Source organism: Sminthopsis crassicaudata, chromosome 6 (assembly GCF_048593235.1).
Source record: "Sminthopsis crassicaudata isolate SCR6 chromosome 6, ASM4859323v1, whole genome shotgun sequence".
NCBI classification, from domain to species: Eukaryota; Metazoa; Chordata; class Mammalia; order Dasyuromorphia; family Dasyuridae; genus Sminthopsis; species Sminthopsis crassicaudata.
The window spans coordinates 166,638,120-166,710,208 of record NC_133622.1 but is presented as its reverse complement, the minus strand read 5'-3'; the positions used below and the strand labels follow the sequence as shown (position 1 = coordinate 166,710,208).

The 72,089-nt window shown below is 34.6% G+C and overlaps 2 protein-coding genes across 2 annotated transcripts; one reads left to right on the top strand and one right to left on the bottom strand.

Moving 5' to 3' along the window:
• Window positions 1-29,327: 29,327 nt before the first annotated feature.
• LOC141547309 (alpha-S1-casein-like) lies at window positions 29,328-46,951 on the top strand. The gene is made up of 15 exons (XM_074275769.1): window positions 29,328-29,363; window positions 32,234-32,296; window positions 33,481-33,501; window positions 35,753-35,788; window positions 36,539-36,565; window positions 37,668-37,682; window positions 38,640-38,708; window positions 39,619-39,642; window positions 40,796-40,834; window positions 42,973-42,996; window positions 44,322-44,363; window positions 44,705-44,746; window positions 45,232-45,255; window positions 45,354-45,389; window positions 46,790-46,951. Exons 2-15 carry the CDS (start codon window positions 32,246-32,248, stop codon window positions 46,949-46,951), a joined length of 612 nt encoding a protein of 203 aa, XP_074131870.1. The 5' UTR covers window positions 29,328-29,363; window positions 32,234-32,245.
• Window positions 46,952-61,098: 14,147 nt separating this feature from the next.
• On the bottom strand, window positions 61,099-66,219 carry CSN2 (casein beta). Its single transcript, XM_074275768.1, has 5 exons — window positions 66,169-66,219; window positions 64,356-64,382; window positions 63,586-63,609; window positions 63,445-63,480; window positions 61,099-61,821 (listed from the first exon to the last, which is right to left on the bottom strand). Exons 1-5 carry the CDS (start codon window positions 66,217-66,219, stop codon window positions 61,099-61,101), a joined length of 861 nt encoding a protein of 286 aa, XP_074131869.1.
• Between the last annotated feature and the right edge of the window lie 5,870 nt (window positions 66,220-72,089).

The following is a 72,089-nucleotide window of genomic DNA, read 5'->3' as shown; positions in this document are numbered from 1 at the left end:
CATGTTTAGATGTGCTAAGATCACAGGAGAAATGCTTCTTGAATAATTGTTCCTTGTACCCAGGCAATGATTATTTCTGTTTTCAGTAGGTCCTGTAGCTGGGCTATTATCGAAAAAGATAAAGTTTCTAGCAACCTCTCCATTTATATAGTCATCTTAATATTCCTAACATGGCTTAGAGCCAGAATTATGGTTTTTAAGCTTTCTTTACCCTGTTCCTAATTGCCAATTCATACTACCTGGTCCACCTGCTTTTGTGAAATAAAGCTTTCACTCAAAGAAAATCTTGTGTGAGTGTTGTCATTCAGACTCTTAACCAAATGCTCTCCCATAGCACTTTGAGTTTTAAAATGTCAACTATTGTATTTAGTTGAAGATTTTAAAATTTGTTTTTATTACAGAAATTTAGATGAATGTCCAATTTACTGATCTTTTTTTTTCTCTTTTGATGAAAGTAAATAGAGATGTAATTTTCCCTCTAAGGACTACTTTGTCTGCATCACAAAAGCTTTGGTTTGTTGTCTAATTTTTTGTTAATATCTTTTTGCTAACTACTGTGATTTGACCCAGCCATTATGCTTCATCATTTGTCTTCTGGAACCATGAGTAGACATTTCATTGCTCAGAATTCTTAAGTGGAGATCACAGTGGATAATTAGCAGAGCTGTATACCCAGCCCAAGAAACCGGTCCTCTACTAGCTAGCACCACGCTTTCCATATGTGGAACCATCAGTTACAGTAAATGGTAAGGTTTCAAATATTGAAAATAAGTTCTCTTACCTTGGCAGTACAATTTTCAGGTGTATACATATTCAAATGAGATTAACACATGCATTTCCAGAGCTAGCTCAGTATTTGGGAGGCTCTGAAGAAAAGTGTGGGAAAGGAGAAATATTAGGATAGACTACTAAACTGAAAGTCTACAGGGCTATTGTGTTGACCTCATTGTTGTGTGCTTGTGAAACCTGGACAGTCTACCAGTGTCATGGCAAGAAATGAATTGTTTTCATTTGAATTGTCTTAGGAAGATTGTGAAGATCACTTGGGAGGATAAAATACTAATCACTGAGGTCCTTTCTTGAACTAAACTGCCAAGCATTCCAACTCTACTGCAGAGAACATAGTTCCATTGGATACACTTTGTATACACTTTGTCTACACTTTGTTTGAATGCCAAATGTATCCTTGCAAAAAAGACTATTTTATGGAGAACTCATACAGGGTAAGTGCTCACAAGTTGGTCAGAAAAAGCAATAAAAAGACACTTGCAAGGTCTCTCTTAAGAACTTTAGATCTGCTTATATGTCATGAGAGACACTGGGCCAAGAACCCCTCCCCACCTCCCCTAGCATGGTGTGCCTTCATCAGAGAAGGTGCCGTGCTCTATGAACAAAGCAGAACAAAGCAAAGTAGCTCAGAAGAACTATGTGACGCACAAAGTTAGAGAAGCCCTGAAATGTTCATAGGGACTATTTGTGTCTGACCTGTGGCAGAGCGTTCTGAGCTCTATTGTTCTGCTCAGCCACAGTCAGACACACTGTAACTCAACTTTAACACAGGGATATCATTTTTGTCTTTGAGAAAAAAGGACAACAACAATCCCTAGTCCAGGATGGGAGGAGCAGCATGAGGCAATCACAAAAAGACAGAAGACTGCAATGGTAGAGTTGTAATGGGTTCTTTAGCAGGTATTTCTGACATAGAGTGAATCCTTGTGAGTAAGCACAATGTTCATTCTCCCAAATGGTGTTCTATCTTGTAGAAGCACATGGAGATCTTTCTTTCTAGAAAAAGTAAAAACTTCAAGAAATATTAATTTGATGATCTTCAAAACCATTTTTCCAGCTTCACTGTTTCAAGGTAGGTTAAGTGAAGGACAGGAAAAAAGGCTCTTATATAAGGAAATGAAAGGTATAAGGAAATTTAGGATTTAGGGAAGAAACTGAAATTTGAACAAAGATGGCCTTTTATCTTTTTAAAAATCTTGCTTTTCTCTCTTTCCTCCTCTCTCCATCCTAAAGAGAGTAGCCTGACCCATCCAAGGGAAGTGCCCTATATTGTACTCAAAGAAATGAATTTTTCTTATCTAGTCAAATTTCAGTCCTATCTGATTCTTCATGACCCTATTTAAAGTTTTCTTCGAAGAGACACTGCAGTGGTTTGCCATTTTTTTTTCTTAAGCTCATTTTATAGATGAAGAAACTGAGGCAAACAAATTAAGTGGTTTGCTCAGGGTAATACATCTAGTAAGTGACTGAGGTCAGTTTTTAACTCGGGAAGATGACTCTTAAGCTACTCTAAACTATTATTGAAAAATAATTCTTGATAGAGATTTTCTGGGATGAGTTTCTTTGATTTTTTTTTGGAAGGAAATGGCTGAGGAAGAATCTCAAGTAGGAACTATTGGTTTGCAATGTTAACTTCAAAATTTATTTTAGTAAGTCAGTCAAAAAATATTTATTGTGTTGTACCTGACACTGTGCTAAGAGCTGGAGTTACAAAGAAAGGCTACAGATAGTCCTAGTGCATAAAGAATTCAAATTTAAAGAGAGATAAAACATGTAAATGAATATGGCTCTCGCTCCATTTTCAACTTCCAAAAGTGAGTCCAGTCATATATTCCTCAAGACATCAGCTACTGCTCTGGTTTTGACTGTCTAGTTTTCTATGTTCTTCATGGAATAATCTTTATCTTATCTTTTTGCAATTGTTAAAATTCCATCGTTCCCATCCTGCTTATGTAGCCAAGACTTATATAAGTTATCTTAAATCTGATGTTTGGGGATCACTGATTTATGGGTTCAGTGCAACATGCAATAGAATATGTTTGTTCCTGTCTTTATCTCCTGTGCTGGCTAATTGGCAGTGGCTCAAGAGAACCCTGACAATTCATGCCATGAGGAAAGAAGAGAAGGGGATCCAGAACAGAGTATTGTGTGATACCTAAGGTTAGAATGTGTGTTGGCTGAAGATTAAGCAAAAAGACCGAGAAGCAGTCCCATAGGAAGGAGGAGAACCAGGAGAGAGTGATATCTCAAAAATCTCAAGAAGAGGGTATGTATGAAGAGGAAGATGATAATCTCAAAGGTTGCAAATGGATTAAGAAGGATGAAGAATGAGAAAATATCAAATTTGTATTTAAGAAAGCTTCAATAACTTTGGAGAGAGCAGTATTAGTTGAATGATGAAATCAGAAGTTAAATTGTAGCGAATTAAAAAGAATGAGAGAAGAGGGAATGGAGAACATAATTTCTTTTTATGATTAATTTTATTTTTCCTCCTCTGTTCTGGATTCCTATAAATATTAATTTAAATTATCTTGGGATAAAAAGTCATGTTCAAAGATATTGAAAGACTATACCATTTTGGACATTCTCTCTCCCCCCCCTTCCCCTTCCTCCTCCTCCTCCTCTTCCTCCTCCTCCTGCAATCTTTCTTTCTTTCTTTTCTTTTCTTTTTCTTTCTTTCTTTCTTTCTTTCTTTCTTTCTTTCTTTCTTTCTTTCTTTCTTTCTTTCTTTCTTTCTTTCTTTCTTTCTTTCTTTCTTTCTTTCTTTCTTTCTTTCTTTCTTTCTTTCTTTCTTTCTTTCTTTCTTTTCTTTTCTTTTTTTCTTTCTTTTCTTTTTTTTCCTTTCTTTCTTTCTTTCTTTCTTTCTTTCTTTCTTTCTTCTTCTTCTTCTTCTTCTTCTTCTTCTTCTTCTTCTTCTTCTTCTTCTTCTTCTTCTTCTTCTTCTTCTTCTTCTTCTTCTTCTTCTTCTTCTTCTTCTTCTTCTTCTTCTCTTCTTCCTTCTGTCTCTTTCTCTCCCACTCTTCCCCCCTCTTCTGTCTCTGCCTCTGCGTATGTATGTCTATATCTATGTCTATGTCTATGCCTCTCTCTCTCTCTCTCTCTCTCTCTCTCTCTCTCTCTCTCTCTCTCTCTCTCTCTCTCTCTCTCTCTCTCTCTCTCTCTCTCCTGTCTGTAGCTTTCTTTGTCTGTTTGTCTTTGTCTGTCTCTCTCTCTGGTTTTTTCTCTCTGTCTCTGTCTCTCTCCTATATCCAAGATTTTGGCAGTAATGCTTTAGTATAAATTCTGTTACTAAGCTATTTCAGTAAATGTCTTTGCTATAAGCCTGTTGTAATCTCTATTTGAAAGGTACACATTGGTGGGCTCTCATGAGGAGTGTAGATCTAGACACTCATAGTGGACCTTGAGCTTGTAGTAATCACCCTTCAGGGAACCTTAAACTGTAAGTGAGAGTTACCTAAAAAGGTAAGCTAAATCCAATTATAGAAATCCAACTACAGAAAGTTTAAGGTTGAATAATGCAATTAATATGTATTTAACACAAAGCAGGGTGCTTCCTTAGATATCAGAGTACTACGCCCTTGTGATTACCCCCACTGAACTCTTTCAAGGATTGCAAATCTAGTTTATAGCACAATTATCCCTTGTATACTACATAATTGTTTTAATTACTCTTAAAGGCCACTGTAAAGATGGAATTTAGCTGATTGTGCACTCTTAAGATCTTTGAGCTTCTTGAATACTATTATACCTTGAGATAAGAGTTTAATCTTTTCCATGTAAGTCTTGTATTTTTATCCTTGAACTAATATTTTTTTATGAATAAAAATGTATTTCTTTTCAAAATGCCCATCAAATGCCTCCTTAAACAGGAGGCTATCTTTGATTCCTACTGCCTGGCATGTAGTAAATATTTAATAAATGTTCATTGACTGAAAAAATCCTTCTTAGTATAGTCACATACTTAAGTTTTATACCATTATTTCTTCTATTTGTTTGACTTATTTAAAAAATCCCTTCTCTCCAGTGGGAAGGTATACATTTCTTTTTTCTTTTCATTTTTTATGCATTCTTTTAAAAAAATATAACATCTTGGTGACTGAATATATTTTAGGGGAATATATGAAAATAGAAATTTTCACTCAGACTTTTCTTTATTATAAAATAAGTTTATTATAAGGCTATATAGATATATATATGCATGCATATATAACATTATATCAGATATGGGTAACTATATGTAAGGTAGCTTCTGGGACCCTGGAGGGCTAGTGACAGAAAGAGGATGAATCATAAGTTGTCCTGAATCAACCTAGCACCTTTTCTTTCAGATCAACATTGGTTTGAAATGAATTGCTCATAGATCTTTGAAGGAAATACCTATGTTAACAAAAGTTTAAAATTAACAAAAAATTTACTTAGCTCTGATACAGAAAAGATATTCAACAAAGATATCCCAGTACTTACCTTGGGTAGAATCAACTCTACCCCTACTTTTATCTCCATATGGAAATTTATCTGTTCAATAGGGCAAAGTATGGTGAATTGTTACTCTTGGGATATTTGCCAAGAGTTTGTGTTCCCAGATGACCAAGAAGTCATATCAATATAGCTAGAGGTTATCATGAAACTCTAGGGAGGCACAGTTTGAGCCTTGTTTTCACCATGGAACCAATAAAGTTCTGATTTTATTTTAAGGAAAAAACTAGTCTAATACCTGCATTTGGGGTATGGGAGAGGGATAATCTGGTAAATATTTGTCCTATTATGGAGATGAGGCAGAATCCAAATTCTTGGAGGTATAGATCCAAATACTTACATTTATTTTTGCCTTTGGTTACTTATTTTTGCCTGGGCAAATAATTAAATAATAATTCCATTATCCAACAATTTTTTTAAAGTGTGAATTTTTTCAAACCCTTATCATTTATGTTCATTAAATTCTATTTCTGGGTTCTCTATTATGTTCCATTGATTTATTTCTCTCTGTCTATTTTTTTTAGTATTAAATAGTTTTGTCTAATGTAGTTGTGACTGCTTTTGGAGTTTTCTTGGCCAAAATACTTGTGATTTGACATTTTTTTTCCTAACTCATTTTACAGATGAGGAAATGGAGGAAAACAAAGTTAAATAGCCCAGATCATATATCTATTAGTTTTCTGAGGCCAGATTTGAATTCAGGAAGAAGAGGAAGACGAGTCTTCCTCATTCTAGACCTAGTACTCTATGCACTGTGCTATCTCACTGCCACTAGAAATGAGGTTTGTCCAATTCTCTCTGGGGTAGTGAGATGACAGTGGAACTTTTCTTGCTCCAAAGGCATATGGGATAGGATGCTATATAATTGGAGAGAGGACAGAACATGTGTAATCCAGGATTTGCCTTCTTCTATTCTAAGAGTTGGACTTCTTGACTGCAAAATTAGAGGAGTAAGCAGCCACTGATTGGGACCACATGGAGAAATGCCAAAAGCATTTTTATGAAATTATGGCATCAGGAGAGTGAGATACCAGTAGTCCAAGGATACAGAAGTAGTCCTCTTGTTATAGTAGTGTGTTCAGGAAACGAGTTATAAGGAGAAAAATCTGTCATTTCCGAGATTTGTACAGGGCAAAGTGTTTTCCCTTATTTGTCTAGACCATGTGGCAAGAGAGCTGGCAATGGAGAGTAAAGAGAAGAAAATGGAATCAGTCCAAGATATATGATATTAGAGCTTATTACTTGAATGCTTTTGTTTGTTTGAATCTCTGATATTTGATTGTTTAAAAAATCATATGATTATTAACAACAAATTGTTGAATCCAATGACTTTTTTTTGAGGGAGGTCATCTTCAAAGGAGATTAATTCATCTCATAATATTTTGGGGCTGGATAGGTTAAAAGAGATTCTCTGAGGAATATTCCAGCTCATACTAATAGACTCCCATTAAAACTCCCTTCAATTAGTAAATCTGAGGAGTGAGCCCAAGTGTTGAGGCCTGGTGGAGCAGGCCTTTTTTATAGGTAGTTAGAGCACCACCTGGTGATCAAGCAATTTAATACTCTAGCTGGTTAAGTGCATAGATTTAGAGACATATAAAAAAATGAACAAGACTTTGAAGGTTATTTTGTCCATCTTCCTACGTTAATGGATGAGGAAATTGAGAACCAGAGATCTAAAGTTATTTGTTCAAAGTTATACAGTTGGCCAATCCATTACAACTACTTGTTCTCTGCAAAAAACAGGTGAATGAAATTGGAGATAGAAGAATTCACTCCTAATACACTTTTAACACTATTACACAAACCATCTTCTTCCATATGGAATCACTGGTAACTTTGGAGGGAACAGCCACAGTTGAGTCATGAAGCTGGAAGTCAGTCTATACAGTACTGAAGAGTGTGACAGATGGGAGGAAGACAACACTGAGTGTGAACAATTTCCTCCCTAGGAATTTGGCTATGAATGTGAAGAAAAATTTAGGATAAGTACTAGAGAAATTTTGAAGGAAGGCAGACTCTTGGGATGTGCTTGAGTAGGACCCAGTAGATATAGAAAATTATAGATAATGGATTATTGAAGAGATACAAAAAATTATAGACAATGGATTATTAAAGAGATACAGAAAATTATAGACAACAGATTATTGAATACATACAGAAAATTATATAAAATAGATTATTAAAGAAATCTATGAGAAGATATTGGATAATAATAATGACTAAGATTTATAAAGCATTTCAAGGTTTGCAAAAAACTTGCAAAAAACCCAACAACCTTGTGATATAGGTACTATTATTATTCTCATTTTATACAAGAGAAAACTGAGGCTTGGAGAGTCTATGTGACGTGTTCAAGATCATACAGTTGATAAGCTTCTGAAGTGAGATTTGCTCAGGTCCCAAGTTCAGGACTATTTTCTAGAACCCAGAATTACCTAGGTAATCAAGTTTATTAGGAGAGGAATTGTCCTTTAAGAGGAGCAGATCCATATAAGAAACTAACAAAAATAAATAGGAAATGGATGATGATGAGGAATTTTGAGATAGAGACTCACTAGAGAAGAGGGAAATCACATGAAATACCTTTTTTTTTGTTTCAGTAAAGTATGAGAAGAGACTGCTGAGAGAGAGAGGAAGAAGGGAGATGAGGAGAAAGAGAAAGTTTGCAACCATTTTGTGCAGATTATGGTAGATAATAAAGAAGAATAAAAGGATTGTCTTACACACGGAAGGTTCAACTGAGATCTGAGAACACAAATTTCTTTTGGGCACAGTTAGCAAGGCTACATAACTTCCTCCAGCGTCATCAGTCACATATGGATAGGAGCAAAGATGTTAGAAGGTGTTTGGCAAGGTATGGATGCTGATGATAGAACTAAGAGAACATTATACACAGTAACAAGATTATATGATGATCAGTTCTGATGGATATGGACAGATTTAGAGGAATGAGGGTCAGAGGGAGATGGACAGTTATGGTTAGACATGATAAGCATCTATATTGTATCTACTCTGTGCTTGGTAGGCACTGTACTAAGTGCTTTACAAACATCTCATTTGATCCTCACAACCACCTTGGGACTTAAGTGCTATTAAGATTCCTTTCTTACATTTGAGGAAATTGAGGCAGACAGATTAAATGACTTGACTAGGACCATACAGCTAGTAGGTATCCCAGAGTAGTTTGAACTCAAGTCCTCCTGAGTCGAGGTCCAGTGCTCTCTCTATTTTGTCACTTAATTGCATTGGAATTAGAGGAATTTTTTTTATCATGGATATGAATTATTGACTTATGTAATGTGATTGAGAGTATTACTATAATTTATGCAAATTATTTATTATAGCAGCCTACATCTTTATATTTCTATAGTTGGCCAAAACATGTAAAAATGCAAATCCTACCAATTATTTTATCATTATTATTTAAAGAACCAAACATAACTTTAAAGGTTGTCCCTCAATGAGGGACTTCCTCCCTTCCTCCCTTCCTCCCTCTCTTCCTCCTTTCCTTCCTCTCTTCCTTCCTTCCTTCCCTCCTTCCTTCCTCCCTCCCTCCCTCCCTCCCTCCCTCTCTTCCTTTCTTTCTTCCTTCCTTCCTTCCCTCCTTCCTCCCTTCCTTCCTCCCTCCCTTCCTTCCTTCCTTTCTTCCTTCCTTCCCTCCTTCCTTCCCTCCTTCCTTCCTTCCTCCCTTCCTTCCTTCCTCCCTTCCTTCCTTCCTCCCTTCCTTCCTTCCCTCCTTCCTTCCTTCCTCCCTTCCTCTCTTCCTCCCTTCCTTCCTCCCTTCCTTCCTCCCTTCCTTCCTCCCTTCCTCCCTTCCTCCCTCCCTCCCTTCCTTCCTTCCTCCCTTCCTTCCTCCCTTCCTTCCTCCCTCCCTTCCTTCCTCCCTCCCTTCCTTCCTCCCTTCCTTCCTTCCTTCCTTCCTCCCTCCCTCCCTCCCTCCTCCTCCCTCCCTCCCTCCTTCCTTCCTTCCTTCCTTCCTTCCTTCCTTCCTTCCTTCCTTCCTTCCTTCCTTCCTTCCTTCCTTCCTTCCTTCCTTCCTTCCTTCCTTCCTTCCCTTCCTCCCTTCCTCCCTCCTCCCTCCCTCCCTCCCTCCCTCCCTCCCTCCCTCCCTTCCTTCCTTCCTTCCTTCCTTCCTTCCTTCCTTCCTTCCTTCCTTCCTTCCTTCCTTCCTTCCTTCCTTCCTTCCTTCCTTCCTTCCTTCCTTCCTTCCTTCCTTCCTTCCTTCCTTCCTTCCTTCCTTCCTTCCTTCCTTCCTTCCTTCCTTCCTTCCTTCCTTCCTTCCTTCCTTCCTTCCTTCCTTCCTTCCGTCCCTCCATCCTTCCTTCTTGGTAGCTGGTAGGAAGATAACTATTTTAAAAAGATATTTCACTTTTTACCAGTAGGTGGCAGGCCAGGCTAAGGCAACGTAATGGGATTCCCATGATATAACCATCCCTAAAATCATAATTCTGATCATGGACAACAAAACCATATAATTGCGTGATATTCATCTGTGAATTTCATGGCCCAGTGTTGTTATTGGGAATTAGATAATATATATAAAATGCTTTGCAAAATATTGACGGTTATCACTAAATCGATTTTTAAAAATTTCAACAAGAGGGCCCAGATTTTCAGATTAAAGGAACCTCAGGAACTATTAAGAAGAATTCTTTCAATTTGTAGGGAAAGAGAAGGGAAAATGAATGCAATACTGGATGATTCCTGGTGGGAGCTCTCCAAGATAGTTAAGTTATAATAGATATTAGTCCTTTTGGATTCTAAGGTTTAATGATTCATTCAATCTAAAGATTTTGGATATTGAATACATATTTTCTCATTTAAATTTGAATGATATAAACCAATATGTATTCTTAAATGATTTTGGGGGAGAGAGAAGGAGAGTCGGAATTAACCCTACCTTCTTGGTTCATGCAAACAGTTAATGAGACTTCAAGAACCTATATAGATATTTTTAGATAGAAGCTGAATTTAGTTAATTCAGCTCAATGCAAACCTATTATTGTATTTGCAAAGACCACTCCCTGCCTTCCTCCTAAAGGAAATTCTTTGCTTCCCACAAACCAGAGTTTCTAGAGTTTCTCATAGATTTTATTCTTTATTTTTAACCAAAAACCCTCTTGTTGAAATTTAAAAAAATCTATTTAGTGATAACCATCAATATTTTGCAAAGCATTTTATATATATTATCTAATTCCCAATAACAACTTTGTAAAATAGGTGCTGTTATCACCATCCCTATTTTATAGAAGAGGAAACCAAATCTGAGAAGTTGTGGATTACATGACAAATAAGGGTATGTTGAAGGGTTCAAACTGGGGTCGGTTTGTCTTGACTCCAAATCAAAGACTTGATTTATTGTACCACTAAGGACAGTGTCTCCTTAGGAAGAATGAAAAAAGATGAATTGATCTTTTCATAATGAATTTAATCCTTCTGTGTTCCCTTCCATCCTTTCCTTTTGTAGATTAACTTGTTTCAGTTATTTCTTATTTCAGGAGTGCCTAATCTTTTTTTTTTTCATAGACCCTTTTGGCTAGCTGGTGAAGTCTGTATATCCTTTTTCAGCATAACATTTTAAATGCATGAAATAAAATGTATAGGAATTACAAAAATATATTATATTGAAATACAATTATTAATACATTTACCCATCCAAGTTCACAGATTCTCTAAAATAAATCACTGCATATAGGGTTCTGTGGATTCATGCTGATGAATCCTTATTTTGTTTCAATATTCCATTTATCTCACGCTCAAGATTTTTCAATTCTAGGTCTTTCCAGGACTTAAAAGAAGCCTTACTTCATAGCAACTGCCTATTTTTCCAGTCAGTTTCCCTATAGGATATTACTATTTTTGTCAATTGATAATTTTCTAGGTGATATTTTCTTCTCTCCCATATGTTTCAGGGTACATTCTATTTTCAGCAAAACTAGTTTTGAATAAATTTCTTCTTCCTTTGAAAAAAAAAGATGCAAAAGAATGTTCAATTTGAATATAATTTTAAATATTTCCCAAACCTAAAATTCTAATCCATTCATTCCATTCCAGAAACATTTGATCTAAAATAGAGATTATCAGGTGCTAGAAGACCAAAGGTCTTACTCACGGGGGTGAGTAAACTTTCAGGTTCCTCATGGGTACTAAAGGAAGAATTCCTTTAAGAGATCTTATTAGAATTTGTTCAAATTATGAAAGCTTCTTTGTATATTCATTTCAACAGAACAACCATGCAGCAGAAAAGTATATTAGCACAAGTGGTGTGTGTGTGTGGGGGGACATTGTAAGGAGTGCTGAATTTGTAATCAGCAACTTCAAATCTCAGTTCTTCTATTTCCTATCTGTAGGAATTCAGGAAAATCATTTTGCCTAATAAAAAACAGATAGTGTTTAAATAACAGTGAAAAGGTTTGTAAAATACTTTAAATATGTCATCTCATCGTCCTTACACCAAACCTATGGACTAGGTGCTATTATTTTTATTTTACAGAGTATGAGGAGACTGAGATTGAGCACAGTTAAGTTTCTTAGGTAGGATCTGTACTCAGGTGTTTCTGAGCCCACAATGTGTCATCTAGCTGCTTCACTTTTCTGTCTCATTTTCAACTATAAAATGAAAGAGTTGAAATGGATGATATCTAAGGTCCCTTGGAATGACAGAGAAAATATTTCCTCTTTTCTCAGTCCCATGACAGCATCAATAAGTGTGGCAGTACTGAATCAATTACTTCAGTTCCCCAGAAATAACAAGATGAGCAGGGAGAAGAGCTTTCCCCTACCTAAGTCTCATGACAGCCCCTGAATACATAGTAACTGAAAGAAATGTCCTGCTTTGGCAAACCCGAGCCTGGTTCTCAGAGACTTGGTTGCTTCTTCTTTGTGTTTTTCTGCCTGATTTTAGGTGGTGGATAGTGATCCTGAGATGGATGTTTCCAACCTTGGTATTGAGTGCTGTGAAGGGTACCTTCTCTCCATCTCCATCTACTACAGAGCTTCTTGGAGAGCCCCCAGCTGCAGGATGAGTTCAGTTTGGGACCTGGATTGCCAGAAGACATGAGATTCTTTGAAAAGAACAGATTGAGAGCGAAAGATAAGATATCTTTCTGCACTCCTTGAAAATCACTGCATACAAATTCATCAGGAAATTTAGTTTCTAGTAATTTAAAAAGTGGCCCATCTCTGTTTATATCACTGAACCAGTTCAGGTCACCTAAGGATGTAGCTGCTGACATGGTGCTCAATGCCAACTGCAGACTACTGGATGATGCAAGATATTTCATAGGAAGTACCTTTACTAGTGCAGCTCTCGCTTCATTCTTGATCCTTGGGGCTATACTTAGAGTTTGGGCAAGATGTGTCTTTTTAAACTGATCTTCTATTTGTGACAATTAGTACCTCCCTTTGGTTCATCATTAAGTGCTTCCATTAAGCACTATTTTACTTCAATGCATTTATCATAATTCTTATTGCCAAAGATACCTGCTGATCAATCTAAGAAATAAATAAAAATGCCATCTTCAATTTTTATTCAACCTAAGCTTGACTGTCCCCCATGACTAGAATTCCCTCTTAATTCTGTATCTTAGTATCCATGGATTCCTCAAGGTTCACTTGCATTAAACCCTAGGCTACACATAAACACATACTACAAATTGTGTACCTTTGTTCTTGTGTTCATTTATATATAGTGATTTAATAAATGTAAACTGCTTTATTCACCTCAAAATACTATATAGATTTTAGTTAGATGTATTGTAGACATTTTAAATTCAAGTTAACTCAAAATTCCATCCCTTCTTTTCTCTTCATTACTTTCTTTAATCATTAAGGGTACCACCATCCTCCTAGTAACCCAAGGTTATAATAATAATAATAATAATAATATATAACTAAATAATATATAATATATTAATTATAAATTTATATTTATTTATATATTATATATAATTAATATATTATATATATGTAATATAATTAATATATAATATAATAATACCTAGGTGACATTCTCAACTCCCCCCAATATCCAATTTATTACCAAGTCTTGTCAATTCTATCTTCATAATGGCTTTTTTCTCCCTTCCAATACTGCCACCATCATTGGGAAGGCTCTTATTACCTCAATACTATTGCAATGATCGGCTGGTTGGTCTTTCTGCCTTAAGGCTTCCCTGTCTCCAGTTCATTCTTCGTTCAATTGTTACTTTTAACAAGTATGTATTTTGAGCTATAGATGCTTAGAAGACATCCAATTTCAGGTGTCCAAAACTGGTTGCTGTTGCAGGAGAGAGACTAAGAATGTATCTATGTATCTATCTATAGGAATTATGGACAGAAAGATGATTAAATCTGTGGAAACTGACAATCACTGAGTGAGACAGTAAAGAGAGAAAAGGAAAGCGGGCAGAGCTCTGGGAGGGGAAACATTTCTAGATAGTGTGACGTGAGTGAATAAGCAGAAAAAAATCAGATTGAAAAGAAGTGCTTAGAAAAATAAAAGGAGGAGTAGGAGAGAGCTGGCTTTGGCAAACCTGAGCACAAGGACACTACCTGGGGTTTTAATTTGAACAGGTAAAGATTATGGTGACTTGAATGGCTGAGTTTTCTACCAGGTAACCTAATTACCTTTTCTTAGCTAGGTATAGCAAACAAATTTCTAGGTGGACCTTGCTTTTGCTTTTCAAAACATAGGTTGTCATTATTGTCTTTGAAAACTATGATTATTGAAAGAAAGGGAACCTACAAGCCCTTTTCCTTGTCTTAGAAAACTGATATCCTGCACAAAGTTCTCGGAATAGATCTATCCAAATAGCTCCGTGATAGATACCATCATTCTTGATGAAAAATCATTCTCCATTGTGTGCATTTATTTTCTAAAAAATAAAGAGACTAAAATAAAATTTTCTCCAGTTTGATTTGGACTCAAACAACTAGAATAGGAAGGTGTTGATACACTGTAGTCAATGTATGATAAATTTTTGGAGCAGTTAAGTATTTGTAACTGACTTTTGCTTTTGACATGCTAAAAAAAGCATATGTAGACCTTAAGTGATATCATGGGAATCTAGAACTCCAGCAATGGATAAGACTTGAGAGGTCATTTAGTTTAAATAGTAACTAAACAGAAATCCTCTCTGCCATATCCCGACATATGATCATCCATACTTTGCTTGAAGATCTCCAAGAATGGGGAAGTCATCCTGAGACAGTCTCTTCTAAAGCACCTCTAGTTATTGGGAATTATCTGACACTGACACCTGTGGTCCTACTCTTGCTTTTTGGGGCCAAACAGAGCAAATCTAATCTATTTTCATCATGACAAATCTTTAAGTACTTGAAAGGATCTCTTATATTCCCTGCCCTCTACCAAATCTCCTTCCTACTTTGAAAGAAGGCTCTTTCCTTGTCTCCAGGTCTTAATGTAGTTTGTGGTATCCAAGAAAAATTGAAAGAAATAACTGGAAATAATTATCCAACCATATCTGAACCGAAACAGAGGATTAAATCAGTTATTTGGATAATTCAAACTGAAAGGCCAGTCCTACTATTACCTTGTCAATTTTGACCAAAGCATAATATTGACAGGGTGCACAAATTCATTGTATCTCAGTATCACCAAAGATCATTATCAGAGAAAGAGGACACTGTCTTCTTTTTCTTCCTATTCCCCTAAGAGCTCTTTAATTGATATAATCTGAAGAGTTCCAGAACCAATCAATGGGGTCCAGGTACTTTCATATGATCTCATGCTCTGATGTGCATGGAAGATGTCATCTGGCTTTCTATTGTATATGAATATAATGTTTACTAATGCACAGAGGTCTCAGTAGGACATCTGGGCAGAGTCACAGAAGCTGACAGCCTGAGGCTCTGGATATCTATAAATAATTCTTAATGAGTTCAGAACAGGACAATTCAGGGAAATGTATTGCATCTATTTTCCATTCATTTTATCTGTCATATCTATAATTTCCTTATATACTGTAATGATCCCTTTTATTTTTCTAACATTGTTTGGTTTAAATTCTTGAACCCTTCCTTATATACTGAGTCTTACATTAGCTTTCTTTCATTTTTTAACCACTTGCTAATTAATCTTTTAAAGAATATACAGTTTAAAGAATACAGTTATTTAAAAGGGCTGAAATATGACAAAAGTAATAAACAGATCAAGCTTTGAGATTGTAATAATACACTGGAGCTCCTTATATTTTTTCTACTTGTGACCCCTTTTTGCCTGAGAAATTTTTACTCCACCCTAGGTATATCGGTATATAAAATAGGCATACAAATCAAACATTGCTGACAAGAAATCTTAATTTCACAACCCTCACATTCTACTTACATGACCCCATATGAGTTTGTCACCCACAGTTTAAGAAATTCTGGTATTTGGAATATTTTTAAAAATTCTTTGGACCTATCTCCCTTCCCTTTTAAAGGTCTGAGAAAAGAGACCTTACCTTTTGAAAGTGGGAGGGTTTCTTAAAAATATGTTCAGTAACAATTTGACCAATAATAACTTCTATAGTGGTTAAATAGTTCACCCTTTTAAGTAACCATATAGTGGATAGAATACTGGACTTGGAGTTAGAAAGACCTGGTTTCAAAAATTGTGTGACCCAAGATGTCACTTAACTTCTTGATGCCTCAATTTTCTTATCTGTAAAAATGAGAGGACTGAATTTAATGGTCTCTAGGCTGTCCTGCAATTCTAAATCTATAATCCTTTCAGAGACTAGTAAGGGTCAGGGGGAGACTTGGAGGAAACACAGCACTATCGCTTACAATTTGGAATTGGTTCAATTCTTAAGGGTTTTGGAAGAGTGACAAGGTTTCCCCTACTGGTGATAAAGAATTTGTGACAATGAAGATAGTGGAGAAGAATGGTGATATAACACTAGTTAAGAAGTCAAGAAAAACCCTCAACTCAAATTCTCATGCAAAACTTTTTACAGAGTTTAGTGGAGGGTGTGTCCTGAATGACTGTGCTTCTCAAGGAAGTCTAGACTCTGGGGACATCGTGAAAGGGAGAAAAGATAGCCCAAGACCTGTGAGTGCTCTTGAAACAGGAAGAAATAGGTATTTTATGTTCAAACTAGCTTGAGATTCCCATTGATGAGGGCAGATCCTTATACCTTATGCCTTCACTAAATTCCCTATGAAACAGGATAAGGGACTACAATCTGGCATAAGATTTAAAAATTTTTTATTAATTTTATAATTATAACATTTTTTGACAGTACATATGCATAGGTAAGTTTTTAAAACATTATTCCTTGTACTCCCTTCTGTTCCGAATTTTCCCCTCCTTCCCTCCACCTCTCCCCTAGATGGCAGGCTTTCCCATACATATTAAATGTTATAGTATATTCTAGGTACAATATATATGTGCAGAACCGAATTTTGTTGTTGTTGTTGCTGCAAAGGAAGAATTGGATTTGGAAGGTAAAAATAACCTGGGGAGAAAAACAAAAAATGCTCACAGTTTACACTCATTTCCAAGTGTTCCTTCTCTGGGTGTAGCTGATTCTGTCCATCATTGATTAATTGGAATTGGATTAGCTCTTCTCTATGTTGAAGATTTCCACTACCATCAGAATACATCCTCATACAGTATCATTGTTGAAGTGTATAATGATCTTCTGGTTCTGCTCGTTTCACTCAGCATCAGTTGATTTAAGTCTCTCCAGGCCTCTCTGTATTCCTCCTGCTGGTCATTTCTTACAGAACAATAATATTCCATAACATTCATATACCATCATTTACCCAACCATTCTCCAATTGATGGACATCCATTCACTATGAAAAGGGCTCTGGCATTAGATTTTCAATATTTTAAAAGAAATTTTTTGGTTTCTTGTTATATATTTGAAATTGGTTAAAGCAGATAGCTATTAAAAACATGGCAATTCTACTTTTTTGAACATTTTTGGAGAGATAAGAAAGAAAAAGAGGAGAAAGGAAAGGGAAGAGGATTTATAGACCTGCTTTGGATGCTGCTGAATGCAGATGGAGCTAATAAACACATATTTAATGGAGATGAGGTTTTATTTGAGAGATGCTCTTAGTAAATAAGGATTGGTTAAAGTGTGAAAGTTAATGAGTTAGTAGTAATAGGCAGCTGTTTCCCCATTTCTCTGAGGGAGCAGCAGTGTAGCTCATACTGTCTTGAGATAAAAGGTTCCCCCATTAGAAGGAAAAAAGAAAGAGGTGCTGAAAAGAGAAAGCAATGTCCTAGTAGGAAGCGAGCTACGACCCTACCCATGTGAAGGGACTAGTTCCTTGACTTGGCACAGTCAAGGCAACAAAATTAGAGTGATGGACATCTTTATATCACTATCACCTACTAGAAGAGTTGACTATATATTAAAAAACCTACTTTAGAAGTAGCCATCTGCTTCCAGAAATGAGTAATAATAACAGAGATTTGTAAGTATTTTAAAAGATGACTAAAATGCTTTATGCACATTTCTTCTGTTACTTTCTATTTATACTGGACATATATATATATATATGTATATATTATATATATATGCATATATATATGCCTTGTTTGCATGTTGTCTCTCCTATTATATTGTAAGCTCTTGGAGGGCAGAGATTGTCTTTTGCCTCTTTTTGTATCACCAGTGTTTAAGGAAGAGCCTGACACATAGTAGGTGCTTAATAAATATTTATTGATTGATTTATTGGTATAATTGAACACGAAAGTGCATCTGTGAAACAAATATTATGAATCCCTTTTTAAAAGAAGAGGAAACTGAGACCCAAGTAGGTTGTTATTTTTCCAAGGTCGCACAAACAGAATGTTTTTGGTGGATCCATTTTACCACAGTCATAGAACTTATTTTCCTTTTAGGTTCCCAGAATTTCTACTCAAGCATTTGGTCCTTCCCTGTTAATGAGAATCAGATTCAAAATAGATTTTCTTCTTTTTGTTTTCATCTACTTCTGGAAAGATTAAATTATCATCAGGAAAATCTGAGTTGAAATATGAATCCAGAGATTTACCGGCTATGTGATCCTGCAAAATCACTTAACCTCAGCCCATCTCAGTTTCCTCAACTGTGAAATGGGAGTAAAAATAGAACCTGCCTCCTATGTTGTGAAGATTAAATGAGATATTTGTAAAGCACTATTAGCACTGTGTCTAGCATATAGTAAGCCCCTATTAAGTGCTTATTTCCATCTTTGCTTCTTCATGCACTCCATCCCCCAGCAGAACTAATATACTTTTTGTCTTTTACATGTGGCATCTGATCTCCTGTTTTTGTGACTTTGTATAGACTCTAGTCACATGAAAGAAAATTCCTTATTTTCCCTCAAAGGTTCAGAGCTAGTGTTACTTCCTTCTAGAGACTTCTGTCCCCATTTGTTGAAGTTCACCACCACTGTATATTTCCTTTTTTATGAAATCCCTATCTCTATACAAACATCTTTGCAATTTTTTTTCTGTAGAAACTTGGTAGACCAGAAATGTCTGATTGAGTATAGGAATGTATCCAGAGTTTCCCATTTTTGTGGCTTTTGACTTGAAGAAACTTCTACACAAAACTCTGAAGAGTTATCATCAAGGGGATCAACTCTTTGTGGAGGAGTCCTTCATTCCAATACAAACAATGGTACAAGATGGTACAAGAACCCTCAAGATTTCACGAATCTGGAAAACTATATAAAACAGTGATTATAAGAATGTAAATTGAAAGAACTTTCTCTTTTGTTATGATTTTCTTCAATAGAAGATTTTCTATCTTCAATAGGATTTTCTATCAACATTCTACTGATATGAAGGAATCTAATGTCTGGGAGACTTTGGTTTTTAATAATAACCTGATTACAGCATATATTATTGGTTGAATTCTCCAGGTTATTTTGAATTCTGTATTTACAGTATGGGGATTTGTTATCTGTTGATATGTGAAAGAGAGAAGAACTTCTCTATCATTCGAGCCCCCAAGTCATACATATCTTGCTAACTATTTGGTAAATGCTAAATTTATGTTATCTGAAATGATACTTTGCACAGTTATTACAATTTTCCTACAAAATCTACATTGATCAGTAAATTCAGTATTTTTAGAAACAAGCTTTCTGTAATTTCTGGTGGCAATGATCAGATCCTGAATTGACATAAAGTTTTCTCTTTGCATAAACAAATTCTCATGAATCAATCATTTGTTCAACATTTCTTCATCATTGTATCTGTGGCATGCTGTCAATAATTCAGTTTGTGGATCTAAACTGTTTCATAGGTTCCACATGGAAGGAAAGCACATTTGGTTATTAACAGTTTTTATTACTGCTTAGTGAACTTATGCCCGCTATTTCCAAAGTATTTTTGTAGTTTTAAAAAAAATCTATTCGTCAAAGGTTTTCAGATTATCCATTTATGTTTCTTTGTATAGAGAAGAAGAATTATTCTTTTGATGGACCTATGTACCATAATACTTAAAATATTAATAAGCCTATGCCCCAACCACTGATGCCAGAGAGGCCAAAATTCATCAGTTTTATGGAAACCTACAACATATTTTGGAAATAATACTAAATAAGGATGCAAGATTAATCATAGGTGATTGAAATGCTACAATAGGAAAGCAAAAGATAATTGGAATAATAGTCAAGTTTGATCTTGGACTACAAAATGAAAACAGGCCAGAGACTACTGGAGTTTTGTCAAGATAATTCACTTGTTACAGCCAACACTCTTTTTCAACAATGCTAAAATCCAATGCTATACATGGTACAGATGGTCAATTTAGAAATCAGATTGATTATATAGATTTCATCCAAAGGTGAAGCTCAGTCAGTTAAAACAGGACCTGGAGTAAACTGGCTCAGATCATAAGCTTCTTTTTGAAAAATTCAGACTTAAATTGAAGAAAATAGGAAAACCCATCGGACCATATAGTTATGACCTCAATAACATCCTTTATTTATATGAAGTGAAAGTGATGAATGATCTCAAAGGGATTAAATTTAGTAGATAAAAATACTTGAAGAACTATGGACAGAGTTTTGCAATACTGTACAGGAAGTAACAACAAAAAATTTCCAAAGAAAAAGAAGAGGAAGAAAACAAAAATGGCTATTTGATGAGCCTTTACAAGAAGCTGAAGAAAGAAGGAAAATAAAAGATAAAGGAGAAAGAAAAATATATTTTTCTCTATTCACCTGAATACAGAATTATTGAGAATAGCAAGAAAAGAGAGAGGATGGTTTTATTAACTGAGCAATGCTAAGAAATAGAATAAAATAATATGATGGGAAAGACAAGAGATCTTTTCAAGAAAATTAGAGATAATTTTAAAAAGCTCCATGAAAAAAATGAACATCATAAGAGAAAAAAATGGTAGGGACAGTAACAGAAGAGATTAAGAATAGGGGGCAAGGATATATAGAACTTTACAAGAAAGATCTTAACTTCACTGATAACTATGATTATTAATATAGAATCACATATCTTGGAGAATGAAGTTAAAATGTGCCTTACATAAACATTGCTAAAATAAGACAAATGGAGATGATGGAATTCCAATTAAACTATCTAAAATGATCAAAGAGGACGCTAATAAAGTGCTCTATTCAGTATGTCAGAAAATTTAGAAAATTCAGCATTGGAAAAGATTAGTTTATGTTCCAATCTTAAAGAAGGGGAATGGAAAAAAGTGTTCAAATTACCAAATAATTGTGCTCATTTCACACACCAACAGAGTTACAGTGATGATCGTACAAGGTAGACTTACAATAAATGAATCAAAAAAAGAGCAGAGTACTTTCTGTCACTGGACTCAGTTGGCTCTGGAGGAAAAAGTGAGAATGGTGACTTTGCATAACTATCCCTCACTCAAATTCAAATCACTTGTATATCATGGTATCACCTTTCTGATATCTTGGTTCTTTTCAACAATAAATTGCAGAAAAGGTGGAGGACAAGGGATTCAGATCAACTCTATAATTTTACAGAACCTGTGTTGATTTTCATTGGGAGACAGTTTCTTCATCATAAGTTTCATGCAACAGAATGTTTGTGGCAGCCCTCTATGTGGTGGCCAGAAACTAGAAACTACGTGGATGCCCATCAGTTGGAGAATGGTTGGGTAAATTGTGGTATATGAATGTTATGGAATATTATTGTTCTGTAAGAAATGACCAACAGGAGGAATACAGAGAGGCTTGGAGAGACTTACATCAACTGATGCTGAGTGAAATGAGCAGGACCAGGAGATCATTATATACTTCAACAACAATACTATATGATGATCAATTCTGATGGATGTGGCCCTCTCCAACAATGAGATATGAACCAAATCAGTCCTAATAGAGCAGTAATGAACTGAACCAGCTACACCCAGCGAAAGAGCTCTGGGAGATGACTATGAACCACTACATAGAATTCCCAATCCCTCTCTTTTTTGTCCGCCTGCATTTTGGATTTCCATCACAGGCTAATTGTACACTATTTCAAAGTCTGATTCTTTTTGTACAGCAAAACAACTGTTTGGACATGTATACATATATTGTATTTAATTTATACACTAATATATTTAACATGTATTGGTCAACCTGCCATCTCAGGGCGGGGAGGAGGGGAAAAATTAGAACAAAAGGTTTGGCAATTGTCAATGTTGTAAAATTACCCATGCATATATCTGGTAAATAAAAACTATTAAAATTTTAAAATAAAAAACAAAAAATAAGTTTCATGCAATAACGAAAATCATAAGTTTATATGAAAATAGAATATTGACAGTTATTACAACAGCAAAAACTTGCATTGTAATATATATATATATATTTTTTTTTTTAAATTTTTTTTTTGCTGAGGCAATTGTGGTTAAGTGACTGGCCCAGGGTCATATAGCTAGGAAGTGTTAAGTGTCTAAGAGCAAACTTGAACTCAGGTCATCCTGACTTCAGGGCTCTATTCATTGCATCTAGCTGCCCCATTGCAATATTTTTTGACTTTTTAAAAAATTTGACTAATTTAAAGAATTAGATTCTTTCATTGCCCATGTCTCATAGACTTGTAGAATGTTAAAGCTAGAAGGGACCTTCTAGTTTAACTGTGCCTCATTTTACAGATGAGAAAACAGACAACTAATGGTAGTGACTTATTCAAAGTAACAGCTACTTTGTAGAAGGACTACTCTTAGAATCCAATCAGTTAGTTCCTTACTTACTCTATTGGTCTTTCTAATATAGGAATCAATTAAGCACTAAATAGCTCAATAGTTATCAGAAGTCTTTTATCATAGGGCCATTCTAAGACCCACTGGGGACTACTGGATGAGGAAGCTCTCTCTACTAATGCTGTTTATAATATTACATTTTTGCAATTGCAATTTATAATATTATAAAACTGTCTAGGGCACTGAGATGCTAAGCACAAATCACCCCCTTGACTCTCAAAATTTGCATAAAATGAATTTCAGAGAGAATCTTGAAGAAAAAATAAGGGTAAGCCAAGAGTAATCACCTAGTACTCCATACATTGTAGTTAGTAATTCTGGTGCATGCAATTAATACAAAATGACTCCAAATCTCAGTATGTATGAATAAAAATAACATCTTTAGAGATCATTGAATCTACTTTCATTTCACTGAGAAATAAACCAAAACAATCAGTCCTCAAGCATTTATTAAGCATTTACTATGTCCTTCGGGGATATAAGCACAATACAATAATTTCTACCCATAAGGGTCTTACATTCTATGACACACATTTGTTTTCTGCTATCTGTAGTTCTGTAATAGGGGTACATCCAAGGGAGAGAACTTGTGATGGGATGGTAGACCCTGGAGATAATCCCAGTGGATATTTCTGAGACTTCAGCTCTTGTGAGACTATGAATCTAAGGCACAGAGTGATTGCCTGAGGGGGAAGAGCAAAGTCTAGGAGGAAGCAGAGGCTGAGCCATGTGATGGAGATGGCAAGTGACAGTGCCAACCCGGAACTTGATGAGAAGGTTATTGGCTAAGCTATGAGGATATGAGTCAGCAGGGATATGCAAAAAGTGCCAACCAGAGGTATATCTGGGGACGGAGTGATGACTGAGGACTAGCAAAGCAATTGCTTGAATTTGACTCTTCTTTGCCCTGAATTTCTCAGTGCAGAAAAGCTGGAGGAAGAAATATTTATTCCCAGACTTTGTCAAGGAAGAAGGAAATGTGAGGGTGCTCACTTAAGGAACAGGAACAGGAAATTTCAGTTTCCATTTTTAAAGATTTACATGTCTTCATTTATTTTTTGCTACTATTTGCCTAGATTTGTAAGTACAGCTCATATAAGCTCCTTATAAGTTCCTTATCCTATGATTTCAGAAAGGCCTGGAGAGACTTACATGAACTGATGCTGAGTGAAATGAGCAGGACCAGGAAATCATTATATACTTCAACAACAATACTGTATGAGGATCAATTCTGATGGACATGGCCCTCTCCAACAATGAGATGAATCAAATCAGTTCCAACCGATCAGTGATGAACAGAACCAGTTACACCCAGCAAAAGAACTCTGGGAGATGACTATGAACCACTGCATAGAATTCCCAATCCCTCTAATTTAGTCCGCCTGCATTTTGGATTTCCTTTACAGGCTAAATGTACACTGTGTCAAAGTCCGATTCTTTTTGTTCAGCAAAACAACTGTTTGGACATGTATACATATATTGTATTTAATTTATACTTTAACATATTTAACATGTATTGGTCGACCTGCCATCTGGGGGGGGAGGGGGAGGGGAAAAATTGGAACAAAAGGTTTGGCAATTGTCAATGCTGAAAAATTACCCATGCATATATCTTGTAAATAAAAACTATTAATAAAAAAAATAAGTTCCTTATCCTAACCACTACTCAGAGATGAATCTTAGGTCCTGGAGTAACGTTATATCTCATCCTCAAAGTTCTACAGATACCCCCAAGGAGTTAAGGGTCATTCTTTAATGTCATTGGTTCAAGCTCCTACCAATGATGTGTCCTAAGATTATCAGTCAATAATCACTTTTTTTCCCCCTTAGGCATTGCCCAGGATCACACAATTAGGAAATAATCATCACTTTTATCATCCAATCTTAAGTAACTTTTAGAAAGCTACTGAAGAAATATTTTTTAAAAAGAAATTTTAAAAATATACCTTTTGAAAGGGAATATGACTATAAGAAAAGTTGGTACAAAGCCTTGTCCTAAAAGTCTATGACACATTTCCCCATAAGCATATTCTGAGTCTAGGGAAATGTAGCCTTGAGTTTATAGTGTACATGTAACAAAACGTAGCTCACAGATACTGATTACTAGAAGTCCTTTTCTTCATTTATAAATGTTCAAAAAGTTCTTGGGCATGATTTAATTTTTTGCAGGACTCTTTGTGGAGCTGTTGTATCTGTATTCTGTCTATTCATGGCTCCCAATGCTGATGTTGTTCTCAGTAATTCAGGGATGCTGCTAGAAAACTGATGGGAAGATGGGAAGTCAAAAAAAATCTAATCCCTTGAAGGATTTTGAGGTACCCCTTTGGCTAAAGGATTGGGGGAGGAGATCTAAGTTGACTTCAAATCTGAGGCCTGTCCCCCCTTTCTCTCTCTTTAAGGTAGTTCCTTCTCAGGTGTTTTTACTGGAGTACCCCACTTGTTCTGATTTTTCACATGACAGCAGTTCTAAATTGGCTTAATAATTCCTAGATAACCCATGGGACATTACCATTTCCCGAGTTATCTGAATATGATTCCTATGCAATAGCTCTTTAGTTCCAAAAAATATTTCTAACTTAGTCTAAAATCCATGCTTGAGATTAATTGATTGGAAATATTATCGCATACTTTAAGTGGCTCAGGGTGACAATCAATCTCTCCCTTAGATTAGCATGGTAGCAAATGGAATATCTAGGCCTGAATTTCACTTTAAGAGTTCCCAATTTCTGTTTGGTTTGTGGCTTGAGTTACATTAGATAAATTGACCCTCATGGTATAAATACAAGTCTAAGTGCTGCCTGACCAATGGGGGACAATTCCATTCATATCTTATTGTACTTTGAAGGGTTATTTATCTTTAGGGCAATTCAGTGAGTATTTACTTAGCACCTATTTTTGTTGTTCAGTCATTTTCCAGTACAACTCTTTGTGACCGCATTTGGGGGTCACAAACTACTAGAGTAGTTTGACATTTCCATCTCCGGCTCATTTTACAGATGAAGACACTGAGGTAAACAGGATTAAATGACTTGTCCAGGGTCACACAGTAAGTATATGGGTTACAGGGACCCACTAGTCCAGGATCATACTTAAGTATCTGAGGCTAGGTTTGAGCTCAGGAAGGTGAGTTTTCTTTACTCCAGACCTGGCACTCCTAACTGTACCACCTAACTGCTTTAGCACCTACTATAGGAATTTAAAGTTATAAGATCTGCAGTTAAAATGTTTATTGTAATATTATTTTGCCAGTGAGGAATCTGAAACCCAATTTTTGTCCAAGGTTTCAAGGTTAGGTCATCTGATTTCAAATATTGTACTTTTCAATAACTATAATAAACTAAGGTGGATATGTCCTGATACTGGCTGATTTTTAAGGGTCTTCAAAGAGAAGAATATGGTATAATTTTTATTTCTCCTGTTTAGGAAAAAATGATCATGGGACTGTGGTTTGTCTATGCGAGAACACACAGGATGGCCATGATCTTTTAGTTTTCAGGTAAATCTAAATTAGTAGAATAGAAAACCAGCTACTTATGATTGTGTATTCCTGTAATCCTTGCTACCAGTAAGACTGAGGCTGATGGATCCTTTAAACCCAGGAGATTTGAGTTGTGTTAGACTAAGTCAACAATTGTCTATACTAAGCTTGGTATTGATATGACTCCATGGGAGTGGGAGGCTACCAGGATAACTAAGTAGGAGGAAACTAGCCCAAATCAGAAATAGATCAAGTCAAAGCTTCAGTCATATTAGTCAGTGGTGGGAACAGCCACAAGAGTAGCCACTTTTGGCATAGGTAAGATAGGGAGATCTTAAATAAATGAATGGATAAATGAAGAAATAAATGAAGAAATTAAAAAAAAAAAACTATAAGCAGAAAAACAACCTTTGTTCCCCTTTCCTTCCTTCCCATGTCAAGGGACAACGGGATTGTTGGACTAGACAGAAGGAATGATTCATTGGGGACACTCAGAAAGCCACGAAACTGTATATTATGTTCCTGGGGGTGTAGGAGAAGCCAAACTTTAGCCTTTCTCAGCAAGCTTCTTTCCAGAGCATTTGATGTTGCATAAGAAGATATTTTCCCAGAATGTTCACCAACATCAAATGCTTTCAGAGAATTAGTTTGTACTGTAATGTACTTTGCAGCCTAAAGCCTTGAAGCTGGAAGAGCTGAAAGACCAGACCAGATATGAATCTCCTCTACGATTCCATTGTTTCAATTGATTAGTTAATCAACATGCATTTTTTAAAAATGCTGATCCTTTGTAGAGAGGAGGCAATGCAAAGACAAAAGTAAAACTTCCTGCCCTCAGGAGCTTACTTTTTCATATAATGACATATAGAATGTGTATATCTCGACTTCTTTCTCTTACTCTCCCTCCTTCTCCCCATCTGGTGTCTCTCTCATTCTCTGTCTCTATCTCTGTTTCTCCTCCTATCTCTAGATCTACTTTTATCTGTCTATCTTTGTCTCTATCTTTACCTTTATCTCTATCTCTGTGGCTGCTTGTCTTATCTCTGTCTCTACCTCTGTCTCTGTCTCTGTCTCTATTTCTTCCTCTTTATTTATGCTTCTACATCTCAAGATCATCTGTACAAAATAGATACAAGGGAATCTGGAATTTTTTAAAGAAATGTGTCACCCACTATGTTTTATACATCTCTAGTATAAATAGTGATCTGGTTAAGCTAAAGTGTTACATGTGAGATTATGTAGATAATTTATGTCCACATCTCCCAACTCCGTCCCCTATTCTAGACATTTGTACAAATAGTTCAAGCCAAATGGTAGGCTAGTTATGACCTACCTGGGAGATCATAGCTAGGGGAATCTGTGGTTAGAGTCCTTGAGGAATCTATAAGAAAAGTTTGCATCATTTAAAAGCTTTAATAATTTAATAATCTTTGATAACAATGACTTATCTTCAGTAATTCATTTTAACAATCATCTTTAGTAATTTAAAATCATTTAATTATAATGGCACTAAGTGCTACCATTTTTAAGCACTCTCAGCAACATGAAGTAACCTAAAATGTTTCAATATATCTCATGATTATTCTCAGGTTATGTTTATATCATTAAGTCACAAGGTTGAACCTTTCCGTCTCCTTTAATCTAAATATCTTCTTTTGACACTTCCCATGTATTTTGCTTATACATAGCTGTTGCCTTGTTGCTTCCTCTATTAGATTGTGAGTTCCTATGAGACTGTGTAACTGAATTTATTTGATACCCAGAGCTTAGACTTTAATAAAGGCAAGCAAGTAGGACAGTGAATAGAGTGCCAGGCCTGGAGTTAGAAAGATCTGAGTTCAAATCTTACTGCGGACATTTACTGGTTGCGTGAGTCTGGGCAAGTCACTATTTTCCTCAGTTTCCTCATTTGCAAAATGAGCTGAAGAAGGAAATGGCAAACCACTCCAGGATCTTTGTCAAGAAAATCCCAACTGGAATCACAAAGAGCTAGAAATGACTGAAATGAGTGGACAAAAATAATAATGGCCTTAATAAATGTTAATTGATTAACTGAATAATTTCATATGTATTTTGGTAAATTAGATGTAGACATAGAAAGGATGTGTGTGTGTGTGTGTGTGTGTGTGTGTGTGTGTAGTTTGAAAGTGGCCCCAAAATGTGTGAAAGTTGTCTAGTTCATCACACAATACTTCATTAGTTTATTTGCAACAGAACATAACACAAGAATGTTGCATGTCAATACCTCCATTTTGACAGTATTTAACACAAAACTTCCAAGGCTCACAAGATAATAAATAACATTTTAGTTTTTCTCCCTCCTATCCTATTTGGCACTAAGGTTTCTGAGTACACAGAGCTTATTCAAATCAGAAAGAGTTCCCTTCACTGTATCAAGATTCCAAATATCAGAATTTTCCTTTAATTGGCTAATTATATCATCAAATTTATGGGATTATTTATCATTTTCCAGAAGGGGCATTTTTTATTTATCCTATAAAGGTTTTGTTTAGTGCCTTCTTCTATTGATTATTTCCAATTTATTCAGTTTATACCTTTTTTTTTTTTTTGGTTAGAGTTATTTGCATAGTTTTTTTTTTTTTAACTGACGGTGGGGACTGTTTTTTTTTAAAACCATTCTTTGGGTCATAATTTTTGTTCCCCTATACTTAGCTTGCTCTTTGGCACATAGTAGTTTTCTAATAAATGCCCATCAATTGATTAACTGCTTAAACTCCAAAGATAAGTACTTGATGTAGGTTATAAAAGACATCTATCTTTCAAAGTAGTGGAGCAAATGAAAAATTTAATTCTTAGTATATGGTGAGCTTGTTGAAAGATAGATCATATTGCAGAATTATGTATAGACACAAGGTTGTTCATTTGCAAGTAAAAACTTATGGTTAAAATAAAGACATTTTACCTGGGGATATTTTGTCCCCTTCTTTAAGAACCAAGATTCTTTCAATAATAGCATTAACAAAAAAAGCTTAAATGGAAAAAGTGATTTGGGAATGAAGGTAGCTGGGTCCAAATCCTAGTTAGTCACTCCTCATGTACCATATAGGTATTGGTAAAATGAGGGTATTGAACTAAATGACCTCATATATCTATTTCATCTCTGTATCTATGTTCCAGGGCTAAGAATTTGAATTTAAATTTTGAATTTGACCCCATTTCCTGAAAAATTTAAAGGCATTACATGAATCACCCTTTTGTTTAGAAATATTCCTCAGAAATTCTAGGGACAGAAATTGGAAAGAAGAGTAATTTTTGATCACAGAGTTCTGAGAATTCAAATTCTGTAGGTCCAACTTCAAACCCACAAAATTAGCATATCATCAATTACAGAGTTTAAATAGCTGGGAAGCAGAAGTGGACAATATCACTTCTATCCAGCAAACTCCGTTTGACTCAAGGTAATATATATGCATATTTTCTAATTCTTTCTTCTTGCCTAATCTTTTTTTTTGTTCCTGGGTTAAGAAGTATTCATAGTTTTTGAATGAAAATGAGCAAATTATATTAATATTTTCTTCTTACAAATGTAATTTTAGCGAATTTAAGAATTTAAGCTTTCCCTCCCAATGTTTAGATCAAATTTTATTTTGTTAACATCTGTATAGCTTTAAGCTTTTAGGCAAAAAATCAATATGGGCTTGTGAATAATAACTTTCTTTTTAGAAGTTATATGGATAGGTTACTACAAATTAAGTAAGTTGTATTAATAATAACCAGCAGTGGTAATAATAATAGCTGGTATTCATATAGCTTTTAAAGGCTTGCAATATGTTTTATATATACTTATATATATATATACATATATATATACATATGTATATATACTTATATATACTCTCTCTTTTTGTCAAGAGAAAGCAAAAGCTATTTCTCGATTCTTGTAAAGTTAAAAATTTTTATTTTTAAGTTCAAATTATGTCCTTGGAGAGTATAGGTTAGATCATGATAGCCACAAGGTAAACACAATTGGCTTAGGAATGAGCAGGAACCACCTAATGGAGCTTCATGAGAATAGCTTCTGCTCCTAACATTGACAGTTTGATTACTTTAATAATGACTTACAGAATTTAAACATTCAGTTCAACAAAGAACGACAAACTGAGTGAGTGATTGGAAAATAAGGTTCTTGTGGCTTGATTAGTAGAGTGCTATCTCTAGAGTCAGAATATTTTGTTTGCCAAATTATTTTCCCTCCCTTTCCTTTCTTCCTCAGAACTATAAAATGATGGATTATATTAGGCAGCCAGGTGGTACAGCAGAAAGTGTGGGATACTAAGAGTCAGTAAGACCTGAATTTAAAAAATTGGTCGTAGGGCCTAACTAGCTGTTGACCCTGAGCAGGGCACTTAACTTTTCTGCCTCAGTTTCCCCATCTGCAAAATATATTTCCCTCCCAGGGCTATCATGAGGGTAAAATGAAATCATATTAATGAAACACTTTGCAAACCTTAAAGTGCTATGTAAATTCTAGGTATTCTTATTCTTATTATTCTCATTATAATCCTTAGACTAGCATCCTTCTGCCTCAAAATTTATGATCTCCTAAAGGATAAAAACAATCTGAAATCCTATGAATACATCTTATGAACAATGCATCATATGCTCCCTTCTATTTTTAAAATGACTTTTTGTATTTTAAAATTATAACTTTTGAAAGGTATATATACAGAGCAATGTATATATTTAATCTAGGTTCAATCAGTCAAAAAGCACTTATTAAATGCTTACTATGTTCCAGGCATTATGCTAAAAACAATGGAAATTAAAAAGTAAAAACATCTCTTGACTTCAAGGATCTTATATTCTGATGGCGTTTTCAACACATAATCAATTATTTTCAGAGGGAAGATTATTAATAGCAGGAGAAAAGCCACTTTGCAGAAAATAGGATTTAAACAGAAATATGAAGGAAGTCAGGGAATCTGGAAGGGAGAGATGAAGTGGAAGAGCATCCCAGATATGGGAATAGTAAGTTTAAAACCACAGTGATAAGGGATAGAATGTAGTGCCCAAGGAACTGCAGATTTGCCATTATCATTGGATTGTATAATGTGTAAAGTGGAGCAAAATGTGAAAAGAGTGATAAGGTAGGAAGGAATGAGTTGTTAAAATCATTATTAGAATAATTTTATTATTATAGTATTATAAGTGCCATTCAGAAGACTCTATTTGAGCCTGGAAGTAATAGCAACTAGAATGTATTGAATTACAATAAATATGAGTAATATGATATAGGCAGAACTTTGCTTAGAGAAAATGAAACTTTCCCACTGAGTAGGAGATAGAATAGGGAAATTTTGGGAGCATGGAGACTAATTAGGAATCTATGACAGGAGTGTAGAGGAGAGGTGGTGAGAGCTTCAACTAGAGTTGGGTGTATCCAAGTAGGGTGAAAGGAATATATATTAGGGATATTGTGAAGGCAGAGACAAAATTTGACTTGCCTGGAGTCACATTACTAATGAGTATATCTTTACTATTTCTCAGATGTTGTTGTGGAGATCATCATTTTTGGGGCAACTATCTCCCAATGATTCAGTCTACTTACAAGACTGGAAACCACCTTTAAGTTGAGATCCAGGCTTAGGCAAAGATTCCAGATGCTCCCTATGGGAGTACCTGCTGCTTCTCCCTTTCCCTCCCTATTTTTAGCTTTTATTGAAGAGATAAGATTCCTATTTCAAGGAAAGTATAATCTTAATAGGAGTCTTAACTAGAGAGGGAAAGTTCTCAGTTTTCCTACAAGTTAGACTAACAAAGATAGACTCCATATTTCTTTCTAGAAGTGCAAAGGAAAGCTGGTATGGATGTGTTCTAAAGAATGTTAGCCAACCAAGAGAAGGAGCTTCTCTATTACTTACCCACCCTCTCAATTCCTTCAAAGTATAGCTTAGTTGCTATTTCCTACAGGAGCCTTACAGAATCTCCCCAAATATTTAGCAAATCATAAGATTATAGATTTAGAGCTAGAAGGAACCTTTGAGTTTATCCAATCCATCTTCTCCCTCTCCTCATTTTACAAACAAAAAACTGAAGCCCATAAGAAATAGGTTCCCTCTTCAATTTAGTAGAAATACTTACCATTTTTTGTTGAATTGAATAGACCGAGGCAGTAGAATTATGAATATTTATATAAATTGCCTAAGTCCAAAATGTATATAAAAATTGCTTCTTTAAAACACCTCATTAGAATACACTGTTTAGGAAGAATGAATATGAAGTCAATAGCTACAACACAATCTCTGATTTCTCATTTTTCCTTTCTCAGGTCACAGCCACCATGAAGCTGCTCATTTTCTCCTGCCTTGTGGCTCTTGCACTGGCCAGGCCAGTAAGTACAATGAAGTATTTAGAAAGGCTTTTATTCTTACCAGGAAAGGGAAACCATTGCAGTATCTGTGTAAGAAACCAAACAATAGGACTTTGGAACTTAGAAGCACAAATCGTTTTTTTGGCTTCCATTTACAACTGAGGCATTTAGATAGGAAGCAGGCAGATGGCTTCTTTTTTGGTTATTGTTAATTACAATTCAAGTGCTCCAATTTAGAGGGTACAATGATAATGCTAGTTATTATTATCATTGCTTTAAGCCTTAGTGATAGAGGTGTGAACATTTGGCTCCTGTTTGGAGTAATAATTTCTTAGTAAACTATTACATACTATTGTATATCATAAATTTATGTAGTAGGGTATAATATAGATTATGTAGGTTTTTTGGCTTTGAAAATTTTATTTCATTTTATTCTTAAAAGAGTTCTAGGAGAATAGTATTATTTTTATCATCATCCTACAGAGGGAGAAATTAGTCAGACAGAGGTTAAATGTCTTGCCCAGAGTCAGACAGCTTGTAAGTGTCTATAAATGAATTTCAACTTATGTTCTCTTGTTTCCAAGTCAGTGCTTTATCCACTGTGCCAACTAATTGCCTCTCAAGAACAGAAGAATAAGATAGAAAACGAATGACAATGATAGACACATAGAGAGGGATAATGAGATAAAGAGGGAGAGAAAAATTCCTAAAGTTCCTCAGATTCCAAGAACACACCTGGAACATCACTGGGCTTTCAGCATTCTTCAGTTTGAGATGATTCTTCCAATAATTTTGGCAATATGACGTACACACACACACACACACACACACACACACACACACAAAGGCAGACTCATTTGCCCCTTCTGTTACTTAGATGTTTTATCAAAAGTGTTTTCATGGAAAGTCAGTAGTAGTTAAATAGCTTCCATACACTTCCTTGTAACTTGGTAAATTTAAAAGATGAAATAGAAGACAGGAAAAATAGATGGCTAATTCAGCCTCTTTCTCCCAGAATGTTTCTTCCTCATTTTGGGTAATTCACACTAAACTAACAGAATTATTGTTGTTTATTTTTTACTGGAATTTTTAAAGTAATTGTCCTATTTATTCATTATATTTAAGAAGTAGAAAATATTCAAACTTTTTCATTTTTTAAAAAAATTATTAATAAAACTAATAATGAATCTTTTATTTTCCCCTAGGATGCTCTCAACTTACTTAATGTAAGTATCTTTCACTTAAATGCATTTAATAGCAAAACTTTTGTTTATCTGTATAGATTGCAGGTGTGTGTGTATGTATAGTGTGCATGTGTGTACATGTGTGCGTATGTGTGTTGCAGACTTTTGGTGTTCATTTCTTCCATATGAAACCTATGTAATTTATTTACCTTTTTCTTCCTGCTCATTTTCTTTATTCATTTATCTCATTATGAATTCTAAGATAATCAAAGGGTATATTCTGATCTTTCTACATTAATTACTAAAATTGCAACATCTTTCTTATTTATAAAAATTAGCTTCCAACCTCTATTTCAATTTATTGAATATATCTTTTGAAAACAAGCTGGACAAACCCATTTTCTCATAAGTTTTTGCTTATCTCTTTCTACATATACATCCCCTAGTCCCCCTAGGCTTAAATAAACATCAATGACAATGGCAATAAAATTTATTAGCAGAGTACCAAACAATAACATAAACACATAAATGATTATTCATGAACTTAGTTGTGAGAAACATCATACTTATAAACAATCACTAGAACTTCTGACTTCACAATTATGGAAACTGTTTCAACATTTAATGTTCTCAAATACAATTTTTGTCTCTTCTCAAGGATTCTCTTCATATCTCTTTACAAGAAAAGAATTAGATTAATTATTTCAGGAAATAACTTCTCTTAGTTCTTTCTGTATTTCACTCAGTCTATTGCAATTAATGTTTCAAAAAGAGTCCAATTGCCCATATCTCAAAATTCTGTTTCTATTTGAAGATGCATTAATTATATCCTTAATCTTTGTGGGAAAGACTAATGTAATATTACATATAAACATTTATAAATGTAATATGTTTATAAAGCATTGATAAAAGTATTCTGGAGCCATTCTATTAAAGCCAGGAAGATCTGGCAAATAATGCCTCGAAGTCTTTGTGTGAACATAAATGAGTCACTGAATCCCTAAGAACTTTCTGCAACTCTGTGAGACTTATACTAATACAGAGATGGGTTGCAATATGCAGCAGTAGAGCAACTTTCCATACCAATGAGATCACTTGTTCTTGATATATATGACAAATTATAACTGACTCTTTCTCCCAGCTCATAAAACCATTCCATTAATCTAGGTCTCATTACCCCTTCTCCTAATTGATTTCCCTGCCTCAAGTCTTTCCCCATTCAAGGCCAGTTGCCAAAGTAATTTTCATTAAACTCAGATCTGACCATGTTAATCTACTGCTATTGTCGAGTCATTCCATTCATGTCAGATTCTACATGATCCCATTTGGGGTTTTCTTGGCAAAGATAATGGAGTGGTTTGCTATTTCCTTCTCCAGCTTATTTTATAGGGGAGCCAAACTGAGGAAAACAGCATTAAGTGACTTGTCCAGGGTCATATAGCTAGTAAGTGTCTGTGTCTTGATTTGAAAACAGATTCTTCTGACCAGGTCTGGCATTCTATCCACTATACCACCTAGCTATACTTTTATTTTACTACTCATTAAATTCTTGTGGATCTTGATTATTCCCTAGGATTAAAATATAGTTTTCTTCTGTTTAGTTTTTTTAAAAAATCCTTCCAACCTGGTTCCAATTTATATTTTTAGCTTTATTGTGAATATTCTTTCACACTTGGCAACTCAGTCAAAATGGTTTTCTTTTTCTTATTTACATAAAGAACTAAATTTTCTTTCTCTGTGCCTCCGAACTGTCTTCTCCATTCTTGAAATGCACTCATTGCTCACCTTGTCTCATAATACTTCTCTTCTTTCAATATGCAGCTTGAATACTATGGTCCAAATAAAATCTTTCCTGACCTTCCCCAATTGCTAATGCTTTATCTCTCTAATTACTTGGTATTTATTTATTTTCTCTGTATTTGTTCTCTATGTCCATATCTGCCCACCTATTTGTCTATCTGTCTGTCTCTTTCTCTTTCTCTATCCCTATGTCTACTCATTCATCCATCTATCCCTCCGTCCACTCATCCAACTATCCAATATTTACTTATTGTGTTTTCTCATTAGAATGTTAACTTCTAGAGAGTAATAATTATTTTATTTTTTGAATTTGCATTCTCACTGCCTAACACAGTGCCTAATGCATTGGATGATGTTTAATATATTCTTGGAGAAAATTGATCTGTGAATGATAAATAAGTAAATATATATGCTTATTTGAATATATGTGTGTATACATATGTATATCTATCTATACATACAATTTCTGACTTTTTCTTTTTAACTTTTATAGAGACATATTAAAAATCAAGAACTGGAAAACCGTTTGGTAATTATTTTGTTCCATTAATACAGAAATTGGTTATGATTGGTAGAACTGAAGAGATGATGTATTAAGAATGCACTGTTGGAGTAAAAGGATCTCTTCAAAGTTTAGAGTAGGAGTCAGTGTAAAACTTTGATAATTTTTGATAAAATAATGGAGAGAAAATGGATAGCTCACAAAGAAAAATCTATAGGACATAGTTCTCAGGGTTTCATGGCAACTTACAATCTTGTTTTTTAGACACTGGTGATGATAAGAATACATTATAAAAGTCTTGGCTCAGTGGTTTATACTTTAAGGGGATCATCTATATATTTTCTTCTTAAGAATTATATTCTTATGATAACTGTTAAGTCTTTCAATTAGATTGCGTTGAGGTATTTTTAAACCTTAAGTATGTAGACGTGAAAATGACTTGGCAGAATTTACTCTGAAATGGAGAAGTGTTGTTCAGTCATGTCCAGATTTTTATGATTTAATAGGGATTTTTCTTTAAGATATTGGAGTGATTTGCCAACTCCTTCTCCCACTCATTTTACGGATGAGAAAACTAAGGCAAAAAGGTTTAATTGACTTATCCAGAGTCACATAGCTAGTAAGTGTCTAGGGCCAGATTTGAAATGATGAAAATTAGACTTCTGATTCCAGGATTGTCATTCCGTCCACTGTACTGTAATATAAAGACTTTTTAATTAGGTGACTCACTTCCCACTATCAAGGTTTGAACTCACATCCACCTTTTATCTCTTATAGAATGAAGACCCCATTCCATCAAGTGAGGTGAGTTATCCTGGGTGACAATCAGTTCCACAGTATGGGGCAGGATGAAATCTATTTTTTCCCTTCTTTTGTTTTATGTTACCCTGCTCACCTGCTTTTGGAGGGGGAAGAGGAAGGAAGGTAGATACAGGATCAGGTCTCCAAACTTAAAATGACTTCAATTGTCTACATCTATGTGTGGAGGATTATTTGGAGACCTTTTTGGATCACGTGTCTAGATAATAAAGTCCATTTTCTACTTTTTTTCTGTCAGTAAAGGAGAAGCTAATAATGGTCCCAGTGAAGTTGAAGTCACATAGCAACACTAAATACAGTGGCATTTTAGAAAGATGGCAGAGTAAGTTAGAACTTGCCAGATGATCCAAATTTCCTGCATAAAAAGATAGAAATTACCATGAGATGAATGTAGAACAGCAAAAATAAAGGGGTAAAGCAGTTGTACTCCTAAGATAACTTGAGAAGACCTCAGAAAAGATAGGACATCCAGGGATTGAGGTTTGGTCTGGGTGACATGTAGACCAAATGAGATAGGATATCTAAAAGATTTTGTAGGTGGGCCAGTGTTAAACACAAAGCTATAATTTTGTAAGGTGGCATTCTTTTTATATGGTACTCTTTTCATTCTCAGCTTCCTTTATGTTTCCATAGAGTAATATTTCATTTATGTTATGATTACTTTTCTTAACTAAAAATAATTATGAATACTTTTTGTTTTAGCAACACCTTCATTTGCACCCCCTAATTTTCTCCTTTCCCCAAACCAGTGAACCCTCCTGGTGACAAAGAATAATAAAAGCAGGAAAAAAAGGCGATTCAATAAAAATCAACTAACATATTGACAGAATCTGTTGCTATAATCCAAACATAGTCCCCACCTCTGCAAAGCAGGGAGGCGGGCATATTCTCAGTTGGTCTCCAGAGCTAAGCATCCTGTTCAAGTCTGCAAATGCTGTGATTTTCAATCATTTGACAAATTTATTTTTGCATTAGAGATCTCCATATTTTTCTGTCAAAGGAAATGGTTCTGGAAATACAACTGATGACACAATTTCAAAATGAAAGAAAAAATAAAAAGTAATCTACTCCTTCTTATTCTTTGCAGGTTTCATCAAGTGAGGTAAGACATTTGGATCCCAGCCTGACATGATGCTATTCTATTCAATCCTTTTCTACTATTTTATAGCAACAAAGGCCAAGTCTACACAACCAGAGAAAAATGAAAGTAGAAAAAAAATCTACCAAATATGAGGGGATAGATAAATTTAATATAAATTTGTTTGAATTCAACAAAAATCTCTTCAAATTTTCTTTCTTTTTTAAAAAACTTTTTATTTTCAAAATATATTCATAGTTTTCAACATTCACCCTTGCAAAACCTTGTGTCCCAATTTTTTTCTTCTTCTCTTCCTCCACCCCTTCCATTAGATGGCAAGTAATCTAATATGTTAAACAAATGCAATTTTTCTAGCATATTTTCACAATTAACATGCTGTACAAGAAAAATCAGATCAAAAAGGAAAAAATGCTGCTCCAAATTATGAAATAATTCCTCTCTTTTTTCACATTAGTCATGTAGATTCAAGCTCCATGTTCAAACACACACACACACACACACAGATATATATATATATATATATATATATATATATATATACCACATATAATCTTTCATGATTCATTAATGCTTACTTGACCAGAGAAAATATCTCCAGCAATGATTGGATGAGAATATGGGTGCAATCTTTAGCCATTTAAGAGAGTAAAGAGATTTGTTTTTGAGGACATAGTTTCTTCACCTTGGTGTTCCAGCTCTCTGTACTAGCCAGATACAAGTACATGTCTTGTCAATACTGAGTAGCTTCAGACAAGCCTCTAGTGAAATGGAATCTCTAATAGAAAATCGAGGCCCTCATATTTCTAAATCCTTTGCTGAGTTACTCCTTTCAGAATAAACCAGGTAAAGGGACATAGGTCTTTGTAAATGCATCTGGCTTTCATGCCGATTCCTGCCACTTTATGGTCAGGTTTCCTAGGCTAGAGTAGAGCACTAAATCTGAATTTTGTCTTTCCTAAGGAATCTGTGAACCAGGTGAACAAAGTTGTACGACCTGTGGAAAAATATGACCTGGACAAATCCAGAGAGGTAAAAATTATCTTTAAACTTAATGAAAACACTCCTATTACAGGGAAAACCATTTTTATTTGGAAATGAGACTTTGCCAGTGCTTACTTTTCTTTATCTAAAGAATGTTTCCCAAAAGTTTTAGTGCACTTTTGAGCTTTCAAAACTTCAGTTTTAAAAATGTCTAACAGACAATAAAATCAAAGTATTTTGTTGTTTCACTCTGGAATTCTTTAAATCTCATTCTTAAAGCTTAAGCTTTTAAAGCTCAAAACTGCATTAAAAATTTTAGAGTCCTCAATATAAAAATCATTTATGTATTCAAATATAGTTAATATTGATTTATGTTCTGTGAGTTCTAAAGTAGCTTGATAGCATTAACTATATCTGCAGTATACTTATTTATATGCAGGAAGGAAATAGGCAAAAACAATGGCTTGCTGGCAAAAAACTGCATTTTTGCAAAATCATGTTCATTCATATCTGATTTTGTGTGATCCATTTTGGGGTTTTCTTTGCAAAAACACTGGAATGGTTTGCCATTTTCTTCTCTAATTCATTTTACAGATGAGGAAATGGAGGCAAACAAGGATAAGTGATTTGCCCAGAGTGACACAGTTAATAAGTGTCTGAAATCAGATTTGAATTTAGGTCTTTCTGATTCCCAGTATACCACTCTATCCACTGATGCAATACTTAGTTGTCCTAAAAGGCTACTGAGACATTGCATTAAATTTTTACAATACAGTATCATGATTATACTTTCTGGTTACTCTTTCATTTCCTGCCAGCCAAACATGTGTTATTGGAATTGAACAGGAAATCTTTTAAAAGGTACTTACCATTGAAAGGTACCAAATGGGGTAGGGGTATGTGCAATATTATCTGTTGCATCATATTTAGTCTTTTATTAATTCTCTGTTCTTGACAGGATGTGAAGACTTTATTAAGAGAGGTGAGACTTGTTCATTTAATGAATCCACAGAATGAACCAGCAAAATGTCCTTCTATTATCTTCCTTTTGTCATACAATTAAGCAGTCCAGGACTGCTGCCAAGTCCCATTAGCCACTTTTAGGGGTTTGTTGTTGCATTTTGTTGACTCCCTTTATATGTTTGGTAATTCAGGGCAATTTGCCTGATATTTTTAAATTTCCTGGAGATAAAATATAATATGAGCAATTTATTTGGAGATAATTAAGAATTAATAATATTGGGGGGAGCAAATAACTTTAGGCAAATAGCCTACTAGTAGCAAATAATCACTGTGCTTTCAGTTATCTAGAATATCAGGATTGAAGCAATGAATTATCTTCACATTCTGTTTTTATTTGGCCATGAAAACTAAGCCAATAGCTATAATATATTTGTGAGTGTCATAAATTAAAATTGATTCTTTTTTTCTTTTCCAAAGGAATCTATCACTCCATCTACTGAAGTAAGAGAATTTCAGTACATGAAAAGATTTTGATATTCTCTATTGATTTAATCTATAGTATTTGTAAAACACTTCATTTTGAATAGAAAAACTTTTGCAGAGATCTTAAGTGAACTTGAAATATCATAATTTTACTTCATTATATTGCCAAAATATTTTTACAACTGAAATGAAAGAACGTTATTTGGGAAAAAAGTCCTCCCTCTTTCAAAATATTTATTCTGTTTTTCCAATTAAGTAATTATTTCTGATAATAATGGATACCAAAGAATCTCTTTTGGAAGGTGATTTTTGTTGATGCAATTATCTCTATGACTCAGGAAGACAAACAGGCAATCCAGTTTGTATTGGGCTGAAAGCTTCTGGTTCTTGTTTGCAAGGAATGGGTAGGATCCATTTGGTAGCGAGGGATAGAAGTTGTTGTTTTTGTTGGCCACATGATTAGGTATGAATAAAATTAATGGAAGCAGGTCTCACTTCCAGGATTTGCCCTTCAAGACCCTGAGAGAAAATTGTAGTGAGCTTTTCCATAGTGCTTTTAGGTTTTGTAAAGCACTTTATAACTATTATTTCGTTTCCTCCTACATCAGGCTCAGGCCTGATTACTCAGGGTAATCTAACAGGCTACCAAATGGTCTCATTTTTAATACAATAAAATTTGTCTTCAACAGGAACGTGTTCGCAGGCAGGTTGAGTACAACTTCAATGAGGTAAGGCGTCACATTATATGCTAATTTGGAGGCTCTCTTTCTCTCTATTTGAAGTTGTACCCATCAGAAGCTTAACTCTATGACCATTTGGGACGACAACTTGAATTTGAATCTTGGAACTGACCATTTTCTTCTTCCTACCCTAAATCTATGATCTTATGATTTTTTTCCCATTGTAGATCCAACTTACTTCCCAATACAATTATTCCTCAAATCCTGTTATCTTGAACATCTCACTAGGGAAAACAGTAGCAGCAACAACAAGAAGAAGAACAAAACTATTTCCATCCCCTATTATCACCTCTAGAACTTTTATCTCCATCTCCTTCAGTCTTCCTATTACCCAGGCCCAAATTATTCCAATTCATTTCTCTACCTTCTCTTCCACTGTGCACTTAGAATATCTGCTCTGTTATGAGTAGACTTCTCTCCATCCTTTATTTTTTATTTAAAATTTCTTTGTTCTTTTTAGCACTAAAATCTAGATATCCCTTTGGGATACCATATGCTCAGTTAACCTATCCAAAAGAAATGTTTCTTTCTACCATTCCTTTAAGTTCTCTTGGGGGAATGAGAAACGTGCTTTTGGTACATGGTGGAATAGATTTGCCAACTCTTTATTCTCCATGATGTCTTCCAAACCATCTATCCACTGCAATCACTCGACAATTCCATATAATCAGAATATTATTTTACTATACCTTCTTCCCATTCTTATCAGTGCTGTCTCCCCACATTCAGGATAGTCTTCTTTCTTCCTTCATTATTTCAACCCCTGAATCAGATTTCTTTCCAGTACATAATCTCCAATGGTATTTAGTGTCTATATCCATGAACTTTCTAATAGTCATATGTCATTGTTTCTTGACCTCCTCAACACTGTTTCTACTTCATTTAATTATTGATGTTGTTATACTACAAAATATTAATCTTTGAAATCTCTCTATTCTTGTACCATAATCACCTGTCCTCCTTTCCTTCCTTCTTACTCTCCTTATAAACTTGTTATTCGTTCTCAAACCCTTTTTATTTCAATCTATCATGCCTGATCCTCCTGTCGCCATATTTGACCAAACCTCAGATATTTTCATGAGAGACTCACTCCTGCCACAGAATTTCTCTTCCTTTTCAATTTTCCCCAATAATTTCCTATCCTGTATTATTTCCTTATCAATTTTCTTTGCATTTGTTCCCAATCATTACTGGGAAAAATCATGAAGCTCTATGACATTTTTCTTTTGTAGATTAATGATGCAAATCTTACTGTTGCTTGACAATGTCACGCTTGGGCATATTTCAGGGCAAATTGAAAGAGTGAATATTTCCAAATATCTCCTTTGTCCACCCCAAATGTTCAACTCTATTCATTTCCTTGCCTCTTGGCTAGATTGACTGCACTTCCATTTTATTAAGATCAAGGTGATCTGATGAAGTATTTACTACTTCTTTTTAATACTTCTCTTCCCTAACTCATCCATTGTTGGTTCTCCTTGATATCTGAATAAATACCTTTCTTTTCTGGCCAGAGCTAACCCATCCACTTAATCCCATTCCTTCCTGTACCCTATACAACATCACTGCATGGAATATTTTTTTAATTTTTTCTTGCATTGTTATAAGATCAAAGATATAGAGATGAATAGGAGTCTGAGATCACTTAGAGGATAAAGAACATTTGAGTTATAAGTGGCAGAATTTGAACCCAGATCTTCTAATTTCAATGTTATGATACTTTACTCTGCACTATTTTTCCTCTAATAGTCTATACCATCTCTCTGTAGTCTACTTATCTATTTGTCAAACTCTTGACCTTACTCTCCACTATAATTGTGGAGAGCATGTATATTATTAGATAAATAAGTATATTATTATGCTCTACATTTTTTAGGAAAAAAAAAATTTGCAGTTTGGAGTCAAAAGGACCTGAGTTCAAATCACATCTCAGATACTTGACACTTATTATCTGTGTGACCCTGGGCAAGTCACTTAACCCAAATTGCCTTGTAAAAACAAATGAAAGAAAAATATCTGCAATTCAGTATCAAACATACTATTAGGTAATCATTATATTCCCTTTTAGACTTAAAAAATTGTGAGTCCATCTTAAAAGTAATATGGACTCTTTTTTTTCATTATAGGAGGATTCTTCTGTCTCTAATGAGGTAAGCTAACTTGATTCTATTACTGTGGTCAGTGTATCAGTAAATATCATTAAATGGACTTCATGAATCACCTATTTTACTTAGATATCTTGGTTGATGGGAAGAATGGCAGTGCCCCTTACAGTTATATAAAATTTTGAGAGGAAAGGTGAGTTTGGGTAGAAAGATAATAAAGTCTGTTTTAGATATGTTGAGTTTGAGGTACCTATGGAACATGCAATTTAAAATGTCACAGTTTGTGATTACAAGATTATAGAAGAAACCTTAGAGCTACTTGAGTATTTTCCTTTCATTTAATAGAAAAGGAAATTAAGGAAATGTGTAGTTAAGGGACTTGCTTGTGGTAAAAAACAAACAAACAAACAAAAAAACCTAATAGTGGGTTTTGGATTCAGGCTTTCCTGATTCCAAATCCACTGTTCTGTCCATTATGTTATGTTGAGTTGGAGCTTGGAGCTTGGGAGACAGCCTGGTGCTAGATATATAGCTCTGCTATACATGGTAATTGCAGAGATATGAGCTTATAAGATCACCAAATGGGATGGAGTAAAAAAAGAAAGGACTTAGGAAAAATCTTTAGAGACATAATATGGCTAATGGCACACCAAAGAAAATTGATAAAGGACAATTGGACAAGTAGGAGGAAAACCAAGATATTGGTATTATTGAAATCTATAGAGGAGAGTGTCCAGGAGGAGAGAGTGGTCAATAGTGTTAAATATTGCTGAGACTAACAAAAGGATGAAGATTGAAGAAAGAGCCTTAGATTAGCAAATAAGAAATCATTTATAAGTTGGAGATAGCAGTTTCTGTTGAAATGTAGGATCAGATGGCAGAATGAGGAAAACTTAGAATGCTTTATTAATCACTAGCTTCTTTTGCACTTTTGTATACCACTGCTTACATTGGTATCTCAATGTGAAATTTTAATACTATTATTTTAGAATGTAAATAAATATTTTAAACATTTTTAAAAGAGAGTGTAAGGAGAAGAAGTAAAAGCACAAAATAGAGATTCATTTTAGGAGTTTGAGAAAGGAAGGAGAAATATAAGATAATGGTGGGATTAAATGCATTTGTTGGCAATAAAGAATCTATAGATAAAGAAATATGAAAAAGTACTTTAATATTCCAACTTACTTGACAATACTGGTCAATCAATATTAGGTTGGATATGTATCAAAATTAAATTTTTTTCTTTTCCTCATAAGTCTATCATTTCCCAAAGAATAATAATATATTAGCTTAGTTTTAAGAATTTCAATCTTTTTCAAGATATCCTTTATTTTTTACTTTATGTTTAAATTAATTTATTTTTTTTCCAGAGAAAGATTGAAGATGTCAATGAACAGTACCAATATTATCTGGTAACATTTCATTTAAGACTTGAAACACAGGTCATTGGGGACTAAAAAGGGATACTGATATGTTCTTTTGAACAAGGTTCATTTTCCTACCTTTACATGAAAACATGTGGGTCTGTGGATATTGTTTGTGATCATATTTCCTCATATTAGAGTGTTTCCTGGGGTTTTGATAAATGATTCATTTCCCTCAGAATGCTAATTGATCTCTTTATTGTTCTGAAGTAGATAGAGCTTTGGATATATATGCCCTTATAGTCACATCTCCTATATATGTTTCATTTATTTATATATTCATTCATATTATTCATTCATTTACATATTTATGCATTTATTTTTACCAGAGAAGACTTCAAGAGGACAGAGATCTTTACTTCCGCTATCTGGTAAAATTTCTTTTAAGATTTGAAGCAATTGAATGAAAGAGAATGTGGTACAATAATCTTTCTTTTTTTTGGTAGTAGCTGAGAATACTATATTCTACAAGAATAACACAAAAAGATGAGATTTGAGAGATTTAGTTCATATCCATAACCATCAAGTATTAACAGTATTTTAGGACTAGTACCTAAAGCAATAGAAACAATCAAACAAATAGGCTTTTAATTTGGTCTCCTAATACTGTTATCTCAGTTAAATCACTTATTATGGCCAAAGAATAGTGCTTTATTTTTCCCCTTACTTCAGAGGTACTTACCACAGCCTTCTACTATCCTTTGGAATTAGAGACTTAATCAGTCACTCATTTAACTTTATTTCAAGCCATAAATATAAAATGATCTATAAATATATATATATATATGTATATATATATATATAAATGTGAATTATCATAAAACTAAAATGATCTTTTAATTTTTTTTTTACTCAGGAATCTCTCTATTATCCTACTGAGGTGAGATATAATAATTTAATTTAAAACTTTAATATTATTGAAAGTGTTTTGAATTTATACTATATATATATCATATATATATAATTTTATTTTTTTAGCTAAGAAAATCTCAACTACACAGAGAACTCTATTTGGTAAGTTTTTGTTTAAGATGATGGAAATCAATGAAAAGAAATTTACAAATATATTTCTCTTTTCTTCTCCATAAAAAATTCCTACATAAAATCATTTAGTCCTGAATAATTCATTTGTGATTCTATTCATTTATGTTGAAGTTTCTTGTCTTCAGTCACAAGACTGATCTCTTATCTTGATATCCACCATTGTCCCAACTTTCATCATCTCCAAGTTTTTGACCTTTTGGTTGGCTATTTATTGGGTCTGTGAAAATAAGTGATTTATTTTTTTCTTAAATGTGACAAACTTTTTTTCCCTAAGGCCCTCTATCTTTCAGTTTTCAGATAAGCAAAATCAAACTAAAGCAAACATTACCAGCACCAGCACCAGCACCAGAACCAAAACAATAGAGCAAATCGTCATGTTGTATTATTTTAGCAATTAAACTGGGCTCTCTTTCCCTTCATTTAGACAGATAATCATTTGACTGTGACTCAAAATCTCCTTGATCTACACTTCTAATCATTAGAAATACATTTCTTAATTCAATGTTCAGCACTATTTTCTTTCTGCCATAATTAGTAATAATGATGATGATGGTGGTGATGGTGGTAACTAAGATTTATATACAGCTTTAAGGTTTACAAAGTTCCTTACAAGTATAATCTCATTTTATCTTCACAATAATCCCCATTTTACATTTACGTTGTTAAAATCAAGGCAGAAAGACATTTAGTGATGAGCCCAGAATCACACATATAGGAAGCATCTATTCAGATTTGAACTCAGTTCCACTGTACTACCTAGTTTCTTCTTCCATATTGGTCCTCTAAATTAGTTCTAATGTTTCCAATTTTTATTTCTATTGGAAAGGAAAGACCTTCAAGGTATTTACTATATCATAGATTATGGATTTCAAGAAAATCTGAGTAAACTAAATTTTCTCAGGTTGAAGATGGTTATTAGGCAATAACCTAATTAAAAATGTTTAGTTTCTTACTCAGATATTTTGAAGGGGAAAAAATACTTCTTTACTAGGTTTCACACAGAAATTTTCTTTCTCTTTTCATTCAATACAGAAATCAGCAATTCTAGAAATAAAATATTAGCACAATAATACATAAGTTAAGGAAAACATTATAGGAAAAGAGTATTTTCCTATCAATTATGAGTATTGATCTGTATTGCCTGGGAATCCTCACCAAATTATTCTAAGTCTCAGTTTCTGGGTACATAAAATGGGACAAATAATACTCTTGTAATTTACCTTCCAATGTTTTTGTAAGGAAAAAAATTGAAAACTATAAAACTAATGCATAAATGAATAGTTCATGATGAATTGTAGTGACTAAACTATTTCTTTTTTTTTTCTTCTTTAAAATTCTGATGGAATCATCTTGCATCATTGTATCAACAGCCTGAATTCTACTACTCCTATAATCCTATTTCCATGAGACCATTTTTGCCTTATACAGTAGAAGTCCCTGTCCTTTCTACCCACAATGCCCCACTACGTTCTATCAATAGGAACACTGAAGCAGTCTCTACTCGTTCTGAAGAGAAGGTGAGTTCCTTTTAATGCAATTTCAATGCAGCTATCATTTGAATATATACTGCAGAGAATAAACTCATAAAAATACCAAAGAAAGCATATCTAGGATATAATCAAAGACAAAAACCTCTTGTAAGAGTGAAAACAAACTTCAGTCTTTGGCTGAGCCAAGGTACACTACTTCTAGGTTCCTGACATGCATATGATCATATGATTTAGTTATGTTTAAGGAGTTGAACTTTTAATGGTAAATCCATCTAGAAGGGAAATTCATTGAGAAGGGAGAAAAAATCTTTCAATCTATACAGTTTATATTATACACATAAGATAACAATATTCTACTTGAAAAGTAAATTTTTATCCTAAAATTAGTAGAGAGTTTATTGAGTGGCATGTTCACTCTAGGAAAGTCAGTTTGTCAACCAAGTGGAGGATGGAATGTGAAAAGACTTCAAGAAAAGAAAACAAATAAATTTTGGGGTAACCAATTTTTATTAACTTGACAAAATTGTCAACTCTTCCTACTTTTGCTACATAGAAGGAAAGAGGTAAACATAATGTTGAGTTGTTTGATACATTGTTTAGGTCTCTTTTGTCTACATTTCTCTTTTTTATTGTGAACCATTTTTATTTCTGTTTAAATTAAATATTTTTCTTTCAGAAGAACTAAGAAGAGTTTCCCAAATTCCCCTCTCTCCTGATCCTTGGTAAGTCATTTGTAGTTTGTTCTTATGCAAGTGTCAGATCTAATTTTTATTTCATGTATATATGCAAAGGAAAACATTTCAAAAAATCTTGTATGTGCTTATTTACCTATCCTATTTTAACCCATTATCATTTGGGGGATTGTTAAATTGATACTTTATTAAATATATCTGTCGTACATTAATAGAATGTAGTTATTAAATGAAGTTTTGGGATTCACTATTATATTATACTTAAACTATAATTTAAAACATTAAATTTCATTTTAATAAATCAATTTTCATTAAAGATACAGTTAAAGAAATGGTGCTGGGGTATATTAGTCAATTTCCCAGGATATGTGATTCTATACTTCTCCAGTAATGGAATCTTTTAGCAGTGTGATGGAGTTGCACTGGCTCTTTCTTCTACAATAGTGACAAGTTGGAAGTCCAGTTTTCACCATCAATCTGGACAAGTAATTTCATCATGAGAAACCTCTTGGAGATTTGGGTGGGGTTAGCAGGTCTCTTTTATTTTATTTAAAGTAAAAGTTTTCCATTCATAACCATTGTTTCCAGTGAATGTCTATAGAATATGAGCTCCTTGAGAGTGGAGAGTGCTTTATTTTTGTTAGCACCAGGGACAGTGCCTGGCACATAATACTCATAGAGATACCAGACACTGTACTTGCTGTAAAAATGGATAAGCAAATATAAAAATAACATGTATAAAGGAGAATACAACTGTCCAAATATATAATCTATCACCAACCCTTTGGTGACAAATTTTGAACTGAATAGTCTTGGTGTTATATTAAACATATGCTGAATGGCTATGAAAACATAACATCATAAATTTAAAACTGAAAAGGATCTTAGGGTCAAAACAAATCCCTCATTCTACAGATGAAGGAATTGAGTAACAGTGAAATAAAGTGACTTGCTCAGAGTCACAGAGATAAAGTCAAAAGGGGGATTTGAAACCAGCTCTTCCTTATTCCAAGTCAATGCCCTGTTCACTACACCATGATGTCTCTTTTAAAAAATGTTAGATTAATTTCCATTTGCATAAGAAATTCGAAAACTCTTTCTATTTCCTACTCTATAACTATTAAAGAAAAGAGTTGATGTCAAAACCAATGGCTTAGTCTCTCCCAAAGATAACTAGGAGTGATAGGCAGCAAATCTGCATTAGAAATTTCTTCATTATGTGATATTATCTTCCAGACACAAGTAATGGCAATCACTAATAATCAATTTCTTTCTTTGTTCACAGTTCTGACTGAACATTCCAACCTCTTTATAGGATCTATCTTCTATTGGTGTCTACAAATAGCATCATCCTGTGCAGAAGATTTGATGCTCATTATTTAATGAAAAAACAAAAGCAAAGCAAAACTCAGGAGAGTGGAATCTTTCTCTGATGTGTTCTACTTGGCATTATTTCTCTTAATCAAAATTTGATTATAAACTCTCTTTCTTATATCCCACTTTTAGTCTTTACAAGCCAGGTGTAGGGCATTCTAGTTTGGACACATTATTTATAGGCTTTTGCTATGTTTCTGTGGAGGGAATTTATAAAAAAGAGTCCTTGAATTATTTAACTTCTTAGCACATCTCCTTCTAGCCACTGTGTAATAAAGTTTTCCTTGTTTCTTGCTTTTAATAAATTAATTATTAAGGCACCATTTCACTTTGTACAGCTCATTTTATTTAATCATTTTGCCTTATGCATTGGTATCTAGCATGCTCACATAAAAGCTTCCTTGGAATTAAAAAAAACACACAATATAAAGAAAACCCCCAAAATGGTTCATGAAGAGCATAAATATGTTTGACTCTGTACTATTGGAAGCATGCCTATCCTTCCTAGCTCAGATCAAATGCCATTTCCTTCTGAAGCTTTTACATGTTAATCCACCTTGGATTCACGAAACCTTACTTGACTCTTTGTACCACCATTTTGAATGTAGGTATCTTATTTTCCCTATGATTGGAAGGTTATCAAGAGCAGGGACTGGGACTGAGATTGGGACATTCACTTTTGTAGTTACTTCTAGAGTTAGAATAGTGCCATGAATATCATTTGGAATAGAATGATGGGATCATTGATTTAAAGAGGGAAGGATGCTTAAAAGCCATTTGATCCAACTCGATTTACATATTATGACTGAGACCCAGAGAGATTAAGTCAAGTCAACACACATTATTAAGTATCTATATGTGCCAAATACTGGCTGAGCACTGGACATACAAAGAAAGGCAAAAATAATCTATGTTCTCAAGGAGTTCACAGTCACAAATTGAAGAAAGTCTTAGAGGGAGAACATTAGTACTAAGGGAGAGTAGGAAGGTTTCTTGCAAAAATCACAATTTTAGCTGAGTCTTTAAAGAAGCCAGAAGAAGGAGCTGAGAAGGGGCAGCATTCCAGGCCCGTGGGAGATGGAGTGCCCTTTGAGGCAAAGCAAGGGGATCAGTGTCACTACATGGTAAAGTATGAGAGAGAAAGAAATGTGTGAGAAGATTGGAAAGATAGGAAGGGACCAAGTTATAAAGAGCTTTAAAAAGTCAAACAAAAGATTTTTTATTTAGGTGAGGATTGAAAAAAGACTTTTAGATTTGATCAGTGGTCATTGGTGTGAACAATTTCAGCTGAATGATGATTTTGGAAACTGGATTGTAGAGAGGAAAAAAGAGAGTGAGAGGAAAGGAAATGGATGCACTAATTATACCCAACCTTCTCAAGGGATTTAGTCAAGAAAGAGAGGAGAAACATATTGACAATAGCCCCTTTTGAAAAGGGATGAAAATAACTTGTTCTGAGTCACATAATATAGTATCTGAGACAAGATTCAAATTGATTTCTTTCTGATTGAGTCCAGCACATTATTTACTATGCCACCTACTTGTCTTTGAGGAAGGCATGGGGTAGAGATAGGAACTGAATCTATGATCTCATGGGTACAGAGAAATCCCAAATGAGGAAATGCCTTTTCCCTTATGATCTTGTTTATTACTGCAATTTCTAAAACCTGTACATTTCAGTTCTTCTCAAAGTATATCATCTCTCTTCTTTTCCTGACCTTGACAATTTTTTCTCAATCAAAAAACCATCTTTTTCATTATTTGTTCTCTTGTTTTATTACTAATCTTCCCAAACACCATCTTTGAATTATTCTACAACACTTTTAATTAAATTCAATTGCCAGTAAATAGAGTAAGAGAAAGTCATGACAGCATAGTGACTGGTGAGTGGTTGCACTCCAGATTTAAATTATATAATTTTCAATAGGCTCTCATGGCACCAAGGCAATATTTTTACATCTCCCTAATCTTTTCATTCCTCCTCAAACCTCCCACACTATCTTTCCACCCTCCCAGATGAAGACTTTGCTTCAGATTCCATTGAAAAAAAATTGAAACCATTTGGAGAGAACTCCCTATTCTTCCCTCACATCATTCAGATGTCTTCACTCACTGTCTCCTTCTTTACTCTTATAGTACATGAAGAAGCGTTCTTTCTTTTTGAAAATACAAACCCTTCTGCATGCACTTTGATCTTATTCCAACCTGTATCCACTCTCTTTTCTTCAATGAATTCAATTCTTGACTCACAATATTTCCCTCCCCAACACTCATACTATTGATATTCCTTTCAAACACCCTTATCTTTCATTTCTCAATTTACTCATTTTCTATGGTCTACTCCTCTACCACCCCTTAGCTACATATAGTCATACCTTGATTTGCCATTCCCCTCTCTCATCTCAACTTGTTATTATTCTACCTCTCAACCCCTTCAACCTTCAACCCCTAACTCTATTCTTTGACCTCCTTATGTCGTCCACATCTCAATTCTTTCCTAAGCCATTATCTCATGCATTCATTCTACTCTCCTCCCTTCTCCATCTTGACTTTTTGTTGAACAAGTTCAGTTCTGTAATACTATCTTCTCTAAAGTCCCTTATCTGTTTATCCTCTCATGGATCTTGTATTTTAATTTAATTTAATATTGTTGCTTGACCAATGCTATTCCATATGTTACAGACTTGAGAATTAATCTGGTTTAGAGAAGAAAAATGAATATTTTCGGACTTAAAGATAGACTTTTCTGTCATTCCACAATAAGAGAAAAGACTCTTAAGTCGACACTAAATCTCTATCAAATAATGAATAAGTATTGAAAACTTAGATAGTTTATTCATAATAAAAATGTGGGGTTTTTTGCTTTAGAATTCAGACAATGAAACAAACTAAAATATACAGCTTTATAATTGACTATAAATCCTAGTAGAAATTAAATCCTAAAGGTCTCAGCATCTTTACTGCTCAGAGAAATGAAAGAACTTAGTAATAATTTTGAAATTCAAAAAACTCCAACCAATCAACCAAACCAAACCAAACGCAATTATAAAATCAATATCCAGTAAAAATGGATAGGGAGAGAAAAAATGAATAGACATATTACATCATCTTTTGGACATCATTATGTTTTAGCCAAATAAAACTTTCCATAGTAATAAAGAGAATATGTTACCAGTAAACAAGAGTCACTTTTGAAGTTGCTAGAATTAATCTCAAGTTATTACCCCAATGTTGTGGGAATATTTTGCCACAATTAAATATAACTATTCCTTATTGAAGAGATATTGATTTCATACTAATCTCAAAAAATTCAAATCTAACTATTCTTCTGGGAAGTTACTTCAAAGAAAAAGATTCTGGCAGATATTATAAAAGCAACACATTTTGAAAATCTTTTTTATAGTACTTCCAACATTTTACATGATGACCAAATGTATGAAATGATTAGATATGTCCATAATGAAGATGGCAAAATTGAATTGTTTTTAGAGTTCCTTCCAATTTCTGGGTAAGAATGCTGCTGAAATCATAAAGCCCTGGATAGTCATGTACTACATAGAAACCTTTGCCATGATCAAGAATATGACAATTCTCCAACCATTCTGGAGAGCAATCTGGAATTACATCCCAAAAGTTATCAAACTGTACATACCCTTTGATCCAGCAGTGCTACTACTGGGCTTATATCCCAAAGAAATACTAAAGAGGGGAAAGGGACTGGTATGTGCCAAGAAGTTTGTGGCAGCCCTTTTTGTAGTGGCTAGAAACTGGCAAATGAATGGATGCCCATCAATTGGAGAATGGTTGGGTAAATTATGGTATGTGAATGTTATGGAATATTATTGTTCTATAAGAAATGACCAACAGGATGAATACAGAGAGGCTTGGAGAGACTTACATGAACTGATGCTGAGTGAAATGAGCAGAACCAGGAGATCATTATATAGTTCAACAATGATACTGTATGAGGATGTATTCTGATGGAAGTGGATATCTTTGACAAAGAGAAGATCTAATTCAGTTCCAATTGATCAATGATGGACAGAATCAGCTACACACAAAGAAGGAACAGTAGGAAATGAGTGTAAACTGTTTGCATTTTTGTTTTTCTTCCCAGGTTATTTTTACCTTCTGAATCCAATTTTTCCTGTTTCAATAAGAGAACTGTTCGGTTCTGCACACATATATTGTATTTAGGATATACTATAATACATTTAACATGTATGGAACTGCCTGCTATCTAGAGGAGGAGGTAGAGGGAGGGAAGGGAAAAGTTGGAACAGAAGTGAGTTCAAGGGATAATGTTGTAAAAAACTACCCATGCATATGTACTGTCAATAAAAAGTTATAATAAAAAAAAGAATATGACAATTCTGCAAATATGGCCACTACTCATGGTGTTGAACAGCAGAAATCAAAGAAATTAATCTCTTATTTAAGCTTTTGCAAATTATTGCTTGAACCATTTTGTGCCATTCATTCTTTTGAAAGCATTTCTTCATGGATAATATTTTTGAGAACTTTGGTAAAAATTTTTAAAAATTCTTTTGAATCTTACTTCATTAATGGAAAGTGCTGGAGAATATAGATCACAACAGTGAAAAGATGTTCCCAGACCAATCATAGTATTCATTATAGAGTTATATTCATGTAGTAAAGAAAACATTTGAAAAGTTAAGCTCAACCTTTGAAGGGCTGTGTAATCTAAAAAAAAAACATGTGCACAAGAAGATAAGCTTATATTTTTCTATCTGCTATATGCAATATTTATTTTGTGAGTTATCTTTTATGTGGTATAAAGTTTTAGAAGAGGTCAATGAGATCACATGCACACCCACACACCCTATTTTACAAACATCAGGAATCAGCTATGAACAAAGTATAGTAAAATTTAAAATTTTAACAAATTTTTTCTCTAAGAGTGGAGATCAGAAATTGTGGAAGTAACTAATTAGGAAACCACAAAATTTAAGGAATGGATCTTTACATTGAACAAAGAAGAATGCCAAAAGAATTGAAAAAAAAAATGCTGGTCTTACATTCTCAGAGAAAATCAAAAGGGCAATGTTCGAATTGGAACTGGCCTGAATCACCTCACTGTTGAAAAGACCCAAGTCCATCAGAATTGTTCATTGTACAATCTTGTTGTTTCTGTATACAATGATCTCCTGGTTCTGTTCACTTCACTTAGCATCAGTTCATGTGTGTCTCTCCAGAACTTTCTAAACTCAACCTGCTGATTGTAATATACTATTATATATCATAACTTATTCAGCCATTCTCCAACTGATGGGCATCCACTCAGTTTCCAGTTCCTTAACATTATAAAAAGGGCTGCTACAAACATTTTTGCACATTTTTACCTTTTTGATGATCTCTTTGGGATACAGACCCAGTGAGAGACACTACTGGATCAAATAGAATGCAGAGTTAGGTAGAGCTTGGGGCATAGTTCCAAATTGTTCTTCAGAATGGTTGGATTAGTTCACAACTCCAGTTTAGTGTCCCTGTTTTTCCACATCCCTTCCAACATTCATCATTATTTTTTCCTGTCATCTTAGCCAATCTGAGAGATGTGTAGTGGTACTTCAGAGTTGTCTTAATTTGCATTTCTCTGACCAATAGTGATTTAGAGCATTTTTATATGACTAGAAATGGTTTTAACTTCTTTATTTGAAAATTGTCTGTTCATATTCTTTGACCATTTATCAGTTGAAAAATGGCTTGTGTTCTTATAAATATGAGTCAATTCTCCGTATATTTTAGAAATGAGGTTTTTATCAGAACTCTTGAGTGTAACATTTTTACCCAAGTTTACTGCTTCCATTCTTATCTTGTCTGCAGTGGCTTTGTTTGTACAAAACCTTTTTAACTTAATATAGTCAAAATTATCCATTTTGCTGTCTATAATGTACAATTAATACAATTTCAATTGGTGCAGATGTTATGTGTATGATATTCCTGTATAGGGAATGATTATCAATGATAAAGCAGTGGAAAAGCTCAGAATATGTTTGCAAAGCAAGGGACATCCTAGTTTCTTTCGATATAGAGGCTATTATTTTGGATTATTTATTTGGACAGAAGGAAACAATCAGGTGACTATTATGGGACAAGAATAGAATGACTGCTTGACATCTGATTGTGTAGGGTTTTGAATGTCAGGATAAAGAATTTGAAATTTATTCAATCATTTCCATTTGATTATGGGGATCTTAGAAGGTAATGTAGTTGTCACCAATCTAACCTCTTTGTTTATAAATGAGGAAATTGAGTTCCAGAGGGTTGACTGAGCTCACAGAGTTAATAAATAAAAGGGCTGAGATTTGAACCTGGTTCCTCAAACATCTTATCCAGATTTCTTTCCACTATGTTTCAGAGAGAGAATCTTTAAAGATTTTGAAGTAAAAAAGGATGTGATAGATTTGCTTAGCAGGGTGATTTATCTAAAAGTAAAATATAAATTATATTGGAAGAGGCTGAAGGTAGAGAGACTCAGCTAGATAGAAGACTATTGCAATAATCCATTTAAGAGCTGAACTAGGGTGTTGTTGGCAAAGGAAACAGGGAAGAAGGAACAAATGAACAAATCTGAGAGACCATTCTGGCATAGTAAATAGAGTTCTGGTTTTGGGATCAGGAAAGACCTTGATGAGAAACCCTATGGCAGTCACTTACAGTTATGTGATACTGGGAAAATCACTTAATCTTTCTATAGTCTTAATTTTCTCATCATCTATAAAATGATAAAAAAATATATAGGATTTTTGAGTCTCAAATGATACAAGCTAAACTCAAATGATACAACTCTAAACCTTGAAGCTCCATATTTTACATTATTTATGCTATTATTTGTATTAATAATAAACAATTTAATAAAGGGTCTCATGCTGCTATATTATTCAAATATTAGATTGTTTTCTATGATAGTTCTATCTACTCCAATATCTTTTAGTATGGCATGGAGTTGAGCCTGAGTTCCAGAAGTCTGGTGCACCTGATATTCATGATTTAGTAGGTTCTACTGTGTTAGAAAGCCAGGAATGGACTAGATTTATTTTCTAGAGCTCCATCCTACTAATTGTGGGGAGATCCATTATTAATAAGTTGGCCACAAAACAAAGAAAATTATAAAAATGGCCCTTGATCAGGTGTACCCAATCACAAAGGACTGCTTCTGCAATGATTTTGGCAGAGTGGTAGGAAAAGGGAGCAAGTGTGCTAAGAATGATGGATTTTAGACCATCAATAAGCTTTAATTTTACTGTATTATTGTGAAGAAAATGGAGCAATGTGCACTCGATGATGATAGTACAGTTTAAGCAGATTCAGAATGGACTGAATAGACAGAACCAAAGAATAATTATTAATTGTTAGATCTCATTTGGGAAAAAAAAAGTTCTCACATGGAATAACCTCAAATCTATGGTAGATTTGCACTGTTGATAATTTTGTGCTGTATACAAACCATCAGTTCTAGGGTTGGAAAGATCTGATCAAATCTGGACTGAGACATTTATTATGTGACCCTAGGCAAGGCACTGAACTTTTTGCCTCAGTTTCCTCAATTGTAAAATAGAAATCACAAAATACTTATCTCCCAGGTTGGTTATAAGGATCAACTGAGAAAATAATTGTAGAATACTTAGCACAATATTTGGTACATCACAAATTATAAATGTTTTGATTCCTATAAATATTAGTTATTATTATTGTTGTTGTTGTTGTTGTATTATCATGGAAAATTCCATAAATATTATATACAAAGATGGGAGAGAAAATTAACACTAAATCAGAATCTAATAAGTATCTTGATAAGTTGATCCAAACCTAATAAAATAAAATTGTCAATGCCCCAAATACAAGATGTAGAATAATTTGGCAAGTTAGTGTTGTGTCTGGGAAAGATATAAAGGTTATTGTAAAATGCAAGCTTAATTTGAAACCAACAATATAAGGTAACAGTTTCTCTTTCAAAACTATATTAACATATTAAGCCAAATTAAGAGTAGAGGATCCAGGGCTAAGGAAGTGATTGTTTTAATGTATTCTACTCTGGTAATGTCACATATACTTTGGGGAGCTGAAACTTGAGGAGGACATGGATGAATTGGAGAGCACCTAGAGAAAGGTGACTAGGATAATACAACATTGAGATAGTTCCACGTGAGAATTGGTTGAAAGAACTAGGGATATTTACTCTGGAAAACAAGATTAGGCTGGCTAAAAGAGCTGTTTTTAAATATCGGAGGAGTTTTCTTATGGAAGCAGGTTTACCTGAAAAAGCAAAACGAGAATAGAAGTTTAGAAGAGACAGATTTAGGTTTTGTGCCAACAATGAACACTTTTCCAAAGAGGAATGGGTTACCTGAGAAGGGACCTCACTGAGTATTTTCCAGGAAAGATAGCCATTTATTGGAAATGCTGAAGAAGCTATTCTTGTTAATATAGTAATGAGAGTAATTGACCTCTGACGTCTCATTCAACTGATACTCTGTGATTCTGAGTAGCTTACATGAATAGTCATAATGTGAAGGCACAGGTTTAAGAGATTGTTGCCTTCTAATCCAATTTCACAAGGATAATCTAGTAAAGAAGCTAGAGTTCCCAGAATCATGTTAGCTTCTAATGGTGTGGAACTAGTCATAAGATTATAGATCCTTTGGCCCAAATAAAAATCCTTCAAGCACTCAGGCTGTGGTGTGTTATCAATTTGACAACCAGATTAGCTAAATTTGAAGAGTGATTTATCATTAAGAAGTATGGTCATAAAGTAGATTAATTCACAAACACTTATTAAACACCTGTGTATCATACATGTGGGGTTGTACTCAGGATACATAGACAGAAAAAAAGAAGAAATGATTTTTGCTTCTTGAGAGTAATATATCCCATCAGAGGGAGAAGGTACACGTGTAAGTAGAACAAATATAAACAGAATAAATGCAAAGTGCTCTATAAATGATGATTTGAGAGCAAGGACACTAGCAGGTGAGATCAGAAATGGTTTCCTGTATGCTTAAAATGAGTCTCAAAAGAAAGGAGAAATCCCTTGTGAAGCAGGTGAAGAGAAAGGCATTCCTGGCATGAAGGACACTCAATGCAAAGGCCTGGAAACAACAGGAAGCATTCTGGATTAAGAATGGAGAGAAATCCAGTTTGGCTGGACTATGGAGTACTGGACCTAGGGTTTTGCACAATAAGACTGAAAAGGTAGGTTGGGATCAAACAGACTTTAAGAATCAAATAGAAGATCCTAGAAGATTTGATCTAGAAGAAATTTGATCCTAGAAGAAATAGAGAGCCATGGATATTTGCAGAGAAAAGGAATCAGATATTAGCTTAAGGAAAATCAGTTTAGCAGCATTGTGAAATATGGATTGGAGTAGGGAGAGACCTGAAGATCACAATGCCTGAGGTGAATGTCACACTGTGGTTGAGGAGATCCTCAATGATAAGGCTTTCACATTTCAAAGCAATCTTCAACAAGCACTTAACTTATACCCTTGTGGTTTTGGGGACTAGCAACACTCATGATGAGGGCTCTTGCAAGGGAGTTGATCAATGCAAAGAATGAGAATTAAAACAGGTCAAGTGCAATGTGCCAGCAGGAATAATTTATTGTAGGAATTGGAAAAAAAAAGACGATGACCATATATAACATTGTTAGGCATCCTGGTATTTACAAGTAATACAGTTCGTGAAACTGGCTTTACAAAATGACTAAGAAAGAAATGTGGCAAATATGTCTGGTGCTTATTCATCCAATGGCCACTCAAGATGGTTCTTCTGAATCTGGGAACTGGCCATGGTAGTTACCATGGTAGTCACCAACTGGCAAAAGGTAAATCCTTCAAATTCCAATTGAAATGTAGGATTCCAGAAGATGCAAGGAGGAAAAGGTTTACTTCTAACACCAAAAAATAGATGAGAGATGACAAGTAGAATTTCTAGTCCAGTCAAATCTGTTAATAAAAAAAAGAAAATCATGCTGGTTATTTTAAAGTCCATTTCAGAAGCAATCCTTATTGTGCATTAGGATTAATAAAAGCACATTTTACCAAAGGCCAACAATTCTACTAGTTGGCCAGCAATAATAGCTCTTCTTTATAGATGACACTTAAGTTTTATAAAATATTTTCCTCCTAATTCTGTGAGGAACCAGAAAGGAGATACACTATTGCTCAATTCATAGATGAAGAAAGTGAGTCTTGGAAAGGTTAAGCGATTTGTTCAAAGTTACTCAACTAAGAACTGGTGAAACTTAATAAATGCAGCTGGTGGTGCAGTGGATGGAGTGCTGGAATAAGGAAAACCTGAGTTCAGATTCAGCCTCAGACACTTACTAGCTGTGTGACTCTGGACAAGTCACTTAACCTTGTTTGCCTCGGTTTTCTCCTCTGTAAAATGGGAATAACAATAGCACTTACCTCCCAGGATTGTTATGAGGATCAAATGAAATAATTGTAAAGTACTCAGCACTGTGCTTGGCACATAGTAATCATCATATAAATGTTTGTGGTGGTTGTTGTTGTTACTAATAATTTACTGGGACACGAATTTAACCTTTGTATTAGTTTCCTCAAGTGTAAAATAGGGATAGTAATTATACCTACCTAGCATTTAGAGTTGTGATGCCATAGTATAATAATGAATGAGCAATTCTGGAACCAAGGGAAGGGAATAAGACTATTTTTCTTATTTTTCCTTCATGGGACGTAAGGTCTTGTCAGGGTAAAAAACAATCAGAAGATTGGCTTAATTTGCCAACACAAAGGACTTACCAAATACCAGGATGGATACAGTCATCTGAGTGATCCTATTAGTTCTTCTGGAAAAAAAAAAAACAGAGAGGAAAGTAAAAAGATGATTCACATTAGAGTAGAAGTAGTGGGAAAAGAGATGCCTAATACAAGATGTCCAGCTAAGTATATTATTTAGTTGCTGTAATTTCTTGCTTCTTCTTGGACTGTGAAAACTGAAGACATTTTTGCCTTCCTTTGTATTGTCAGCACCTAGTATAGTGCCTGACATAGAGTAGATTTTTAATAAATGCTTGTTGATTGATGGATTTGTACATTGTAAGAACAAGGTAATGGGATTTTTGGTCACCCATACAAGCAGTTAGGTGGTGCAGTGGATAGAGCATTGGACTAGCAGGCAGGAAGATTAGAATTCAAATCCAGTTTCAGACATTTATTAGCTGTGTGACTCTGGCCAAGCCACTTAACTAACCACTGCCTACCTCAGTTTCCTCACCTGTAAAATGGGGACAATGATGGTACCTATCTTCCAAAATTGTTGCAAAGATCAATGAGATATTTGTAATGCTTTTAGTCTAGTACACAGTAGGCACTTAATAACTATTTCCTTTCTTTCAAGACTTGAAGATAGATATCATGTTCCCCCAATGTTATTTTCCTTTATTTTGTTTTCCTAAGATCTGACATAGTGTAGCTAACATGCTAGTGCTTGAGAAATGCTTATTGAATTGGATTAAACTGCAGTGAATTTATAATGGCCTAAGTGATTGTTTATATTCTTTTTCTAAGCAGAGATACACATTCTATTATTCTTATCAACCCCAAACTATGGAAGGAGCTCAGAAGAAGGAGCATGTGGTCTTTTGTATATGGAAATAGTTCTGATAATCTAAAGTAGGGGTTGTTGATTTTTTTGTGTTATAGGCCTTCTTGGATGTCTGCCTCCAGGCCTCTTCTCAGAATAATCTTTTGTTGTCTATATTTGAATTTGAAATTTCATGTAGAAGTTAGTGAGAATAAAGATACATTTTTTCTCCCATCCAAGTTCACAGTTCCCTGAAATTTATGGATGAACTCCTGGCTTAGGAACTTTTGATCTAAAAGAAGATCAATTACCATGAGCAATAATGCCTCTTCTAAGCACTAAAAAGGACGGCAATCACTTTGAAAATGTAAAGTCAAGTGCCCTTTACTCAGTCCTTGACCTCTGTTCACCAGTTCTCTACTGGTTATATTTCCATCCTTCCTGAACATTTTCAATCCATGGCACTTTTTCTTATTCCTATCTACCACCCAACAATATTATTTAGTATTTTTTCTTGTAGAAAAAAAATCCTATGATGAAATTTGGATCATAGTTTCAACGGCATATGATAAATGAATTTACCTCATTCACTTCAGTGGGATAATAAAAGTTGGCCACTGGTTGAGGAAATGGATAGACGTCAAGGTTCTCCGCTTCAGGCATGACTTCGCGTTGAACAGGCAAAATCTCTCTTGGCTCAATAGCATCTCTCAGAAGAAAAAGTACGTTCTCTCTCTGGGAAAGAGGCAGAATCTCTCTCTTGTGAACAGGGAGGAGAGCCTCTCTCTCGTTATTACGTAGACTCTCTCTCTCACGTTCAGATAGAACTACTCTTTCAGGAGCTAGAAGAATGTCTCTCTTACGAACAATTGGCATCTCTCTCTGAAGATCAAGGAGAAGCTCTCTCTGGTGAACAGGTATATTTTCTTTCTCATTAACTGCCAGATGCTCTGTCTCAGAAATGGGCAGCATCTCCCGCTCAGGAAGGGTCCGCTGTTTGTGAGAGAGGCGCAGCATTCTGAGGTTCTGGACAGGCAGGATCTGTTGGCGAAGGAGAGGCAGGTCTTTTGACTTATAAATAGGCAGAAGTTTTTGCTGAAGAGGAGGCAGCATATCATCTGAGACAACATATTTCTGGATGGCCATTCTCTTGTCTTTTAGAAGGTTGGTCATCTTGAGGTTATTCATTTTTTCAAACCAATAAAAAGGCTCATAATAAAGATTCATCATTTCAGATTGAGGCAGAGCATAACGGTTGAGTTCAAGATATTGTTCATTCTAGAAAGAGATAAAAGACATCGATATGTCAATGATGAAACTGTAGCTGGTTAGTGATGATATTGGGAGAAAAAGTAGGGACATTCTCATAGGAATAACAATAAAAAATTAGTTGCTAGACTTCTAACCTAAGGCTTGCGTAATGACAAGTCAATGTTTAGACCTGGGCTAAGAGAACCCACTAAATGATTCCCTTCTTCTCATTATGTGGCCAAAGTATTTTTCCATCTATTTATATTTTGTTGAGGCAATTGGGAGTTAAGTGGCTTGTGTAGGGTCACCCAGCTAAGAAGTGTTAAGTATCTGAGGTCATATTTGAATTCAGGTCCTCCTCACTTCAGGACTGGTGCGCTACCCATTACACCAACTAGTTGACCCCTGTATGCAGTATTTAAACTTCAATTTCAATGTTTAACCTTCCAATGAGTAGTCTGAATTAATTGTTGACTGACTGGTTCTCCTTGCTGTCCAAGAAACTCTTAAATGTCTTACTAAAATTAGATGATTGAATATAAATCTCTATAAAACAAAAGAGAGGGAAAGAAGAAGGAAAAGGACTTCCTATGGTCTAATAATAGAATTATTGCAAAACAGAAGCAGCCAATGGATAGGGTGCTAAAAAAAACTGACTAAAATTATGAGACTAAAATATTCTTAAGACCAGGGGTCATTTCTTATTCAGCTTTGTATCTCTATTAATGCTTAGCATTATAGATACCACCATTGTAGATTTAAAATAAATAAATTTAATTAATTTATCCCTAGGGATAATTAATTAAATTTAATTAATTAATTAAATTGAAAGTCAAACAGAGGAATTTATAATTATTCATTCTAGTCAAATTTATCCTTGTCATTGTTTTTACCATCCTCCTCCATGATTTCTACTCATGTGCATGCAGCTGAATAGATCTGGATACACTATTAATTTGCATTATTCAAATTCAACTGGTCTTTCACTTCATCAAGGTGCTGTTAACTTTCTTTTTTTTTCTGACAAAAGTGATTATAAACCTCTTCTCTCTTCACATATCTTGTGTAGTAGGAGAGCAAATATGTCAGAACTATGTTTAAGGAAAATCACCTTTGCAAGCTGCAGGGAAAATAAATTGAAATAAGGGGAAGGGGGCATTGCAATAGATCCTGAACTAAAATGCCATGTGACTATGTCAGTAGAGATAAAGGGTCAGGTCCAAGAGATGTCAAGAAGAAAGATATAATAAGATTTGATGGCTGATTGAATATGTAGGATATGGAAGAATAGTAATTCAAGAATAATGTTTTTTGTTATGCCTCTTAGAGACAAAAATAGAATTTGGAAGAGAGAAAAGTTTGAAAAGAAAGAAAATGAGTTCTGTTTTTGAAATGTGGATTTTGAAAGGGAAAAAGCAACAGTTTGAGGGAAGGATAGGTTTCACTTTTTTAACAGTGGAAAAAGAGGGGAAAGGATCATTATTTGAGAAGAAGACAAAGATTAGAGGAAGAGAATAGAGATGCTTAAGAAGGCAATTTGCTGACGAAAAGGGAAAGGAATGGAATCAAGGTTGAGAATAAAGGCTTAAGACAAGAATTTCCATTCTACAATGAGAATAATTTTTGCCAGAACACTAAAATGAATTTTACCTTTACTGGGATGTTCTCTCTCCTTCTGAGGTGCTTCTGTTCAAGAGAAATAAAAATTTAAAAAAATATTTTACAGGCCATTCAGGATTAAAAAATGTTGCAGAATATAACAATAGTTCCATTTGAATGGAAAGGTCTTACCTCAGGGATTTCGGTGACATGTTCCTTAGTAAAGGGAAAAAAAAAAACACTATTTAGCATTTTTGAATATGGACTAAATATATTCAGTGCACCACACTAATTCAAAACAAGGAGGAATTTGTTTAATTGGACAAGTTATTATTGAAGCAATTTCTGAAGTTCACACCATGTTCTTTGAATGACTTCTAAGTACCATGGGTGGGATGAAGTAAAAAGAAAAAGAAAAAAGCTTGAATCTCTGCCCACAAAGAATTTATAAATTGGGGATATAAGACTAAACAATATAAAAATTTATTAAATGACACTACTTCATGCATTAATATTATATATTAAAGGCAAAATTGCTAAATTTCAATATCTTCAATATCAATAACTTCAGATTTGTACCAAAGTTTTCTACAGTCCCTACACTTTCCATCTAAGTACTCTGACTTACTCTTCTTCTATGTATGTCTATCTTTTCTTAGTGATTAGATTCAAAAGGATCCTTGATCTCATCAATGTGATTATTTTCTCCAAAATTTAGATTGTAGCCCATCTGCCTTTCTCAGTATGCAAAACAATATTTCATTTTCTAGAGTCTGTGCCTAATTGACCCCAAGTAACATAGCAGGCAGCTTCTTAAAGAAAGATATTTTACTTTTTTATTTTTGTGTTCCTAGTGCTGAACACAAAATCTGGTGTGTAATAAGTGCTTTAAAAGTACTTGCTGATTGATCAATTGATGCACAGAGCACTTGGTTCCTAGACTTGATAGGAAAGTATCTTACCTCACTTTCTGAAATCTTTTCTACCATCTGCAAAAAAAAAAAAAAAAAAAAAAAAAAAAAAAAAAAAAAGATAATTAGTTTTCAGTAATGGCCAACTCTTCATGACCCCATTTAGGATTTTCTTGGCAAGATATTGAAGTGATTTGCTACTTCTTTAGATCATTTTATAGATGAAGAAACTGAGAAATATAACATTAAGTGACTTGCCCAGTGAGCTGCCACACAGCTAGTAATTTCTGAGTAATTGAATTCAGGAATATGAGGCTTCCTGACTCTAACCACTGAGGAACCTAGCTGCTCCAATCAGTTTTAAGGCTAACCAAATAATTCTCTATCTCTCTTCCTCCCTCTTATGAAATTGTGTCATACAATTCTCAGATGATGAAATTGAAACTATTTCCACTCATATGAAAGAGTGTTCCAAATCACTACTGATCAGAGAAATGCAAATTAAGACAACTCTGAGATACCACTACACACCTGTCAGATTGGCTAAGATGACAGGAACGAACAATGATGAATGTTGGAGGGGATGTGGGAAAACTGGGACACTGATGCATTGTTGGTGGAGTTGTGAAAGAATCCAGCCATTCTGGAGAGCAATTTGGAACTATGCCCAAAAAGTTGTCAAACTGTGCATACCCTTTGACCCAGCATTGCTGTTATTGGGCTTACATCCCAAAGAAATACTAAAGAGTGGAAAGAGACCTGTATGTGCCAAAATGTTTGTGGCAGCTCTTTTTGTTGTAGCTAGAAACTGGAAGTTGAATGGATGTCCATCAGTTGGAGAATGGTTGGGTAAATTATGGTATATGAAGGTTATGGAATATTATTGCTCTGTAAGAAATGACCAGCAGGAGGAATACAGAGAAGCTTGGAGAGACTTAAATCAACTGTTGCTGAGTGAAATGAGCAGAACCAGAAGATCACTATACACTTCAACAACAATACTGTATGAGGATGTATTCTGATGGAAGTGGAAATCTTCAACATAAAGAAGAGCCAACTCACTTCCAGTTGATCAATGATGGACAGAAATAACTATACCCAGAGAAGGAACACTGGGAAGTGAATGTAAATTGTTAGCACTACTGTCTATGTACCCAGGTTACTTATACCTTCGGAAGCTAATAATTAATGTGCAACAAGAAAATGGTATTTACACACATATATTGTATCTAGGTTATATTGTAACACATGTAAAATGTATGGGATTACCTGCCATCGGGGGGAGGGAGTGGAGGGAGGGAGGGGATAATTTGGAAAAATGAATAAAAAATTTAAAAAAAATGAAATTGTGTCATATACAGATCAATTTGAAAAGCCAAACAAATGCCAGTGGGATGAAATTTCCCACTTTATTCAATAGTGTATATTTTGTATTCAGGTATTAGTTTAGATAAATATAGAAACTTGAGTATTTTGAAGGTGGAGGGGGAATCATTATACCTTGAAATGGTCTGGCTTGGAAATGTATACAGTTTAGATTTAGTAGATACGTATTCAGTGCTCTTCCAGTGCTCCCAGTGGGGGGAGTTAGGAAAGAGCAAATATTAATGCACTGATAACTAGATGCATAATTTCCTCCACTACTGTTCATCTTTGCACCTACAGCATTGACTTTATATTTTTCCATTCAAATCTAAGTTCAAAATTAGCAATTCTGCTTGCTTGAAAGCTTAAATGGCAAATTAAACCAAATAAAGTTGCAACATCAATTTTTAGGTAGCCATTTGGGAAGCTTTCTAATTACTGATAAGAATAGACCTTTATAAGAACAGAATTACTGATAAGAACTCCCTGATGTACTTACAGGTCTGGCAATAGCCAGAGCCACAAGGCAGGTGAGAATAAGGAGCTTCATGGTTGCTGAGATCTGTGAAAAGAGATATGATAGAAGAAATTGTGTTAGTTTTATGACATCATTTTTTTTCTTGACTTTATATTATTTTCTCCAGAGAGCATAAAAGGAAGGAAAGAAAGAAGAAAGGAAAGAAAGATTTTTGATGTTGGTAGACCCCAAGTGGTTTTTGAGATCTCTGCAGAAAGCAGTTACCTGACTTCACTCTCTACTCTCCAGTTAGTTTTCTGAAGCAGTAACCATCCACTCAGTTATAATAATTAACTTGCACTATGTTAAGCTAAGGGGAAATAGGAAGGTCCCTCAGGTCCTCTCCTTTTATTCTTTATGGAGTTTATACTAAATGAGTTTTATACTAAAAGGAGTATGATTATAATTTCTTGGAAGTTCCTGTTAGGAAGATTTCCAACATTAAAGCAAAGTTTGGCTTTCTACCTTCATTTAAATTTAACTTAATTTCTCTCTTGGCCTCGGTATAGTTAAGGCAAAACTTCAGTCTACTAGAAAGGCTGAATTCAAGAAATAATTAGAATATGTTACATTGTCAGTTAATAGGCAGTAATGGGAAGAGGAAGTTGACAAGGAAGAGACTTTCTTGGAACTAGTCTGAACAAAGTGCTACAACCAATGACTGGAGTCCCAGTCTTCTGCTCTGAAATGCCTTTGAGGCAGAGGGCCTTCCTCCATCTCCTCAAAAAAAAAAAAAAAAAAAAAAAAAAAAAAAAAAAAAAAAAGCATTAAATATTTGGACTCCTTGAAAACTTAACTCTATGTGTATGTGTGTGTCTCTGTTTCTGTCTCCTATCTCTATCTCTCTGTGTCTCTGTCTATCTCTTTCTCCTCTTCCTTAAAGATTTAAAGGTTCCAACTGTATGGAAAATTGCTGCTTTATCATTTCAGTACAAAAATTGTATTGTATCTCCTTGCTATCTGGGAAGAAAAACAATATCAGGAACTCAATCAATGTAAGCTTCCCTCATAAGGTAACCAATCTGAACCTTCCCATAATTACTGGTACAATGTATAGTGCAGGGAAACATTATGGTAACACAAATGCTATTTTTAAGAGGCTGTGTCTTGTTTCAAAAGCTGTGTGGAGCTCTTTGAGAACAAGTTATTCTATCAGATTCATTCTTAGGCTTCTCAAACTCAAGACTTATAAGACATTTACTTCCAACATAAAGCAGTCTGGAGATAACTTTCCCAAATAGATCCATCTACCTTATGGATATTTCAGAGGGTTTTTTCCCTCCATCAGAGTAAGAACAAAAGGGTACTTACTGGTCCATCTCAGCAAGGATGTTAGGAGTTCTGATATTCTTTTTACAGATTGCCTAGGAGCTCAAATTCCCTTTCTTTATGGCAAGATGAAATCAGTGCCCCTTGATGTATTTTTTTGCAAACATTTCATATTGTTTTTCTTCCTACAAATTTAATCTTAAACATCAACTCAAAAAATAAAGAGCACTTTGTAGCATCATTGTATTTATCTCTGAAAGGAAGTGTAGAGATCACTAAATCAAATCTCCCTCAATTATAGAACAGGTAACTGAGAAGCAGAATGGGCAAAGTGACTTGTCTTTGAACATACACTGATCAAATAGTAAAGCTGAGATCCAAGCATAAATATAGCTCCAAAATCACTGTTCTTTCCGCTATGCCGCCTGGCTACAACCTGGCCTTACTGTTGTGACCTGTTCCAGTGTAAATTATGGATACATTCTTCCATAGATAAGCACAGACACGGAATTGCCTAAAGTTTAAGCTGTTCGACTTTATGAAATAATATTCATAGCTTTAGAACTGGAAGTAATCTTAAGGTTCATTAAGTCCAACTCTTATTTAAAGATGAGGAAACCTTCTTTCCTCTATCCCTTTCTTTTGTTTTACAAAGAAATTTATATTCAAACAAAATCAAATTTAATTTTGATAAGATGCCTGAGAGTCCCTTGGACAGCAAAGAGATCAAATTAGTTAATTCTTAAGAAATTAATTCAGGCTATTCATTGGAAGGTCAAATATTGAAGTTGAAGATTAAACACTTTGGCCACATAATAAGAAGATGGGACTCAATGGAAAAGACCTTGAGGTTAGAAAAAAATGAAGGCAAAAGAAGAAGGGTCAGCAGAGGATAAGATGGCTAGATCATGTCATTGAAACAATAAACATGAATTTGGACAGACTGAGAGATACTGAAGAATAGAAGGACTTGATGTGCTATTAGGTCACAAAGAGTCAGACATGATTGAAAGGCGAAACAACATCAATAATAAGAAAGAGGCAAAGGAATCTGTTAAAGTAATTTAGTCTTTTAACAGAATATTACTGATATTTCCCATTAATAAGGCCCATAGAGAGATAAGAGATAGAAAAGAGAAGAAAATAAAATTATAAAATAATAAAATGAAATTATATACAAACATTACCTTCTTTCCTCAGGAGGAGAGAAGAAGGGTCAGGAGAAGCTGTGCTGGTGACTCAGAGGGTGCTATCTCAAGGCTATTTAAACTCAGTGCTTGATGAAATGCTAATTTTGTGGTTTTAAATACCAATAAGAAATATGAATTCGAAGAAATTGTTAGGATGATAATTTTTTTTCTACCTAGATTTTGCCCATAGCACTTCCAAGGAGTACTTTAACAATAGAGTGATTTATCTGATAACCTAAATCTCAACAGGAAGGGAAGAGTTGTTGATGGAATGTGCCAATATTCTCTGTAGGTCTGCTCACTTTAGATACAGGAATGGGGACAGCGATGGGGGTTGTTTTTCATTGATGTAAGGAACTCCCTTATTGGAAAACTCCTTCTCTCAATTCAAGTCAATCCTTTCTCTGCAAGGTATAGTCCTAGAGATTTACTCTGTCTGAATACTATTATGGTAAACTTCATAGGATTTTAGATTTAGAGTTGGACAGGATCTCAACAGTCTTCTAATTGAATCCCTCCATTTTACAGATAAGAAAACTCTGGCTTAGGTCATTGGTTTTCAAAATTTTTGGTCTCAGGAAGCTTACTCCCTTAAAAATTATTAAGTACCCAGCAAAGAGCTTTTGTTCATGGTTTTATAAATTAATATTTATTACATTGAAAATTAAAATGTCTTAGTATTACCATAAAATAGCTTTGATCTGGGCAGTTAAATGATGCAGTGAATTGAGCACAGCTATGAAGTCAGAAGGACCCTTATTCAAACCTGGCTTCAGACACCTAACACTTTCTAGCTGTGTGATCCTGCCTAAGTTACTTAAGTCCAATTGCCTCACCAAAAAGAAAATAATTTTGACCTTATGGACTCCATGAAAGAATATGGAGAACTCAGAGAGGTTGCTGGACTACTTTGAGAACACTTGGTCTGAGAGGAGGGGGGGCCTTATTGTCAATATTAATCAATCACTCAGCATTTATTAATTTCTTACTCTATTGCTTCAAGTGTTAAGGATTCAGGTAAAAAGAAAAACAATGGTCTTCAAATACCTTATGTTCAAATTGTAACATACACATGTTGTGTCATGTCTGACTCTCGAGGACCTCAGGATTGGCAAAGATACTAGACTGATTTGTCATTTATAGATTATAGATTTGTCATATATATACAGGAAACTGAGGCAAATAGGATTAAATGATTTGCCCAGGATCACACAGCTAGTTAGTGTCTGAGGTCAGATTTGAACTCCTTGATTCCAAGACCAATGCTTTATTTATTGTATCACCTAGCCCTTGAACCTAAGAAGGAAGGTGCTAGTATCTGGAGGAGGAAAGAAAGGAGACCTGCAGGATGGTCTTTGAGTTGAAGCTTTTAAAATGTGAGAAATATTAAGAGAACTATTTGGTTAGATTGTAGAGTGTGTGGAGAGTACTTAAGAATAATGGGAAGCTAGAAATGGGCTGGATTGTGAAGAGTTTACAAAGCCAAAAGAGTTTATATTTTTATCCTAGGGCAATTATTCCTTAATAAATTAAGGAATTTATTATTCCTTATATATAAATCCCCTATTTACACAGTAATGTGATGAAATACTCAGTCTTACACTTTGGTACCTCTAGGGGGGACAGGTTTGAGTAGGAAGAAACATGACAGGGAGACCATTTAAAAGGCAATAGCAAAAATCCAGGTGAGAGGAGGGGAGGCCTTGAACTAAGGCAGTAGCTATGTGTTTAGAGGGAAAGAGTCAGATGATAGAGATATTGTGAAGGTAGAAAAGACGAGATTTGGCAGCTGTTTGGGTAGGTGGGGCAAGAAAGAGTGACAAGTAGAAAATGACACTGTGATTGCAAACCTGGGCAACTAGGAAGATGATGGCTGCCTTGACAATTTTTGTTGTTTAGTTATTTTCAGTTATTTCTGATTCTTTATGATCCCTTGGAGTTTTCTTGGCAAAGAAAATGGAGTGGTTTGCCATTCTGAGGCAAACAGCGTTAAGTAACTTACCCATGGGCACACAATTATTAAGTGTCTGAATCCCTCTTTGAACTCAGGAAGTAAAATATTCACTTACCTGCCTTGACAACAGTAGGAAAATTCATAAGAGAGATATGTTTATCAATAAACATTTATTAAGTAGCTACTACAGGTCAAGCTCTATGCTAAGCACTGGGGATAAAAATATAAATTAAAAAAAAAAGCCAGCCCCTGCGTTAGAGGAGTTTTACAATCCAATGGGGGAAGACAATACCCAAAAAAGAATCAAAAAAGGGGGGGGTGGGAGGAAGAAGTCCCTTGGTGCTGGGGCATGATGGAGAAATCCAAAAGCAGCATAGTTGGTGGGAAATGGAAAGAATACTGTTCTGAGACCCTTCCTTAAATTGAACCCCTTAGACCATGATTGTACTATCTATCAGGTCTAACCAGAGGGGCAGAGGTTATTCATTAAATCTGAGTACCAGGAAGATTTAATCTTGCAGGATCACAAGATTTTTTTTTAATTATGAGTTTCCTGGGGAAGGAAGACATGATGAAGAGGTCCAAAGACGTATAAAAGAAGTGCAGTTAGTGGGAAATGAGGAAAAGATTGTATGAATCTTTCTTAAGTAGAGACTTTGGGGGTTTTGTTTGAAGGATGATAATGATTTCTCTTTGAATATGCTGAATTTGAGATATTTGAAGGGTATCCAGTTCAAAAGATCCAATAGACTTTTGGTGATGTGACAATAAAGCTGAGAGAACAGTCCTGGATATATAGATCTGAGAATTATCAGCATAGAGATGATAATTGAACTATTGAGAGCTTCATGAAATGGTCAGTTGAGATAGTGTGGAAAAAAAAGAGGGACACCCATAGTTAGTGTGTGTGATACAGATAAAGATCTAAAAAAGAAGATTAGGAATATAGAAGGAAATCAAGAGATAGCAGTGTCAGATCGCTGAGAGATCTAAGTCCAGGAAAGGGTGATCAATAGTGCCAAAGGCCAGAGAGAAGTCAAAAAGGATGAAGATTAAGAAAGATCATTGGATTTGGCCATTAAATTTGGTATCATTAGTACTTTGTCCATGGAAGTATTAAAGAAAGGATCTGAACCCAAATTCCTTGACTTCACACCTAGCCTATTTCCTGCTATGTCATGATGACTCCTGCTGGCTCAGTCCTTAGGATCTTCACTTTGGGAGATTGAAATGGTCATTGGCTTTATAAAAATAGAGCATAATACAGTTGTTCTCAAACATTTTTCTCTTGGGATGGGATTGCTCTTTGCTCTGAAGAATAATGAATGGAAAATCATGAAAAAATCAAGAGACACACAATGTGATTCCATTGTGAGCTCCATCAGATGTTTGACACATCTAGCTCAAACTCATAGCACATTGATGTACTGAAGCACACATGCGATATAATGGAAAGAGTGTTGAATTGCAAATCAGAAGATCTGTATTTT

Bases quoted from the DNA above. Each gene is read 5' to 3' on its own strand.
- CSN2 (XM_074275768.1), bottom strand. From the start codon at position 66,219: ATGAAGCTCCTTATTCTCACCTGCCTTGTGGCTCTGGCTATTGCCAGA. The intron at 63,481-63,585 runs GTAAGACCTTTC...TCTCTTGAACAG, and splicing joins ATGTCACCGAAATCCCTGAG to AAGCACCTCAGAAGGAGAGA. The intron at 61,822-63,444 runs GTAAAATTCATT...ATCTCTTTCTAG, and splicing joins GAGAGAACATCCCAGTAAAG to AATGAACAATATCTTGAACT.
- LOC141547309 (XM_074275769.1), top strand. From the start codon at position 32,246: ATGAAGCTGCTCATTTTCTCCTGCCTTGTGGCTCTTGCACTGGCCAGG. The intron at 32,297-33,480 runs GTAAGTACAATG...ATTTTCCCCTAG, and splicing joins CTCTTGCACTGGCCAGGCCA to GATGCTCTCAACTTACTTAA. The intron at 45,390-46,789 runs GTAAGTTTTTGT...TTGTATCAACAG, and splicing joins TACACAGAGAACTCTATTTG to CCTGAATTCTACTACTCCTA.